The 72,089-nt window shown below is 36.3% G+C and overlaps 2 pseudogenes; both read right to left on the bottom strand.

Moving 5' to 3' along the window:
• Positions 1-46,328: 46,328 nt before the first annotated feature.
• Positions 46,329-46,728, bottom strand: LOC129077243 (SUZ domain-containing protein 1-like; annotated as a pseudogene).
• A 1,200-nt stretch (positions 46,729-47,928) lies between these two features.
• On the bottom strand, positions 47,929-50,269 carry LOC129073057 (60S ribosomal protein L3-like; annotated as a pseudogene).
• Positions 50,270-72,089: the final 21,820 nt, after the last annotated feature.

The raw sequence follows: 72,089 nt of genomic DNA, 5'->3' as shown, positions 1-72,089 counted from the left end.
AGCTGTATTCTCCCAAATTTTTATTTTTGCAACTCTAGCAAAGGTAACATCTATATCTCTTCCTTAGGAATTTTGAGGTCTCAACACTGGCTAGCTGAAGTTATAATTATATTTTGCTTCTAGGCTTCTTGGGAAAATCTTTGAAGGGGGATTTGGGACAGACAGCACTTAGAGCAAAGAGATTAAAACTCTGGAGGAATTAAGAGTCAAAAAAAAAAAAAAAGATGAAGTAATAGGTACTGAGAAAATTGTCCTCACCAGCATGTCAGTAATGGTAAGTTTCAGTTTTACTAGGTATCAGTTTTTCAGATTTCTTGTTTTGCAAAATAAAATGGGGAGAACTGCAGTTTTCTGGGAGTAGCCCAGTGAATGAGAGGTCATAGACTAAAGAAAATGATGGAGAAGCATCCTGTAGTTTTAGTTGAAAAAGAAGGACTGTTTGGTGAGAAGTTTGGAAATGTAGCTGTAAATTCAGACAGTAAAAAATGGCTCTGGAGAAATGGTCATGGGATTTGTCTATTTGTTTGTTTTAGAACTAGGGTTCCTAATAGTTAATCCTAAAATATAGCCTACAGTGGTTTATGCTATAATCTCCAATTATTTTCTCCAAATGTCAACAATTGACGCTAAACAGTACTGCCTATTGTTAGATTACTTTGGTGAAATTGAAGGAAAAGAAGCTGCCTTTCCTGCTTATAGCAACATGTGTTGAAAAAAAGTTGAAGAAACCAGATGTTAGATGAAATTTTTTAAAAACCATCAGAAATGGAACAAAAGCACATGAGAAAAATGTAACCTCCCCATTGCCAACATAAACATTCAAACCTATAGAGAATTTTTATGAATTTGAGACAAACTGACAACAATTGCTGGGAAACCCAATCTCAATGGATTGAGAAAATTCTCGAGAGAATGGCAGTTCCTCTTTTATAGATTATAATCAAAGGTGGAGGAGTAAGGGGGTTACATGAACTCCACTGATGATGGATGAGGGAGGAGGGGGGAAGCAAAGAAAGGAAACCCCTGGGTTGGATAAAAAGTAAAACAAATAGACACACTTCTTTTACATTGGTAGGTATAGGATAGTTAACAGTTAAAAATTAGCATGGTAATAATAAAAATAAAAGTGTTTTGTGGCCTCTTGCTCTGGTGGGAGATTGTTCCTGAGTGGCCTGGAAGAAGGAAATTACCTGACATTCCAAAGGTGTTATTGTAGACTCAAAAAGATAATAGATAGGGTCAGTTAAATTAAAGATTGACCTTTGTCAGGGAAGAAACCAGCACAAGGCATGGCTACCGGACATAATTTGCTTTGGTTAGAAAGTTTTACTGTATTTTGCAGTTTATAATGCACACTCTTTTGCCCACATTTCTGAGGGAAAAGTAAGCATGCGTGTTATACATGGGTAGTGCCTGAAATACCTTGTATCTGTTGTTGTGTTTTGTTATTTGTTACATAAAATTTCTTGTATCATATATTCAAAAATAAATGCTAAAATTCTTTTCTAATACAAAAAAAATGAGTATCTAAATATAAATAAATTAAAAATTGAATTAAAAAATTAAAAGAAATTTTTTTTCCTGAAAGTTTGAGCCCAAAATGAGGGACACATTATACACAGCAAAATAGGTAATTTCAGATCACCCTATGTGGTTAATTTCAGTCTCTGAGATTGTAAGGCCACCACACAGGCCTCCTCTGAGGTTGTCAGGTTTAGTATGAGGCTCCATTTTTTCATCCATAAAATCTTTGAAAATTTCAATATTTCCTCAACACATAGACTAGACGCTTTTGCTTATTGCACTAAATGGGGTAATGTGATTTATTTGGAAGGAGGAGTACAAAGAATACCATGGAATACAGTTGAAGCCACTTCAGTTATTTTTCAGAGAAATGGAAATATCATTCATCATATATTTTCTCTTCCTCTCTTTTTTACCTTTGTTGTCTTACATTCCAGAATCATCTGTTTTTAAAACTGCTATCTCAGTTTCTACCTCACATTTTCTATGATCTATGTTTCTCTGGGTTCCACCACTTGTTCTCTCTCTCTCATTCACTGTAGGTGTTATGCGTGTATGTTTCCTCTGTCATGGTCTCTATTATCAGCATCTCTGCAAATTTGCTCTTATGTAATGTGTGGACCAGCGTTTAGTTTCCACTACTATTTAGACTCAGCCTGAGCATAGTTTTGAAATTGCCATGGGTCCATTTAGAACCCTAATAATACATAAATTGACTAGAATTCTTGCAGCTAACAGATGCATTTTTTAAGTGTGCCAATTTCAAGTTTTCAAAAAAAGAACAATTTGACTAAATCAACAATGTGTATGGTATTTGTGTTGCAGCCTCCCTAGGCTGGGCAGGTCCACTCAAGACTCAGGTAGATGGAAGGAAATGTGTGGAGCTATGGGCATGCTTGACATGCTTTTATTCAGGAATCACACAGGCCACAAGCCCATGTCTATGTCAACACACCCTACTCACTCCCGTCTTCCCAGTGAGAAGACCCTACCTCCTTAATTACTAGCACAAACAAAGCCAGCCTCAGGCCAAATACTGAGGTAACCTGGCAAGAGCTTCGTTTGCAAGCCTACTCAAGTCTAAGGGGCAGTTTATTACACCCACACTCAAAGCCATGAGACCCAGGCTCAAGGCTGTGAGAACACTGCTTTATCAGACTCCTTTCAAGGTTGTGAGAAGCTGTTCCCGCTAGTTACCCAAGCACTTCAGTGAGGAAGCCAGACTGGCTCCACTTACCCTACAGTACTCATCTCAAATGTAGATAAAGAGGAAGGGCACCTCTTCAAATATTGTTAGCCCAGTCAGCTCCTTAGGAGCAACTCTGTGTGCAGAAGTATCACGAAAAAAATTGTAATTGAGAAAACAGTAGCTATTATCTTTAGTAGAGCCCATGATAAGTTTGAATTAAAAATTTACCTACTGCTCCAGAAACTCTTAATGTTGGAATTTGCAACTGTTTTTATCTGAAGAGTTGAGTAGACACAAAATTTTGAAGAAATTTCTCATAAATTTGGAGATCCCCTTAAAAAATTAAGTAGTACTAATTTCTCATTTGTTTGTCAATAAAATTTATAATTATTTTTTAGGGTGATTTAGCCAGTAAAAAAAATAAATAAATAAAAACTACAAAACATTGTATACATTTATAATAATGAACCTGTATTATTTCTTACTCTACCATGATTCATCCCCTGATAAGTAATGAATCAAAAATCAGGGAATGGGAAAAAGCCTGAAAACAGACCTGACTGAATCACTAATTTATCTTTAAGCCAATAGTAATCTTCTAAGTGGGAAAATAGAAACTGTTCATAAGAAAATGTCTTTGCATTCTTGCTTCATTAATCGAAAGAAGATCATTCAGGGTATCTCCTATTTATTATATTCTTAGATTGTTGTACTAATAAAATGTAATTCTATCCATATTACCAATTATGTATATATATGAAATCATGCAAAGTCACATTGTTTTGCTCTAAATATAACTGAAATTATTGTATAAGTTTAGGGTGAATAAAGGAGCACTATTGGAATCAGATGAGTCTTTGAAAATATCAACAGCTATTTTCAAATTCATGCATATTAAGAAAGTGAAATGAAAAGAATAAAATTTAAAAAGACTTTAATTTTGTAGAACAAATCATTAACTAGCTAGCAGTAGCAGCTCTATTATCGGACACCACAAGATTAATTTATGACCACAACATCATCTTCTCTACAATCAGCCACCTACCCACTTCACCTTCTTCACCTCTGATCATATGCCAGGCTGAAACTAAGGGAAGACTATCTGGGCACTATGCCTACCCGAAGTCTCCAGGGCTCTTGCTGCTGCTCTGAGCTTAATCTTTGCTTTAACCTTTGTTTTAATGACGAAAGATAGTCTCTCTGTCAGCAGTTCTCAACCTACAATGCACTTTGTCACTTGTTCCCAATTTAAACATTTAAGAATCAGAAAGCATGACTTCTTCAACCTATGAGATTTTTTTGTTGTTGTTTGTTTTCTTTCTCAAATTCCAACATGGTTCAATCTGTTGACCTTATATATGAGATTGTTGAGTCAGACTCCATTTGTGCATAAAATACTCCCTTGGCACAAATCTGGTACCCTAGAAAGATGCATTAATTTTTAGGACATCAGTATGTCTCTTATTAAAGCACTCTATACAAGTTGTGTTTCAACTCAAAATGCTGATGACTCATTTCAGAGGCTTACACATAGAAATCTCTGACTTACTGTTTTTCTTGAACCATCAGTTTATTTAATAACATATATTTTTAAAAGCCTGAATGAGAAAAACAAAGTATTTTGGTGCATGGACCATAAAATTTAGATATTAGATACATTTCTACAAACTGAAACAATGCAGAAGCTAAGGGAAGTTCTAACTGGGGAAAAATAAGGAGGCAACTTGGCAAATCACTTTTGCTGATACTGGAGTTTGTTAGGTATTCATCAGTGAGATGTGGACACATGCTGGGTTTTGCAGCTCATGTAGAGAAATGAAATTTCTATTAGTAAGTATTTAAGAAAACTAAAGATGGTAAAAAAAATTCCAGAAAATATAAAAGAGATATAACAACGTTATATTTAATTCTGTTTTTTTTTCTTTAATTATGTTAAAAGCCAGAACATCAGCTGGAAGAAATAAATAGCACTGGAGTATGTTTACCTTGGGCAGAGTTCATACTTGATCAGCAATGATAAGATCCTCTGAGAAAATAATTGCTTCACACCCGATAACTCACAAGTGTCAGGCTGCTTAACATCCAGACATAAAAGCCATAACCTCTATTGATTAATGTCAGTTCACATTATCACCATCAGTTAAACAACAGCTATTTTCAAATTCATGCATATTAACAAAGTGAAATGAAAAATGTTTCTAGTCTGAATTTCCATAGCAATGATACAAACAGACCAGCCTTTATTTAGAAAGGATATGATGAGTAGGAAAAAAACGCATGGGAATGGTGTGGCATCATCATCAAAAGGTCAGCAGTGATTAAAAAAAAAAAAAAAATGATGAAAGATATCAATCCAATACACCCCTGTCAGGCTGTAAAGTCACCTTAAAATACCCTTCTGCCCTGGCTTGGTGGCTCAGTTGGTTGTAAAGTCATCCAGTGCACCAAAGGGTTGGGCATCTGTTCCCCCAACAGGAGGTTCTATCCCAGTCGGAGCACATAGGGAAGCACTTGATCAATGTTTCCTTTTCTCTCTCTCTCTCTCTCTCTCTATTATACACACACACATACACACACTCACATACCTGTATGTATAATGAATATATAATGAATATATATCTATATATAATAAACATATACATATATTTCCATCCCTCTCCTTTTCTGTCTCTCTATAATCAATAAGCATATCTCATATCCTCAGATGAGGATTTACAAAATAGACTTTTCTGATACACCTAGTTTTCTTTTTATTCAGGTTATTACCTTCTCATTCTCCCAGGACAGAACCATTGACTCTTATTTGTAGCTCAATATCCATTTAAGCTCCTCAAAAATCTGCTATTTATCTTAACCTTCTTTTTCAAAGTTTGGGTATTGGCTCTTAGACAATTTTTTTCTTCTGGTAGTTTACTCTTCTGGCCTCACAAGTTCACTTTTTATCAAGTGATTTCTCCTTGATTTGGCTAGTAACTCTGCAAAATCACCTCTTCTATCCTCTTGATAGGTAAAAACCACACAAATCCAGTCCATGAAAAACAGCTAGTAATTCGAACAAGTATGTATCTGATGGGAATTAGGAAAGGAATAGAGAATTCTGGGAGCCAATAGAGCTGTGGTCTGTGTGATTGCTAGCTGATAGTATATTTGCTATGATAAGTGGCCATATTGTATCCAAAGAGCTCTTAAACTATGTATTCCAATCTGCATTTGGGGCTTCTATGACTTTAGTAACTGAACTATGGGTAGGAACTTGCTTTGGACTTCCTAAAGCGTTAAAAGCATAAGGAATTACGTTGAATTAACTTTACCAAAAACTGAAAACCAGTTTGTTGGGAAATGTCCCACATGGTTTAAGAAGCTGTAACCCTGCCAACAGGCTGGAGGGCCCCGAGGCTGGAAATAATCAGGAGGCCTTGAAGAAACAGGCTCCTGAGGAGATTTGGCTTGTGTGCCCCACCCCCCACCGGCCAACCCTGGGGCAGGCGCACAGCCCCTGCCTCTCTGTTTTGCCATGGATAATCAATGGCCAATGACAGGTAAATTACCTTGCGCTGAGGTATACAACCTAAGACAGGTATAGGCTGTTATTGGCAGCAGATAAGAAATTAGGGGACACAGAGAAGGGGCAAAAAGGCCCCTGCACCTCTCAGCTCGGCTTGGTCACGGCCAGAGTCCTCATTGCAGCCAAGAAGCAGTCTCCTTATCCCTTGGTGGTTCCCTCCATACACACCCCCGCCCCCCGCCCCTACCACCCGGGCTCGGGTTTGAAACAGTGCAGGAAAATCAGATCTGGTGGGTCCTGGGGTAATCAGGCCTACAGGCAAATTCTTTGGAGTGTGCTCTGTTCCTCCTTCAAACCTCTGATCAGCTCGTGCTGCGAAGGACCTTTGTTTACACTCCTTACCTAGTACCGTTAAGACCTTTACTTTATTTACACTTTTTACCCTATATCTTTAAGGTACCTTGAAGTCTACTTTCCCCTTTATCTATAGTCTTTATTGTTGATTCTAATCTCCTCTGGACCCATGTATATCAATGAATTCCTGCCACTTGTTTTCTTAAAGGTATCTATTCTCTATGAACCTTAATATGCTAATGTAATGAGATAACATATGCATTCTTGTTACATACCCCACTGATAAGATTTTCAATAAAAGCCTTGGAACAGAGGACAATGGGGCCTTCCCCACTAGAGGGGCTTCCCCATTAGGGGGATGTGCCGCGGCCTTCCCTGCTGGAGGGATGTACCAGGGCCTTAACCAGTGAGAGGGAAGTGCCCCCGTTGGCTCTCCCGGCGAACAGAGTAGTGTTTGTGACGTTTTGTGTTTTATCCCCGTCATCTACAACAACCCCCAGACAGCCTCTGCGGGTGTCAGATCCCTGCTCCCACCTCAGCTGGCCCCAGCCGGTTTCCCTCAGGTTTCAGGGAGCTCTGTGCTCTCTGTGATGCTCCCACGTGGGGGCGAGCCTCTATAGCCGCCAGCGCAGCGTGACACCAGCTGTACCTTAATCTTACACAATTTAACAATGCATAAGCTCCATAAAACATACATATCACCTAAATAAAAAGAGAAGTTGGATCTAACACTTTATTGAAATAAGTTTTCAAGTGTATTGAAATTTAGTTTTGGCAAATGGAACAAAGTTTTCATGTCATATCTATATTTTCAAGCTGAGATTTATGTCCCCTCTAAATCAACAGCAACTAGTAAATCCCTTTTTGTAACCACTATATTTCCCTTATTGTTAAAAATTAAATTGGATTAATGAACTTAATTTTCACAATAAAAACCCATTTGAAGAATTAAGACAGTATTTCACTTATTATTTTTTTATTCACAAAGTACATCTTTTAGGCAGGGCTACCTACCATAGAGACATCAAACCTATTAGATTGAATTTTATTTTTTCTAAAAGCCATTTCAAAATAAATTTCTAGGCATATACTTGCTATAACCCTATATTATTCAGTCCTTTTAAAGGCTAATTAACCACTTTCTTGCTTAGTTTTGGTTCATACTTTTTCTTTTGATGGTGAACACCTTTACTTCCAAAAACATAAAATTCTTATCTTCAGTACAAATGAGTAACTTGATGCTAGAGTTAAAATATATGCATTTATACATGAAACACGTTTATGTCTATTTCCATATCAATCTCTCTACAAGTTTAAACTTATTGTTCAAATTACAGTCTAACTCCACAGAATATACTCTAGCCTTTGCTGGTCATTTGTAACACCTTTTTCTGAAAGCAAGAAACTTGGCTCTCATTACCCTCACATATTTACTTATTTGCTTAAACCTTGAAAATGTATGAAATAATTCTGGATTCTAATACATACCTCTATAAAACACAAATAATGGAGTCCAACATTTGTGTATGGTACTTTTTATTGCCTTTAGCCATAGAATATATAACCAAAATACTGTTTTTCCCAAAGTTTTAGTTCTTTTTTCCCCCAGCCCCTTCACTGTGATTATGTGATTTCTTATCTCTGTATTTCAAGAGGGCCCAGCTTCAGACTGAATGGTGTCCCTGCCAAATCATGTCCCCCTTCGTATGTTGAAGCCCTGACCCCCATTACCACAGACTCTTTGGAGACAGGGTCTTTAAGGAAGCACTTAAGTTAAAATGAAGCTGATAGGGTGAGCCCTAAGAAATCTCACTGTATGTACCTTTATAAGAACCAGAAATTTGAATACATAGAGATACAACAGGATATGTGGACACAGAGAAAAGGCCAGGTGAGGGCAGTGAAAAGGTGGCCATCTGCAAGCCACCTTGATCTTGAAATTCTATAGCCTCCAAAACTGTGAGAAAATAAATTTCTGTAGTTAAAATCACCCAGTCTATAGTACTTTTTTTATGGTACCCTTAATAAATTAATACAGTTCTCTGCAAACTAACACAAACCTTTTTTTAATTATTTATTTATTCTAAATATATAACGTTAACATGATTCTAAAAGGCATCTGTAGAAAAAGGCATACTCACAAAAGCGTAACTCTCTAGCATGTCTTACTTTATTTCCTTTTCCCATTGCCTCCCCACCCCATCCCATTTCTACCTACTCACTTTCCTTCTTTCCCTTTCTACACATTTAAACTGATATTTCGCATTACAATCCGACTCTGCAGAATTTACCGTATAGCCTTCCCTCCCTCTCGTCTTGTTTCCCTCCCTCCCTCCCTCTCTCCAATTATTTTTTCTACTTCTTTCCTCTTACAAGAATTGCAGGCTATTTCTGATATCACTTGTTTATTCATCTTGTTTTTTCTCTTTCATTCTATTGTGTTACTCCTAAAACCTGATGACTTAAAAAGTAATGTAATAATATAGCGAGCTTATGTAAGTATCCTCTAATATTGTATAGGTTTCCCCTGAGTGAGAGTAGCTCTGCAAAACCCTGTGTGGCACCATTTATTCCTCAAGGAAAGAAGACAGCCAGAGGCTAGAAAGCACTTGCTGAAGTAAACTTGTTGGATGTTAGAAACCACTTTGACATAGTAGCCCTTCAGAGCAAATCTTAAATTTTTTTTTATAAAATCACTCTCTCTTAAGACTGGAGTGACGATATCACCACTACTCACTTCATACATGTGGAGTATGGGGAGCAAGAGAAAATGCTGACATGCTGAGCTGTCTCCTAGTCTTCAAATCAATGTCCTGGATTCTTCCTTACAAAGGATTTGAGTTTTCCATCAGTGTAAATCAGAGTTTGGAGACCCTCTAGGTTTTCTTCAGGAGGAACAGTACCCCTTTTGTTTCGGCCTTAAGTTTTTGCCAGCATTTCCCATAAAAGTTGGATTATGTTTAGTATGCATTACTTAACATTTTCTGGATTAATAACATTTGTCATCGATTCCTACTAAAAAACTACATATAGCTAATGGGGATAAGCAAGTAATTTTAGAGACTTCATCAGAAAACATTTAATAATTTAACTTACATAGGACAATCATAAAGTCCCTTAATTGTTAACTCTTTATGTTTTCCCAGTGTCCTTTTTATCAGTAATAGAAATTACAACTCTTCCAATTCTTAATTAATTAATATAAAACAATGGATATTGGCACTTGTACCACTGGACCCGGAGATTGTGTCCCTGAGGTTGGGGCTGTAGAACTCACCCTGCCAAGGGCTTCCGGCTCATTTCCTCCAGACCTGCCCTTGGCCTAGAGATGCCATTGACAATGTTGGAGGTTTTATGTCAGGTATTTTCAAAAAATGCACAAAACAGCCACACGTTAATTTCTAATTTATTTATCATACTCATGTTGAAATACAGAAGCCAAGAAGGAAAATTAGAGGGGAAAATAAACCTGTGTGGAGATGACTTTTAACATTAGCATTGTATTCATGATTTTTAACATTAGCATTGTACTCATGATTAAAGATGTTGAATCCATCAAAAACTTGATGTTGCTCTAATGATTTTAGTTACTTCTCAAACTCAGTGATTAGATGGTAAACCCTAATAAGATCAAAACACACTCAAATGCTACAATGAGAGCAATCATATGCAATACATACAAGTGAAATGCCTACAGGCAACCCCATTCATTTCTAGAAAACTACTTCATTATTGCTATGCCCACATTGCTTCCTGAATTGATTACTGGGCATTAGTCAACTGAAGATCCTGTCACTCTGGTCTCAGTTCATTGAATATGGAATGGATGTCTAACTAAAAGTACCCCAAAATGCTATATGAGACATCACTTTTTAAGACAAGCAGTTATAGTTGAGGAACCAAGCAGGTTATCTCTCAGAGATATTTCATTCTTTAAGACATGGACAAAAATAAATTAAGAACTAAAGGTATGGAAACAGAAGCCAGATTATCATTCAGGAATGTTATTTAACTATTTCTGAAAGACAAATTACTTAGGTTCCACTAGATTCCTTAGGTGATCCACTAGAATTGCTGTTGGACTCAGAATTATTGCTGTGACCTGAACAAGCTTCTGTTTAAGACACATGATTGAGTGTTTATTTCTCTCTTACTTCTCTAAATAATCTTAGAGAAAGAACACTGTAACTCAGGTGACTGGAATATGACTCTTGTTTCTAGTAACTTTAAAGAGTTTAATATCACTATTTCATTTAAAGAAAACAATTTCTTAGTTGCTTCATTCTAAGGAAAAAAGAAGTTTGTATTGGCAAAGTCAAGAGTATTTTGTCACTGGAAATTCTTTGAGACGAATATAAGATAATACAAATTTTGTTAGGCAAAATAAGAAAATGTAGTATATATTCAAAATATTAAAGAAATGTGCTGAAGGAGTAAAAATATCAAAAAAAAAAAAAAAAAACAACCCCACAATATACCAAATGTCTTCCCTGTTTATTATCAATTTGAAGAAATGGCTGAATATTTTTTTTAATTTAAATATGAGTAAGTCATCAGGTTTTTGAAAACCTACAAAGAGGAAGCATTTTGAGTAGAATTCAGGGAGTGAGTTTAAGTTTGATCCTGACTTCATCCTAACCAACTTCACGTATAGCTCTTTTAGTCTGAACTTACATGTGATAATTTTAAAAGATAATGAATGTTTCATGTTCCTAATATACAACAAGAACTCAATCCCAGCTATTACACTACTTTTTTAATGATAATAATATTTACCTCACGTGATTTCTATGCACAGTAATAGAAATTATGTATTTAAACCTCTAGGGGAAATGCCAGGTACACAGTAAACATTAACTAATTGGTAAATATTAAAAATACATTTTATAGATTATATAAATGCTCTTGGTGCTAAGTACTCTGATTGTGTTCTGAGTCAATATACAGATTTTAAGAATTAAAATCCTTCCCCATGGAGCTGAATTGATCAGTTTAGTAACTGATCAATTTCTAGATAACATATATTGCTTGCCAGAATGCTAATAAACAGATAATAAACTTGTTTTGTATAAAATAATGTATTTCTCTATACAAATTTGTCATCTATATTAGTGAAGCTCAAGATAACTCAGTTTATATTTGAATATAAGAAATAATATCTCAATTTTCTCACCTTTTAGTTATCTTCAAATATACAAGAAAAGTAATTTCATTTTTATAGTAGATTATGTCCTTTAGTATTCTCTCTCATACGTACATATTTTCATTTCTTGAACACAAATTTCAGAGCACTTGGGGTTAAAAATATGAGTAAAAATGTTAAAAAAAGAAAGACAGTGAACTTTCTAAAACAATATTATAAGGCATGTCCAGGAAAAAATCTAGACATTGTTAAAATAGTAAGAATGGTTTACATGACATCAATGTAACCTGGCAGCCAAGGAGAGTACATTGGAATGAGCATGTGTGAACAATGATAATTTCACTGTACTACTCATTGGGGGCAGTAGGCACAGCTCAGTGAGTATGTGTACTGTGTGGCTATCTCATTAAAAATGACTGAGCAGTAGAACAATCAATCTGCATCAAATTTTGTGTGAAGCTTGAACATTCCTCTGCAGAAACTATTCAGATGATTCAGAAGGCCACAGCTCTGGGCAACTGGTGGTTGGCACCTTCATCACAACAATGCGCCCATTCATGCATCACCTCCTGTGCAGAGTTTTTTGGTGAAACATAAAGTCTCGCAGGTGACGCAGCCCACCTACGGCCCAGATTTGGCACCCTGCGACTTCTGGCTTTTCCCCACAATAAAATCACCTTTGAAAGAAAGGCATTTTCAGACTTTTGATGAGATCCAGAAAAATATGATGGGGTAGCTGATGGCAATTGAGAGACCTGTGTGAGGTCCCAAGACCTGGAAGAGGACTGAGGCATCATTGTTTTATGTACAATATTTCTTGTAACTTGTATCTTCTTCAATAAATGTCTCTATTTTTCATATTACATGGCTGGATACCTTCTGGGCAGCCTTTGTAAACCAATACTATTTAGACTAGATTGCTATCTAAAGGAAGAAACCAGGTAAGGAATACCTATCTTCAAATAAAAATTAATATTGAGAAATGTAGAGAGCATGTCATTGCACTTTTGTGGGGAAATGCTCTTTGCAATAGTGTGACACAAGAGCATTGTCTTCCAAAATTTGCGTTTAGCAGCGTTATCATGGTTGGCTTCAACCCAGCAGCAAAATAATCTGACAAGGTCATTAAAAAATGGGCTGAAAGTAGATGATATGACAGCAATTTGCTAAATTTCAAATAGTAACATGATTATTGGTCTGGAAAAAACTGCTAATAAGGTGGCCTGCTATCTGACTCTGTGCTTTATTTTCAGTGATCTGTGGTTGAATTCATCATAAACCTCAAGCAATGATGAGTATTGGTACATTTATGAAAAAAATGACTGAAAAGTCAAAACCAGACCCATTAAGCAAAGTGACTTTAGAGGTTAAAATGCTAAATCAAATGAAAGGATCTTAGTTGGGTTGAAAAAAATAGCATTAAATGGACTGAAGCTATCATAGGAAAGAATGAGGCTGAGTACAAGGAAATAACAGGCACTAATCCTTACTTTGATAAAAATCTAGGACATATTGTAGTAATGTGGATTTTCCTGTGATGCTAACACAGAATACAAATTATCCCTGGCTTTTAAAAAATAAGTGTAATGATAAGTAAGAATGTAAGAAAAAAATTCAATAATTCAATAAAATGTTAATCACATTTAATTATCCTACTTGAATAAATACAATAATTTAGTGAAAATATCCAAAATCTTTATAGTGTTTCAATTTAAGACTAAAATGTGAGCATCAGAGCTTTATACTTAATCTTTTATATATTTGTTGAACATTGCATGAAGTAGTGACTTGTCTTTCTTTTTTGACTTTTAAATGGTATTAATTTAATAGATTTTTAAAAATTAACTACAATTTAAATGTTTATTTCAAATGGGAATTTGCTTTTCTATAAATGTAAAGAAGAATAAAGACAAAATATTTTAGTAAATTTAAAAAAATGAAATTTCTCAAAATTTTTGGAATACCATACACTTTATTGTTAGATTCAAATTAGTATGTGGTAATCTACATGATAAAAAGTTCTCTAAGAGTGAGTTGCTATGAGCAGTGTAAATTCAATATCTAAGACCTTGTTTTTTAATCAGTATTTTACTACTCTACTTTTCTATCATCCTTTATTGCTTTGTAAACTGTTTTTTTTTTTTAATTTTATCATTTCTACAAATGTAGAATGGACACCTTAACAAATATATCATATTTAATTAAAATACTTAACTACACATACATAATGTTTTTTACAGCAATATTGAGATAGTTAATTTTAGGTGTCAGCCAGACTAGCCCTGGGCACTCAGATTAAACATTATTTCTGGGTGTGTCTGTGAAAGTGTTTCAAGATGAGATTAGCATTTGAATTTGTGTGCTCAGTAAAGCAGATTGCCTTCCCCAGTGTGAGTGACTATTATCCAGTCTGCTAAAGGCCTGAACAGAAAAAAAAGGCAAAGAAAAAAGAAATTAACCTCTTTTTTATTCTCCTTGAATGCTGGAACTGAGATATGGATATTTTCCTGCTCTCAGTGTTCCTAGTTCTCAGATTTTACGGGTTGACTTCCATAGGTTTCTGGTTTGCAGAGGACAGATTATGGGACTTTCAGCTTCCATAACTGTATGAGCCAATATATTTGGTATCTATCTGTCATCTATTTATCTATTTACCATCTATCTAATTATTGGTTCTGTTTCTCTGGAGAATGCTGATTAATAAAAATGTTTAAGTCTCTCTAATAATCTTCAGGCTTGGTATATGTATCTATAAGTATTCAGTTATAGGTAAGGTTTCTTTTACTTTTGCAAGCAAAATATAGTAAAATCCCCCAAATAAACACCTATTTTTAAGTGTCTCACTCAAACTCCCCCAGATATTTTAAAGTATTGGTCTAAACTCAATATAAGCTTAACTCTGGATTCCTGCTGCATTTAAATTTAAAATATTTTAGAATTGTTTTCTCTTTCAAGGGAAAGAAAGCCAGGTTTGTCAAATAATACAAGCTTGAATTGTTTTGAGCATTGAAAGGTGGGAGGTTGAAGAGACACCTTAAAAAACAAGATTTCTTATTGAAAATAATATAAAGATAAAAGGAGCATTTACCATTCTCCTAGAAACCACTGAATAATCATGATGATACAAGAAACTTGATAGAGGTAAAATCACCACAGGCATATTGACTAGACTTATGCAAATATTGGAGGAGACTTAGTACTGGTATTCCCATTATACTGAAATAAAAGTTGTTCTTTCCTAGTTTTAAGATTGAGTAAAGATATTCTCAGAAAAGGCAATTAACATAAGTATCAAGATAAAGACTAAACTGAAAGCTTTATATCCAACAAGAGTAAAAATACAGATTTATTTTCAACATTTAAGAATTGCCTTTCTTTAAAGTAGAAAATATTTTTAAAATCCAAAATGGCTAGAGATGTTTTATTCTCAAAATTACTAAAAGCCAAAGGAATCATTTAAAATTCTAACCTAGGACTAACTATATTGATGACTTAAATGATGAGACTGACAATATTTGCCTCACAGTCTAAACCAGTGTTTCTCAAATGAGAATGTGCATTAGAACACATGGGAGGCCTGTAACACATAGCTGACTGTGCTCAACTGTACAGTTTCTGATCCAGTAGATCTGGAATGGGGCCTGAGAATTTCCATTTCTAACAAGTTCTTAGGTGATGCTGATTCAGTTGCTCTGGAGAACACGCTTTGAGAAACACTAGCTTAGATCATGTTCAGCTCATTTCAGGAAATATTTAATAGGCAGAGCAAACATAATTAGATAGGGTATCCATATTAATGTTAGATAGAACAAAGAAATAAAAGATCTCCTCCCCATGGTGTAGCCATCCCTACACATACAAATGCACACATGTGCATATGTGCACATGTACATGTACGTACACAGGTATGGGCAAAAGCAGGGTTACAGTTGTTTGCATGGTGAAAGATATGCAGGTTGCTTGTTGGTTAAATTAACAGACATCATTACCTAAAAGACAAATCATAAGTAAGGATATAAAATAATAATAGAGTAATACTTAGAATACAAATAAATAATACAATAATTAATAAATAAATAACAATACAAGAATGAACTCTGTGTTTCATGTACTCACAGCTGTAAACCTACCTTTCCCACCCCTGAATACACACAATTTTAAGAATGAATGCTTAAATTTGCTCATCCAAGAACTGTGGACCAATGACTGCTGTTCATTGGGGAGGAAATAGCTAAAACAGCTACCTTAAGACCCAATTGCTTCCCAATTTCCTGGGCTAGGGGACAGGAACTCTCCACTAAAAATGAAGAAAACATGTGACCCAGTCTAATCACCCTGCAAACATGCTGATAATGGGCTTTTCCTGGAAAATAGAAAAATGATTATTAGAAATAAAGGGAAGTCCATATCAAAGGAATTATCTTAGCAAAGAATCTTTAATCCAGGGCTGCTTATGTTAAATAAATCTATGATCTATGGATTTATGGAAGTAAATCTTTGAAAAATATAGTGTAAATAAGCGATCTTCTAGAGTATGTTATGAAATGTGTCATTACCTAAATGTTCTTTCTTCTAAGTGAATGATTAATGACCTCATTAGAGACCATATGTATTACCTTGGTTCTCTAATGTGAGAAGAACTTGGGGAGAACACATGTATTTCACCAAGTCCTTTCTCCTTTTATTAGAGATGTGACTTACTAGGGAGCTTCACTAACAATTACAAAGATACACATGAAGACACACGTATATCAGTGAAGCTTGATAATGAGATCTCCACCGTTCTTTCTTTTAGCTCACTCACCAACAAAATAACTCATCCTGAGGAATAAATTAATAGATGAGAAAAAACAAATAACTCAATTTTAAAATGGAGAGTTTGAATAGACATTTCTTCAAACAACAGGGGCTAAAAGCCATGTGAAAAGATGCTTAACATCAGATGATTAGAGAAATACAAATTAAAGTACAATGAAATGCCATTTCATGCTCGCTTGATAACTATAATTAAAAAGCCAGACAATAACTAGTGAAGGTGACAATATAGAGAAACTCTAAACCTAATATATTACTGGTAGAAATGTAACAATTTTATAGCCACTTCAGAAAATAGTTTGGAAGTTACTCAAAAACATAACATAGTTACCATATGACCCACCAATTTCACTTCATGGTAGTTATGTTAAGTATATACCAAATTAACATATGCCCATACAAAAACTTGTATGTAAATGCTCATAGAAGCATTATTCATAATGGCCAAAGAGTTTAAACTACTCATGTCCATCAACTGGACAGATTAACAAAATATGTATAAATTATATGTTATATTTTGAATTGTATCTCCATAAAGATATGTTGAAATCCTAACCCAAGCTACCTGTGAATATGACTTTATTTTGAAATAGCATGTTTGCAGGTTTTATGAAGTAAAAATGGGGTCATTAAGAGGTGCTAATGTTATATAAGGTGTCTCTATAAGGAAGAAACCCTACTTAAAAACAGAGAAAAACAGGGAGATGGTCATCTGTTGAAGGAGGAAGAGGTTGGAGTTATCCAACTGTAAGCCAAGGGAAATCAAGGATCTAAGGAAGTCAGGAAGAAACAAGGAAAGATTTTACCCAGGGCCTCAGAGGAAACGTGGCATTGCTGACAGCCTGATTTGAGACTTCTAGCCTCCAGAACTATGAGGGAATACATTTCTGTTTTAAGTAATCCAGTGTGTGGCACTTGGTATGGCTGTCTTAGGTAACAAATATATCATACAATGAAATACATTCAACCAGAAAAAAGAACAATGTGCTGATACATACTAAAACATGGACAAACTCTGTACTAAGTAGAAAAAGCCAGGCACAAAAAGACAGATAATAAATAATTCCACCTATATGAAATATCTAGAAGAGACAAATCCATACAGACTGAGTAGATTAGTGGTTGCCAAGGGCTGGAGAAAAAGATGAATGGGGAGTAACTTGTTAATGAGTATGAAATTTATTCTGGGATCATGAAAGTAGTCAGCAAATAGATATTGGTGATGGGTATACAACTTTGTGAATAAAGTGAACATCAGTGTAATTTACACTTTAAAAGTGACTATTATGGTATGTGAACTAAATCACAGTCAGAAATAAAAAGGGACAAGGCAAAGTGCCTCAAATAGTCAGAATAATTCCTTCCTTTAGAAACCAGTTTCAAATGTTTATAATCTACAGAACTTACACAGACCTCTTATTGAACCAAGTCTTCCGTGAAATATCTTAGCTTATCTTGGAGCTCATTAAAACACTTCTTATTAAGAAATCTGTATAGAACATATCTTCCAGACTTCTTCTACACTGTTTATAACTCTCTTGTCATGGTAATCAAGCTCCATCCAGTGCTTAAACTTAACTGAAATTTGACTCTTTTCAAAGAGCAGTAGTGCCGTAACCATCCATGAAGAACATGTTAATATACACGTGCTCCAGTTCTTGGGTTAGAAGTAAGGTTTTTATTCTTTTAGTTCCTATGGTCCTATGACCTTGTCCAAAGTGTCCTGCTTATTAACTCATGTATATATAAAATCATAGCTTGTCCAATGAAGTTCTTTCCTTCAGTTTAATTCTCCCAGATATCACAACTAAGATTCTTTCCACTTTCCCAAATTCACTGAGTGGCTAACAATATTTTCTTCCAGCACAAGTCTTATAAATAAACTCATTCGACCTTTCTAATTCCTGCCTTGAACCCCTAGGGAACAATGTGATTCTGTCTAGGTTTACCTCAGGAATCAGCTTTTGTTCTGGTTAGAATCTTTATTGTATTTACTTTATATCTTTATTCATATTACAAACATAATGAAGGTTCCCAAAATTCACTTCCAGTTTTAAGAATCCCAGCAACAGTGCTAAAAAGAAAAAAGTATAATTTAACAAAAATTCACAGTAGCACCACAGTACTTTTAAATTAAATGGGAGGCCTAACACAGAGTCCAAGATTTAAGCATGAGTTAAAATGCTTAGAGAGATCCAAGATGACAGAGGAATAAGTGGGTGCTACACTAACCTCCTCCCAGAACCAGTCTGGAATTACTACTAAATGGTAGAGAAATCATTCTGAATAACCAACTAAACTGTAGCTGGAGAGAAACTTTATAACCAAAGACAGCTACAATAAACCATTGAACCACAACGAGACTGGTATGGAGTGCAGAGGAAACATGAGAGGACTAGCTGGACTCCCATGGGCTGCAGCTGAAGTTCCAGAGGGATATTTCAGCAGCAGAGGGGTTCCCCCTGAGAAGTGTGAGGTCTTAGCCCAAACGGATCTCCCCAGTCTACAGCACTAGAGCATGAAAGGAACCCAGATAACATCCAGCTGTGAAAAGCAGCAGGGTTTCTGTCTGCCAGCGGGAGACACAGAGAGCCTCTTAAACGGCCAACACACAAAATTTTATTTGTAGCCACTTACCCTGGACTCCAGCAGAGAGAGAACAGAGTGGACAAGAGATGCTTGAGGAGAATCTGGGGTTACTGGCTTTGGGGAAGGAACTGAAGGAACAGCTACCAAGATCCTTGTAATAATCACTCCCCATATGGCAGGCCATTACTCTAAGAGCAATCTTCTCCAAGTGGCATCAGCCTTAGGGGAAGCAATAGCCCTGTCCACAAGAATTACTCTGCCTCACCCTATGGTGCTTAAGCTGTGCTGTAGATTATAGTTTGAGGGTATATCACTTTTCAGTTTAGCAAATAAGGTAGAAAATACAAAGATGTAGGCAATATGAAAACACAAAGAAACAGATAACAAATGAAAGAACAAGAAAAATCTCCCAAAGAACCAGATGAAATGAAGGCATGCAATAGATCAGATAGAGAGTTTAGAGTAATGATTATAAGATACACAACAGAATGAAAAAAGACACAGAAAGCAAAAAAAGACCAATCAGAAATAAAGAAGGCAATACCTGAAATAAATAATACAATGGAAGGAATAAAGAGTAGGTTAGATAAAGCAGAAAACTGAATCAGTAATTTGGAAGACAAGATAGGAAAAAACACCCAGGCAGAACAGCAAAAAGAAAAAGTAATTTAAAAAAAAATGAAGACAGCTTAAGAAACATTTTGGACAACAGGACACATAACAACATCAGCATTATGAGAATACCAGAAGGGGAAGAGAGTAAGCAAGGGATTGAAAACCCATTAAAAGAAACAATAACTGAATGCTTCATTAATCTGGTAAAGGAAAAAGACACACAAGTCCAGGGAGCTCAGAGAATCCCAAACAATTTAGACCCAAAAGAACTATGTGAGACACATCATAATTAAAATGACAAGATTTAAAGACAAGAAGAAAATCCTAAAAGCTGCAAGAGAAAAGCAGGTAGTTACCTACAAGGGAGCCCCAGCGAGACTGGTATCTGATTTCTCAACAGAAATACAGGCCAGAATAGAGTGACATGAAATATTCAAGGTAATGGAAAGCAAGGACCTACAACAAAGGCTACATTACCCAGCAAAACTATTGTTTAAAATCGAAGGAGAAATAAGAAGCTTCCCAGAAAAGAAAAAGCTAAAGGAGTCTGCTAACACCAAACCAGTACTGCAACAAATGTTAAAGGGCTTGCTTTAAGGAGAAAAAGAGAAAGAAAAAAAACACAGGAAAATAGTCTAACAAAATGGCACTAAATACATATCTATCAATAATCATCTTAAATGTAAATAGCTTAAATTACGCCAACCAAAAGACATAGGGTAGCTGAATGGATAAGAAAACAAGACTCATATGTATGCTGCCTCCAAGAGTTCCATCTCAGATTGAAAGATACACACAGACTAAAATTAAAAGGATGGGAAGAGGTATTTTATGCAAATGGAAGGAAAAACAGCTGGGGTAGCAGTACTTATATCTGACAAAATAGACTTTAAAATCAAGGCTACAGTAAGAGACAAGAAAGGACACTACATAATGATAAAGGAAGAAACCAACAAGAGGTTATAACCCCAAGAAACATTTACATACCCTACATAGTAGCACCTGAATATATGAAGTAAATCTTGATGGACATAAAGGGAGAGACTGACAGAAATATAGTCATAGTCGGAGATTTTAACACCCCATTGTCTTCAATGGATAGATCTTGAAGACAGAGAATCAACAAGGAAAACAGAGGCCTTCAATGACACGTAAGATCAAACAAATTTAATTGATACCTTCAGAGCATTTCACCCCAAAGCAGCACAAAATACACACTTTTCAAGTGCACATAGAGTGTTTCCTAAGAGAGGCCATGTGTTAAGACAAAACACAAGTCTCAATAAATTCAAGAAGATTGAAATCATATCAAGCATCTTCTCTGACCACAATGCTATGAAACTAGAAATCAGTCACCAGAAGAACACTGTAAAACACACAAAGACATGGAAGCTAAATGACATGTTATTAAACAATGAATGGGTCAACAATGAGATCAAAGATGAGATCAAAAGACACCTTGAAATAAATGAAAATGAGGATAAAACAATCCAAACTCTGTGGGGCACTGGGAAAGCAATCCTAAGAGGGAAACACTTAGCATTAAAGGCCTATCTCAAAAAACAAGAAAAATCTCAAATAAACAATCTGATTTCACACTTAAAGGAATTTGAAAAAGAACAACGAAGTACAAAGTGAGTACAAGGAAAGTAATAATAAAGATGAGAGCAAAAATAAATAAGGTCTACAGACTAATACAGAAGATCAGTGAACGCAAGACCCGCTTCTTTGAAAAGATAAACAAGATTGACACACCTTTAACCTGACTCATCAAGAAAAAGAGAGAAAGATGAACCAAATAAATATATTCATAAATGGGCGAGGAGAAATAATGACTGACACCAAATAAATACAAAAGATTGTAAGAAAACATTATGGGCAACCATATGTCAACAAACTGGACAACCTGGATGAAATGGATAAATTCCTAGAAATGTACAATCTTGCAAAACTAAATCAGCAAGAAACAGAGAATCTGAATAGACAGATTACACCTGGTAAAATTGAAGCAGTGATCAAAAACCTCCCAAGAAACCAAAGCCCTGGACCAGATGGCTTCCTGGGTGAATTTTACTAAGTATTCCTAGAAGAACTAACACCTCCCCTTCTCAAACTATTTTAAAAAGTTCAAGAGAAGGAAAGACCCCAACCTCATTTTAAGAGGCCAGCATTATCATAATTTCATACCAGAGGGAAAGGAAAAGCTAACAAAGAAGAAAATTATAACCCAATATTCCTGATGAACAGTAAAATCCTCAACAAAATTTTAGCAATCGAATACAGCAAGACATCAAAAAGATCATACATACACCATGATCAAGTGGAATTTATTCTGGGAATGCAAGGTTGGTATAGCATTTGTAAATCAATAAATGTGATTCACTACATATGAAAAATGAAGGATAAAACCCACATGATCATATCAGTAGATGCAGAATAGCATTTGTTAAAATTTGCGAGAATCATACTCAACTGGCAAAAATTATAAGCACTTCCCTTAAGATAGGGAACAAGACAGGGATGTCCACTTTTACCTCTTATTCAGGATTGTACTGGAAGTCCTAATTACAGCAATCACACAAGAGGAAAAAATAAAAACCATCCAAATTGGGAAGGAAGAAGTAAAACCATCTTTATATGGCAATGACATGATATTCTACATAGAGAGCCCTAAAGATTCCAAGAAACCACTGGAAATGATAAATGAATTCAGCAAAGTAGCAGGATATAAAAGAAATACCCAGACATCAGTTGCATTTTCATATGCCAATAATGATCTAACAGAAAGGGAAATTAAGAAAACAATTGCACAATAAAATGCCTAGAGATAAAGCTAACCAAGGATGTAAAAGATCTGCACTCAAAAATTATAGGACACTGAATTAAGAAACTGAAGAAGATACATACAATTGGAAGTACATACCATGTTCATGGATGGAAAGAATAACATTAAAATGTCCATACTTCCCAAGCAATTTATATATTTAATGCAATTCCTATCAAGACTCTAAAGACATATTTCACAGAATAGGAACAAGTATTTCAAAAATTTATGTGAAACCACCAAAGGCCCTGCATAGCAACAACAATCTTGAGAAAGAACAAAAATCATGCTACCTAATATCAAACTACACTATAAGGTGATAGTAATCAAAACAACATGGCACTGGCATAAAAATAAAAAGACACATAGATCAATGGGACAGAATAGAGAGCTCAGCAATAAACCCACACCTTTATAGTCAATTAATATTTGACAGAGAAAGCAGGCACTTACAGTGTGCTGAAGATCATTTATTCAGTAAATAGTGTTGAGAAAATTGGACAGATATGTTCAGAAAAATGAAACAGACTACCTTCACACACCAAACACAAGAAAAAATTCAAAATGGATCAAAGATTAAATGTTACATCCGAACCTATAAAAATCCTTGAAGAAAACATAGCCAGCAAAATCTCAGACATTGCCCTTAGAAATTTTTTATTCAATATATCTCCCCAGGCAAGGGAAACAAAAGAAAAACTAAACTAACAGGACTACATGAAACTAAAAACTTTTGAGGAGCAAAGTGACTCATCAACAAAATATAAAGACAACCCATACAATGGGAGAATATATTCACCAATACATTTGATAAGGTATTAATAACCAAAACTTACAAAGAACTTACAAAACTCAACACCAAAAATACCAACCATCCAATTAAAAAATGGGCAAAAGACATGAATAAACAGTTCTCTAAAAAGGACATACAGATGGCCAATAGGCATATGAAAAGATCCTCAGTCTCACTAATCAGCAGAAAAATGCAAATTAAAACCACAATGAGATATCATCTCACACTGTAGAAATGGCTATCATCAATAAATCAACAAACAGCAAGTGCTGACGAGGGTGTGGAGAAAGGGGAACTCTCTTACACTGTTGGTGGGAATTCAGATTGGTACGGCCTCTGTGGAAAGCAGTATGGAGGTACCTCAAACAAATTAAACAATGGATCTCCCTTTTTGACCCAATGACCACTTCTGGGAATATATCTGAAGAAACACAAAACACTAATTTGAAAGGACATATCCACCCCTATGTTCACTTGCAGCTTTATTTCCAGTCCCCAAGATACTGAAGCAGCCCAGGCATCCATCAGTATGTAAAACAACTATGGGATATTTACCCAAAGGAATACCACTCGGCCATAAAAGTGAACAAAGTTTTACCCTTTGTGACTGTATGGATGGACGGGGAAACGTTATGCTAAGTAAAATGAGCCAATTAGAGAAACACAAACATCATATGATTTCACTCATATGTGGAATGTAATGAAATGAACTAACAGAAAAATAGGGACAGACTCATAGATAGAGAGCAGGATGACAGCTAGTGGGGGGATGAGGTGAGGGGGTGGAAAGATTGAGCAAAAAGGAAAAAAGACTCATGTAATTAGACAACAGTGTGGCGATTGCTGGGGGCAAGAGGGTATAAGGGGGCTAAATGGAAAAAAATACAAAAAAATTTTCAGATGATAAAAAATGTCTAAATTGTATGGTTCCTTGAATAATTTGATCAGCCATATTTAAGTGCAAGAAAAAGAGATACCTCAAATTACCTCAAGTAATGATTATTTTTAGAATAAACATAAAATCTCACAGATACATTAACTGAACTGGAACAAATAGTTCCAGTATTGAAATGAAAATGAAAACTATGTATATACTTTGTATCTAATATACTTATATATTAGATAAAATACATATGTAATATTATATAAAAACTATAAAAAACCTAAATAAATATACTTTTATTTAAATATAAAAATACTTTTATATTTTTATCTAATACATATCTAATATATATAAAAACTATAAAAATCTAAATAAAACATGGATTTCAGTTAATAACAATCTATCAATATTGTTTTATTAGTATGTAATGTATGATGTTAAAAATAGGAAAAATTATGTGAGGGTTTTATGAGAATTCTCTATATTCTTTTTGCAATCTTTCTGTAAATCTAAAAATATCCTGTTATAAAAAGGTTATTAGACTATGTGATTGGACTGGCAACTAGGAGGATTCTCTTTTAAAGGCTAAACTACTGCCAATTGACATTTTTTTTAAAGACTAGTGAAAGCTATTCACTATGATAGACTTTTGGTTCTTTACCCACAAATGTGTGATATTAAATAAAAATGAAGGCATAGCATTTGCTTTACTTCTGTTTAGGTAACAAACAACAATTTATATTAAAAAATGTCTTATTGAACACTGTTTTATAAGGTATTATTTACAAGTGAAAACAAATTGAGAATAATTAAAACTCCCTTTTTGGACTTCTGGGAATGCTGAATCATGCTATCCCAACTAGCCACATCAAAGAATAGCAAGGTTTGTTTTATGAGTCAATAGAATAATGCTTTAAAGAGAATTATGAAAAAATAGTAGACAAAAAAAATTTATATTTTTTAATATAGTGACTGCAGCAAGTGGATAACTTGGCTTTATGGGGTTAAGCTAGCCAGTCAAGCTCTCCATATCTCACCAACCGGTCAATGGGAAGGAATACATAAAGAGTGTAAAAATTCCTGGAATTGTTCACTCTGACACTGTATATTCTGAGCCTGAAGCAAAGTCCCTTCACCAAAATAAAAAAATAAGAAGAAGAAGAATTAAAAATTTAGTATCAAAATTAGGTTGAAATAAAATTACTTCAAATTAAATATATTATATATGCCGTGGCTGGTGTGGCTCAGTATATTTAGTGCCAGACTATAAACCAAAGGTTGTTGGTTTGATTCCAGGTCAGGGCACATGCCTGGGTTGTGGGTCAGGTCCCTGGTTGGAGGTGTGCGAGAGGCAACTACACATTCATGTTTCACTCCCTTCCTTCCCCTCTCTCTAAAAATAAATAAATAAAACCTTAAAAAATATATTAAATCCAATTAGAAATTAAATTTAAAATATTTAATAGCAAGAATAGTGAGCAAGGTAAAGACATTCATTTGAGTAAACAATTATAATTAAGTATACTTTAGATCTCTGAAAGAGTTACATAAATATACAGGTAAAATTTTTAACCTAGTATATAACAATGCAATACAGCTGTCTGGAGAAAATAATAGTTAAGTTGTAATAAGGAGGGGCTTGAAAGAAGGTTAGGAATTAGCCTGACAAATATTGAGAGGGAATGGTGATGAGGGATGGAGACTCATTCAAGTATAGAAACAGCATGCATAAACAGCAATTCCAAGAGGAAAGAGAGAAGAGTTGAAGGTCAGTAATGACTGAAATGTATGAGACATGAGGCCAGAGAGATAAACATGGGACAGAACTTGCAGCACTTTGTAAGCGTTAAGTTTTGAAATTCATTTAAGGATAATGAGAGTCTTTGACTACCATTTAGTAAGGAACTACTATAATCAGATTTGTTGTTTATCAAGCTCACTCTCTGGTGTGAGGAATGGATTTGATTAGAGATCTTTCAACCAAGGAAAGGGACACTATTGATGTGAACTAGAGTTGAGACAGAGGATGGAGAAACACAGATGGAAATCAGATAGAGTAAGATAAAATCAGCCAGCCTTGGTGATGGATTTAATAGGGGTGGGAGGGAAGGCAGAGAGAAAAAAAGAAATTGAAGAAATAATAATGTTCAGGTCTGTGGCTTGAACAACTAAGAAACTGTCAATAGCATATAACAGGATGAAAAACAAAAAGAAAGAGACAGGTCTCAGGCGAAGAAAAGGATTTAATTATTGTTAGACATGCTGAGTTTGAAACATATTTTCAACTTCCAGGTGAAGATATCCAATTGGTGAGCTACAGGGATTTATAGCCAGGAGTGGATGGGCTGGAAATGTGGATTTGTTGATATCTGCAATGCAACATACACCTGGCAATTAAAGTCTTGGGAACAGACGTAATTTGTATTTGTAGTTTAGAAAATATTCTATAAAATGTTTGAGGAGCAGAGACCATTGATATGTTGACCTCAATGAACAAAACATAGGTTGTTGCATGTTAGATTAATATAAAATTGTTCAGAATTGATAAATGGCATTAGTTAGATGTGTACCTGAAGGAAATTATTTCAAACAAATCTTTTATGTGTAAAAACTTTCCAGTCTCTATAGTTTCTCATTTACAGAGTTGTTGCACATGTAAAACACTTTATAATTTCTTATAGAGTTCTCTACAATATTTTTAAAAGAAAGAGGTAACAGGCAACCCCTGTGAAATGAGAGAAAAAAATACTAAAAAAATAGAAGAATCAAAAGCAGGTGATTCTAAAGTATAATGCAAGTGGAGCACTGTCACAAGCCCAGTGAAAGGGTCGTCCCCTGGAGGGGTCGATGCCTATTCTGACTGGGCTTGAGTGCTGTTGTATGCACAGCTGGGAGCCAAGAAGAATTTCACTCCATATTGCTGATTAAGTTACACTAAGGCAGTGATTTTCAACCAATGTGCCACAAGAGTTTTTAAAACATGCAATACCTGACTACTTAGTTGGGTCACTGACCTCTTTTCCCTCATATTGACAAAAAATAATGACAACAGCCAACCCAACAATAGCCATTTGCTGTGAATGAATTAAAATTATAGCTGTATTTTTGTTGGATTGGCAAAAAATATATATTTTTGATGGGTTGCAGAATTTTAATAATTATTTTTGTGTGCCATGAGATTAAAAAAGGTTGAAAATCACTGCACTAAGGAAATGGAAGCTCAACACTGTTGAGCAGAACTTTTCAACCTGTTTCTGGAAGACCTTTATTACTGTCAACTGACAAGAAAAAAAGAGTTCAAAGTAGTTGGAACCCCTGAAGAGACAGAAGGGAAGGAAAATGGGAAGAGTTAGGAGATAAAATTACTATTTCTAGAAGAAGAGTGATAGAGTTATGTACTTACCAGTGACTTTATCAAATGTTCATTGTAGACATGAAAATTGGAATTAAAACAAATATACTAATATGCTTAGTGCAGCCTGCATGACAAGTGCGCCTTAATTTCCAAATAAGGTAGGTTCAAATCCTATCATAAGTCCTTTGTGAAACTAAGACTTTTTTGATTGCTATTCGCTATTCACATCTGGCTGTGATCTGCAACTTTTGAATTCTCATATTCCATTTCTGTGCAGTGGTCTAGTGCTGACCCGATGTAGGTACATGCAATTCCCTTTGTTTCCCCTTCTCTAAATCACAAATACTACTACTGACAGGAAATATCATGAGCTTGAGATTCAAATATAACTATAGGAGATGCTAAATGGCAACATTCTATAGGGGATAGATTTCAGATGACACCCAAATCCTCAGCTAAAGATCTAAGAAAGGCATTTAGCCCTATCTGTCTACTCAGGCACCAGACTCCAACCATATTGTTCTTCCTTCTCTCCTCTTCCCACAGAAAAAAATGTATCACTATTTTTTTCTCAGTTTTGATCTGTTACATCCTGAGATGCTTGTTCACTTTTTAGTAGACAACTAAGCTAAAAATTTTATTATCTCTTCACATCTCATGTCCATGAACCCTCAGTTTGTATTCATAAAAGACAAAAAAAGAAAATATATCCCTGACCAAAGAGAGTTACTTAAGAAAAGTGAACTTTAAGGTGAACCAGTTAATTTGGAGTTTTTACCCAGTAAAATGTCCTAGTGGGCATAGTTATTTTTTGTTGTTGTTGTTTGTTTTGTTTCATTTTATCCTAACCTGAGGACATGCTTATTGATTTTAGAGAGAGGAGAAGGGAGGGAGAGAGAGAAGGAGAGAAACATCAATGTGAGAGAAACATTGATCTGTTGCTTCTCCTAAGCACACTGACCAGGGACTGAAACTGAAACCAGGCATGTGCCCAGGCTGAGAATTGAACCTGTGACCTTTTGGTTTATGGAATGACATTCCAACCAACTGACCCACACTGGTCAGGGCTAGTGGGCACAGTTCTTCCTTCAGCTCTTTAACCACAAGTAAATTATAAGAAATCCTTCTCAGTTCTGTTCATTTCTGATCTATCAGGATTTATTACAATGCTTTACACAATTGATGCTTAAAAAATATTATGAAGGTGGATGGAAGAATGAGTGATTAGTTGATTAGTAAAAAAGGCATTAAAAATATCCTTTGGGGATATTAGAGTAATTCATTCAGTGTAAAATATTACAGTGTATTCAGTTTTCAGCCTCTTAGAAATCAGAGAAAATGAGAATGGTAATTTTGCTAATAATGCTACATATGTAGCTGTGGCATAGATTGTATCTTTGTAATGAAAACTTTTATAACAGCAACAGTAAATTCACTGAGTTCAGACAGCTAGCTCAGTTTTTATGCTTATTATTTAATACTCTACACAGAGTGCCTACATTGACACATAAACAATAATATAAATCTGGGACTTTATTTTGGAAGTTTAGGTAATCTTGGCTTTTGACTAGTCAAATGCAGGTCTCTGAATTTCCCTCACTAGCATAATAGTTAATTGCTGTGCTCACCCAAAGGACAATTATTTATTTATTTATCTATCTATCTATTTATTTATTTATTTAAGCTTTTTATTTTTTTTATTGTTACTCAAGTACAGCTGTCTCCATTAACTGTCCTTTGGTAACAAGCAAAAGAAACCTTGAAATCAAAGGACAATTTTAAACAAATTATTAACTGACTGCCTTTCTAAAATCAGATTCCTCCAAATATGCTTTTGAGCATTTAATAACAGAACTCCTAATTCTACAGCTACCCATGCAAGTTTTACAAGCTTGTTTTTCTCACCCATAGTTAAACTTGACTTCCCAGGCCTGTAGTTTCTGTCATATTTTTGTGTTTAAACTGGCCTATGTTTCTTCGGTTAACTCTGCTCCATTGTTTCCTCACCTATCAAACCTTCCTGCCCATACACTTTCTTACCCTCATCTGCTTTCTAACTTAACCACTTTATCAAGAATTACTTTGTTTACATGTCTCCTCTCCTTTTTTTTAGTTCTATTTTGCTTTTCCTTCTATTATTTTCTACATTCTTTTATGTTTATTGTCTAATTTTTAACTTTTTCCTGCTTTCTTGTTTTTGGTTTATTTTTTTCCCCTTCACAAATAAATAGCTACCTAACAGTAGAGTGGCAGAAATGGTTCTGAACATTCTATTTCATTAGAAATGAAATTATTTAATAGAGTATATAGATTATTTGAGAAATTAAAAGAAAAATAAGATTATCCAATAAGCTTAATAAAATCCATTTCAAAACCTGATTTTAATAAGCTTTGGTGGATAATTTTTGTCACTTCATGGACTGCAAAGTAACATATGAAAAAAGGAGTATATATTAAAAACGTTATGCATTTAAGTTCACAATAACACTTAGCAAAATATTGAATTCATAATTAAATTATGAAAAGAATTAAACAGTTCTAATGAAAAAAATATTTTTCAATACAGAGTTTGATAATATCAGGAAAACAGAGCTCGATGCTTAAATTATTGATAAAATGTTAACAATGCCATTAGTCTACTTAAGGAATTTCTGGTGTTACCAGAATTTTATAAATCAAAGGTATGAACTCTTTGTGTTTCATTAAAAGTAAACAGACACAACTACTTTAGAACCACAGAAGTAAAATATTTATCTTGTTATAATAACAAAGACTACATGAACTAGTTCTAGATAGTAATAATTTAGGAGAAAAACATAGTAATGTGTCTGTGTAATCTAGAAGAAATCTTTGATTTATGAGAGATTTTATGAAACCACCTTCTCATATCAAGGACAAAAATGACAATGTCCTTTTTAGATAGACATTCTCAAGGGAATTGTAATCCATTGTTGTTGTTTTATACATTATTACATAATTGCACGCTTTAGGTCAAAATATTATAGATACTAAAAAGTACTGCATTTCACACCGGCTAAGACTCCACTTGACTATTCTGCTTAAATATATTTCTTTAACAAAAAGCTCTTTATTTCCACATTTGTGGGCAAAGCTGTCACTACAACCTCTAACAACCACTCCCTAAGTCACAGATGTAAGAGCAGTAACAGTTAAATGAAAGTGTTTTTAGAACTATCTAGTCAATTAGCACATTCTGAGCAAAAAAAGCACACTCGAAAAAGTGTTTGACACAATATGTGACCAATGATTTTTGACGTTATTTATTAGTACTAATATGACATAAACAAAAGAAAGTCAATAGGCTTAGAAGGTTTTTTTAATAATGTATGAATATTACTTCCTAACAAAAGAACTTTGCAATAATGAAATAACAGAGAACCTGAATTTTAAGAAAATAAATAATAACATGGAAGCAGACCAAGGAACCACAGTAGATGAGTGGATAAAACAACTATGGGACATTTACACAATGGAATACTACTCGCCCATAAAAAATAAGACAATGTTGCCCTTTGCAACAGTATGGATGGACCTGGAGAGCATTATGCTAAGTGAAATAAACCAGTCAGAGAATGACAAATACCATATGATTTCACTCATTTGTGGAATCTAATGAACAAACTGTACTAACAAGCAAAATAGAAACAGACTCATAGAGAGCAGGATAACAGCTAGTTGTTGGAGAGATGGGGTAAGAAGGTATGGAGTGTGGGGATTGAGCAAAAAAGATAAAACAACTCATGGAAATGGAAAGCAGTATGGTGATTGCAGAGGGAGGGCGAAGGGAACATAAGGGGACTGAATGGTAAAGGTAAAAAATACAATAAAAAACAAAGTGCAAAAGTAAATAAATAAATAATGAAATAGCAACAGAGCAAAATTTACTGAGAGAGAAATTTAGCATGTTTTTAATCAAGTCATTTTATTACATCACAGGTATTCAGAAGCCAATTCTTAATATTTTTTTATGTTGTCAGTCTCATCTGGTTATTGATTGGCTAATGACTTATCAGTTTTCACCCTGTTTTCACTTACTGGAAGTTTTTTTCTTCTGGCACCATTTATGGCAGGTCCCCCCCTCCACCCCAGCCCTTTTTAGAGTTTTTCAATTTCCTACTACATGTGCAAGTATGAATTGCCTTTAATTTATTTACTGGTATTCATCAGTGAATTTTCAGTCATTATCTTCTGAATATGTTCTATCACATTCTCTTTATTATATCTGGGTCCATCCACCTACCTATCATCTATGAGAAGCTACTGTACTGTTTCTCATAATGGCTGCACCAATTTATGTTCCCAGCTACAGTGAAACAGACTTTCCTTTTCTACAAGTCTTTGCCAACATTTGATATCTCTTGTCTTTTTGATGACAACCATTCTAACAGAAACACATTAATATCTTATTATAGTTTTTGATATACATTTCTATGAGGATTAGTCATGTTGAGTATATTCTCATGTACTTATTTTGCTGTTTTTATGTCTTTCCTGGAAACATATTTATTTCAGTCTTATGCCCATTTTTTAATCTTTTTTTTTTTTATTTTGCTATTGAGGCGTATGAGTTCCTTATATATTTAGGACATTATCCCCTTATCAGATATAATGGTTTACAAATATTTTCTCCCATTCCATAGGTTGTCTTATCATTTTATTGATGGTTCCACTGTATAGACGCTTTTTACATTTGATGTAGCCCCACTTGTACTTTTGCATTTGTTCCTTGTGCTTTTGGTGTCATACCCAGAAATTATTGCCAGAACCCATACCAAAGTTTCCCCCCTGTTTTTTCCTAGGAGAGGTATGGTTTCAGGTCTTTTTTTCTTTCTCTTGGTGGTGACCTTCTCCATGCTGACTTCATTTCTAGGCATCTCTGCACAGTTACTAAGAAATATGCCTATAGCTCCATTGTTCTGTCATGACCTAAATTTCAAATGGACAGAATGTCTCTCCAGCTGATATCAGAAAAAAATCCTGGAGAGATCTCATTAGGGAAAAGAAAGTATTTGCATCCTAGGAGCAAGGCTGAAGGGAGGCTCTGAGACAGTCTAGGTTATGAGCCCCCCTCAGGATCTAGAAAGTGGGGCAGACATCACTCAAAATCACATGGATTAATATGGTATGAGTAGTGATTATTAAAAAGGAAAAAAAAAATCAAATTCAAATTGAAGGGGAAGCAATATAGAGTCAACCAAACAATAAAATTGTCATTATCCTTTCTCCTGTTTCTAACCAAAAAAGGTAACAACAACAAAAAAAAACTTTATATTCACGTGTATTTCTTTTGAAATGCGTCCATGTAAATACAAGGCTTTATCTCTGATGATACTTTATCACTAGTTTTTCTTTTATAAAAAAATAAGGAATTAAAGTACAAAATATAAGTTGCATTCTATTTTATTTACAGGTACATGCTTATTCCCAAGAGCTGCTCGGTCAGTGAGCAATCATCGTGAAAGTGTCTTATTAGTTAAAAAGGAAGACATGAGGTGGCTGCGCCCCTGCCTCACTCACAACACCCAGCTTGGCCCTTGGAGGATGACGGGTTAGTCAATGATGGGTAAGACCCTTCGATGGCAGGGGCAACCTAAAACAGGCACAGTCACATGGGGGTTATCAGGGAAGGACTTGGGGGACACGGAGAAGAGGCAAAAGACCTCCACCCCTTGGCTTTGTCATGGCCGGTGACCTCATTCTATCTGAAAGAAGTCTTCTTATCTCTTGGCTGCTCTGCTCCACCCGCCTGACTCAGGCTTAAATCAATAATAAAGGCAAGTAGACTCCTAAACTGGATCAAGCAGTTCCTGAGGACAATTAGGCCTGAAAAAGAAATGCATTAAATCCTATGAAACCTGCTTCACTAAGAATGCCCTCGGGAGTTACTGAGTAGTTACTGTGTACCTGTGTTTGGGGTCCAAGCATAGCTGAGTTTATTTTCTCTGGTTTCAAGGCTGAATGGGCATCCCTCTGTTTACTTGACCCTGACTCAAAAAAACTCTGGTAATCCCTTTACTATCTTTAAACCATATCTCTTTCCTTTAATCATTACTGTTTAACATTGATTGATAAGCTTTACATGCATGCTATGTATCCCTATAAGAGTTATACTCAATAAAAGCCACTTCAAGAGAAGAGCTTAGGGCATTCTCCGCTGGAGGGAATCACCAACCCCTCTTCTGACAGGCAAATCGTGTCTGGTACAGTTTATTTCTTCATCCATGGTGACTGGGGAGACTCTGCCGGACAGAGACTGCCTCACTTCTTCATTTTTATTTATGGCCTTTAAGTACTAAAGTGAAAGTAAAATTGAAATGGAAAATTAGAGATATGTTTGAGACAGCAGGGAGACTCAAGAGCTCAAAATTTCTCAGAGCACTTGAGATCTGCCTAGGAGCTAGTCAACAATAAATAGAGACTTGTATTTTTTATCATGATGACTTCTGTTTCTCAGAAAAGCAGAAGAGATGGCGAGGTGGGGTGTTGCAAATGGAGGAGGAAGGCTTACACTCAGGGAGTCGCAAAAAAAATTTAAAATTAATTTTTGAAGTGTGAATCAAGAAAGAGGTTTAAACTAAAAGAGAAATAAAAACCATTTACTTGGGGTCAGAGATTGCAACTGGGAGACACAGACACTGGTAATAACTTAAATTGTACTCCAGGGAGAGCAAAGAGAGGAAGGGCTTAAAGAGGCTCAGGATGCAGGTGCTGTACTTAGGCTGGTCCTCTTTATGTAAATGAAATAGTTTGCCAGGTTAATAGGGATTGTTTTAGCTCATATGCAAACAAAGAATGCTGCCTGATAAAGGAAATGACTTTTTAAAAAATAAGGCACACAGATGGTCTGGCTGTCATGGAGAGGAAGAAATTAGGCGCTGTTCAGGTGCTGTTGAAAAGGTCAAAAGTCATGGAGAAACATACTGGGGGGACCCTGTGTGAGACATGGCTTCCCAGCTCTATTTTAGTACCCTCAACATAAGTAACTCCACCTTGGCAATCTCCGTTCACAGAAATGAATTGAAGAGAAAGTTAGTTATGATATGTGACTAGTTTGGGACAAAACCAGAATTAAAATACGTCTCCTGAATTGATATACAAACAATATAATTCCCCTCAGATAGGTATTAAACTTAAATATCAAAAAAGTGCATGTTTTAGAAGATAGTGATACATATTTTGTTTAATATATGTAATGAGGCATTAAAGGGGTTAAAATTCAGTACCATTGATGTCTTACATAAAGGGATATCCTAAAATATAGATATTGATCATATTCACTTTACTCAAATAAAAGAAGCAAAATCTAGTTAGCAGTCATAAAAAACATAACATAACATAAAAAAAAAAATTATGTTTGACTAGTTTAAAGAGACAATATAAGAACTTGAAAGTCAAAGAACCAAGATAGCTCCGAGTCTTGCTTTCCATTCTAGAAGAATATTTGAGTCATATAGCCAGTACGGATATCTGGTCACCAAATACAAGCTAATGTACTTGTATCAACTTATACTCTCATAAATAGAGTATGAGAGTGCCTGTGCCACTTAATTCTTGCTGATCATATTAATATTTTTAAAGTTTTTGAAAGGTGACAAAATTAATATAAAAATAAAATTGATTTGTGTTGATTGTTTCATTTTGAATTTGTATATTCTTTTGCTGTATGTTCATCATTTTCTGAACATGTATACACTATACATCCCATTTGTCTACTGAGTTTTGGTTATCTTCCGCTTGATTTTCATGAACTTTTATTACACTAAAGCATTTATCTTTTGTCAACACAAATAGACTGGTTAATAGTATTGCTTTTTAACCATAATCCCAAAGAAGCTTGGGACAATTTACAGTGATAGATCAGCATTTTTTAAATCTTATTTTTTATTGTTATTCTATTACAGTTTCCCAATTTTTCCCCCTTTGCCCTCCTCTGCCCATCTCATAACCCCCGCTCCCACAGACAATTCCCACACTGTTGTCTGTGTCCATGGGTCATTCACACATGCTCATTTCTCTAGTCCCTTCCCCTTCTTTCCACCATTATCCCCTTCTCGCCTCCCCTTTGGTCATTTTCAGTCTGATCTGTGATCCCATGCCCGTGGTTCTATTTGTTTGTTAGTTTATTTTGTTCATTAGATTCCTCTTCAAGGTGAGATCATGTGATATTTATCATTCATCAATTTGCTTATTTCACTTAGCATATTCTCCAGTTCCATTCATGCTGTTGCAAAATGTAGGAGTTCCTTTTTTCTGCTGTGTAGTATTCCATTGCATAAATGTACCACACTTTTTTGATCCATTTATTGAGCAGACGAAGGTATGATCTCCAAAATACATAAAGCTTTGCTTACTTATAATGGTGAGATTCACATGTTTCACCTGGTCCTTGTAAGGCCCCAGAGGACTTTGCTTTTGGGGCTGGTTACATAGAAACCATTTGCCAAGGCAACCAGCAGGGTACAAGCAATCCTGTCCTGGTTCCAGCATGTCCCATGGCCATGTTAGTGGTTCCCGATTTGAGAGTAAAGAACATGCAGGACAGCCCTTACAGAGATTAGGCAATTGGGAATCACACCAGGTCTGTTCAGACTCCTTGCTCTGAAGAAGCCCTTGGTTGTGATTCGCGTCCTTCCGATAATGCTGTTGCTATGTTGTATTTTTTTCTCCAATAAAATGTGGATTTGTAAACAATGTTATCTTGGGTTCTGTGAATCTTGATTGGTAGTTGAACCCTGTATTACTGTCATAATTAGTGCAGACTTTAAGTTAGTGCAGATGCCTAACTTTTAAGTATTTCCTATGTAATATGTACTTACTATGTTGTAAGTATTTGTCTAATGTCATTGCAATTATTAGATAAATCACTAATGGAATTTTCATAATAATCGTAGGAAGATGGCATTATTATCCCATTTTATAGATAAGGTAACTTCACACTTTCAGAAAGTATAAGAATCGGGTATTCAAATCTAACTGCTCCAGAGTCTGGCCTCCTTTTTTTTAAATTTAAGATTTCAATTATTTTTAGAGAGAGGGAAAAGGAGGGGAAAAGAGAGGGAGAGAAATATCAATGTGTGAGAGAAACATTAATTGGTTACCTCTTGCATGCCCCCAACCAGGGTCCTGGGGACCTGACCTGCAATCCAGGCATGTGCCCTGACCAGGAACTGTACTGGTGACTTTCTGCTTACAGGCCAGTGCTCAGTCTACTGAGAGCCACATCAGCCAGCGTCAGGGTCTCACCTCTTATATACTTAGCTGTGCTGCCTCCCATCATCTCTACTGACTAGTAAATAATAATTCATTTTATTGAACAGTCTCTGTATACTAGGAATAATGCTGAAAACTTTTATATCATGTATTGAGAATGGTTAAAAAATTACTCTTTTTATTGACAGATTTTTAAGGGAGGATACAGAAACAAAATTATAGTTAATGCTCATATATAAGAATGTGTATTCCCTAATTATTTCCTATAGCTGTTGTTATTTCAGTGATTTGTTATGCTGAAGGAAACAGAAATTTATAAGCACAATTATAGTACATGCAAGAATGTGATAAATGCTCAAAGATAGTTATGGAGGACAAAGCCGGAAACGGTTAATTCGATTTGTGAAGAGCAGGGAGTAAAAGTGCTACATGAACACTTTTGAGCTGGCCCTTGAAACAGAAGCAATAGTTGTCTTTATATTGTCTGTGAGGGGGTGTTTTGATCCAAGTCGTGGAGGTATGAAATTATAGCTAATGATGAGCAATCTAGTGCAGTTGAACGTGTTCTATTGGGCATATGTGTGAGAAGAAGGAGCAAGGATATAATAATGTTAAAGCAAAGAAGCAAATATATTTTAATAATTTGTCAGATAGACTTGTTGGGTCTTTAAATATTCTATCCGATTTATTCTGACAATTCTGTGAGATATATGTTATGATTTAAACTTTATAGATGAAGAAACTGAACCAGACAGCAGTTACATTTTCTGTCCAACATGACACAATTTTGAAGTACAGATTTAAGTTTCAAAGATAAGCCTGTCTGTTTCCAAAGCACACACACTTTTAACTGCAAAATAATGCCCACTCTGATTATACAGAGCAGTTACATACTGGCATACATGTACATCTCTCTCTATATATAAATGGCATATATATGCATAAAAAAGGGTGGGGCAAAATCAGGTTTACAGTTGTGAGTATGCAAAACAGTTTATTCTTGTATTATTGTTTACTAATTATTGTATTATTTTCTGTATGAATAACTGTAAACCTACTTTTGCCCCCCCTTGCATATATATGAAGCAGGACTTGATTTAAGACAGGAGTTTCTCATTTAATGATTAAGACAAGAAAATAAATTATCTCACATTTTTCAATCAAGAAATCAAACCACAGATAATTTTAAACAAATCATTGAAAAAATTTATAGCATGATCTGCACATGGCAACACCATTCAAATATAAATTCATGGTAATCAAGCAGTTTTAATTAAAAACATAGCATTCTCTAAATGCATGGATAAAAGCACTCTCATAAATTGAACTGTGTTGTATACTTAAATTATGTTTCAATTTATCTGTTCAGCTGGTTCAGGGGGACAGGTTTTGTCTCCGCAGTGGCCTATTTCCCCAAGGCCTCCTTGCCCAGCTCCCGCCTTGGGGGCCTTCTTGCCAGTTGGCGAGGCTGCGGTCCCTGAAACCAGGTGGGACAGTTCTAACAAAGAAGTTCCCTATCCTTTTACTTTTCTTTCCATAGAGTACATTATGTCACCTTATTCTTTCATGCAAAAACCTTTTTGAAAAATTAATTCTATTTATTATCTATTGTTAAAGAAAACAGTTCAATAACACTTGTTAAAGCATGGTAAGGGAGGTTTTATGGGGGAGAGGGATACTATCATGATAAGTGTAGGGAACACTCCTGTCCTCTTTCCACAGTTTGAGATTTCTGGAGGCACAGGAGGACATAATTATAGGTGAACTTGATTTAGAACCTCCTACTGAAGACAGGTTAGTAAGCCAGGACAAGTGGAATGGGGAAACTAAGACAGATAGTTAAGTGTCTAAGCAATTTACAGCTATCTAGTAATTTGAAAAATCCTATCTTTCCTAGCCAAGAACACTTCAAAGGTTTACACTGATCCTCCCCAACCAGAGGGTGAAAAGCTTAAATGACCCTACTTAGGGAGATAAAAAAACAGAAATCCTATTAGAGGCATTTGTGCCAGCCACACCCAAGGACAGATGAAGTCAAGGGAATAAATTACATTTTGGTGTATCAGCATAAAGCTGATGAATAGTCAATTGACAGCCTCCCCTAAGGCCTCACCTAAATTCCAACCTTTAGAAAACAGATAAGCACCCTCAAGACAAAGACCCAAGGTGAACTCTGTCTACACTATTCCCACACATTTCTTCCCTCTCAGGCATGCATCCTTACTTTTCTCTCCTCAACTCTAAGGGTCCCCATGAGACTTGCAACCAGGGAAAAAACAGACAGCGGCAGCGTGTCTCAGCCTAACACCCTTAATGTGTACTCAAGGCCCCCTTTTCTCCGTCTTCTCAGTGAGCTAAAGCAGCCCTGCTTTGGCTCACCTTTTCTTTTTTTAATTGTTCAAATATATTTGTCTGCATTTTCCTGCCGCCACTTTCCCCTGCCCTATCCACCCCCATCTCCCAGCCCCAATCCTTCCCCACTTCGACTTTGTCTATGGGTCCTTTAAATATGTTCCTTGATTTGACTCTTCCCTCTCTTTTCCCAGTTACCCCCTCCCTCCTTCCATCTCGTTACTGTCAGTTTTTTTTTTTTACTTTCACTGTTGGCTGATTATATTTTTCTTGCTTGTTTTGTTGATTAGGTTCCATTTATAGGTGAGATCATATGGTATTTGTCTTTCACCCCTGGCTTATTTCGTTTAGCATAATGCTCTCCAGTTCCATCCATGCTGTTGTAAAGGGTCAGAGCTCTTTCTTTCTTTGTTTTGTGTAGTATTCCATCGTATAAATGTACCATAGTTTTTTGATCCACTCATTTATTGGTGGACACTTAGGTTGCTTCCAACACTTGGCTATTGTCAATTGTGCTGCTATAAACATTGGGATGAGTAAGTTCTTTTGAATTGATGTTTTGGGATTCTTGGGGTATAATGCCAGCAGTGGAATCACTGGGTCAAAAGACAGTTCTATTTTCAGTTTTTTGAGGAAATTCCACACTGTTTTCCACAGTGGTTTCACCAGTCTGCATTCCCACCAACACTGTATTAAGGTTTCATTTTCTCCACAACCTTGCCAGCACTTGTTTGTTGTTTTGTTTATGATGGCCATTCTGACTGGTGTGAAGTGGTGTCTCATTGTGGTTTTAATTTGCATTTCTCTGATGGCTAGTGATGCTGAGCATCCTTTCATATGTCTCTGGGCCCAGTGTATGTCCTCTGTGGAGAAGTGTCTGTTCAGGCCCTTCGTCCATGTTTTAATTAGATTGTTTGTCTTCCTGAAGTGGAGTCATGTGAGTTCTTTATATATTTTGGAGATCAAACCCTTATCTGAGTATTGTTGGCAAATATATTTCTCCATATGGTTGGATCCCTTTTCATTTTGCTAATGTTTTCTTTAGCTGTACAGAAGCTTCTTATTTTGATGAAGTCTCATTTGTTTATTCTTTCTTTTATGTCCCTTGCTGTAGGGGACATATTGGTGAAAATATTGCTGCATGGAATATGTGAGAGTTTCCTGCCTAAGTTTTCCTCTAGGACTTTTATGGTATCGCAACTTATATTTAAGTCTTTTATCCATCTTGAATTTATTTTTGTGTATGGTGTAAGTTGGTGTTTACTTTTTTCATAGACCATTTGTAGAAAGCCAAAGCAGAGCATCACCTAGGCTCTTTCCTTTTGTTTTCTCTACCCTAAGCCCTTCCTTTGTTTAATTGCCCCTAGCTTTAATAAACATACTCTCAAAACCACCTGGACTCATATGAAATCTTATGGAATAAAGGGCCCACGTAATACCAGGTGGCTTGAAACACACTTGCTCTGGCCCAATCCTTTTCCAGTGACATTACATGGGAGAGAGGTCCAGGCAATCTCAAAGATGTAAGAGTCACCACTTTGGGAAGGAATGAGATTGCATAACACTCTTGCAGCAAAGCAGGAGTAATTTCTAAGATAAGGATTTCCACATCAGGAAAGATTTTAGGCAATAAAATTAAATAAATGAAAGGACATAATTTATCCATCAATTTTTCTTCAGAAAAGGAAAAAAAGAACATTTAGATGAGCATTTTAATATTTAGCCAATCTAAATTTATATTGCAACCTCAACTTCCAACTGGTTTCCATCTCACGCTTCTCTTAGTGGTAGAACTCATATTTTTAGTTACTCAAAAACAAAGTCATTTAATTTTTGTCACTATGGAGTAAATTTAGAGTCACATTAACATCAGACTATTCAACTAAAAATACTAGTTTTTATTTCTTATACCTAAAATGAATTTTCAACTATTGCCATTAAAGAAAAATTATGTTCAATATTTGCTCATTTTTAAGACTTCTTCCCATTTGTTTATGAAGATAACCTTGCTGTGAATAGCCTCCCCTTAGTGCCTCCTCCAAGAATATCAAAATATACCTTTTTTTTTTTTTTCCTCTGACTGGGAATCCAACCAGTGAGCCTTTGGTTCACAAGCTGGCGCTCAGTCCACTGAGCCACACCAGCCAGGGCTGTATTCCTATTTTCTTTCTTTCTTTCCTTCTTTCTTTCTTTCTTTCTTTCTTTCTTTTAATTAATTAATTTACTTTTTAAATACATTTGTCTCTGCCTTCCCCCGACCTCTTTCCCTTGCCCCCTCCCACCTTCCCTCCCTCAGCTCCCCCCCCCCCCCCGGTTCCATCCATGAGTCCTTGCTATATGTTCCCTGACTTTCCCCTTCCCTTCCCTTTCCCTGCCCCCCCCCTTCCCTCTTGTCTCTGTTGATTTCCTTTCCTTTCAGTGTTGATGGTCATATTTTTCTTGCTTCTTTGCATTGTTGGTTAGGTTCCGCTTATAGGTGAGATCATATGGTATTTGTCTTTCGCCCCCTGGCTTATTTCGCTTAGCATGATGCTCTCCAGTTCCATCCATGCTGTCGCAAAGTTTAGTACTTCTTTTTTTCTTTCTGCTGCGTAGTATTCCATTGTGTATATGTACCATAATTTTTTGATCCAATCATCTACTGATGGGCATTTAGGTTGCTTCCAACACTTGGCTATTGTAAATTGTGCTGCTATGAACATTGGGGTGCATAGGTTCTTTTGTATTGGCGTTTTGGTGTTCTCAGGGTATAGTCCCAGCAGGGGAATCGCTGGATCAAAAGGCAGTTCCATTTTCAGCTTTCTGAGGAAATTCCACACTGCTTTCCATAGTGGCTGCACCAGTCTGCATTCCCGCCAACAGTGGACTAGAGTACCCTTTTCTCCACAGCCTCACCAGCACCTGTTGTTTATGGATGTCTTTATTTCAGATATGCACATTGAATAAAAGCTGACTTTTAATTATACTTCAGAAAGATTAAATTCATCATATAAGTATTAAGCCCTAGGAAATAAACATTTAGCTAAATTCTCAGACTTTACAGTGAATATACTCTAGTTTATAAAGAGAATTTTTATATTAAAAATGTAAGGATTCTGTTTGAAATATAAACATCAAAATATGTAATAGCCCAGTGACCCAGTCTCTGTTGGAGGATAAGAGCCAATGGACACCAATTTGCTGATACAAATGGCCTAATCACAGAGAAATATATTCAGGAATAACTCCCATTAACTCACAAATGATATCCAATTGATTAACCTTCTCACTAATGTCCTCCTCCTTACAGTAATTTACAGCATAATGATGTTTCAATCAATGACAGCCCCATATACGATGGCAGTTCCACTAAGATTATAAAGGAGCTAAGAAATGTCTATCACCTAGTGACATCATAACCATTGCAACATGGAAGCAGAACATACTACTCACATGTTAATGGAGATGCTGGTGTAAATATACTAACCACCAGTCATATTAAAATACAGCACATATAATTACATGTAGTACATGGTACTTGATAATCATAACAAGCAACTATGTTATGGGATTATGCACTTAGCATACTATACTTTTATTGTTATTTTAGAGTATACTTTTTTATTTATAAGATGTCAAACAGTGTGCTGTGTTAAGCAAGCAGCAACCTCATAGATTCCCTGCTTATCATATCTCTTGATTGCATCATTTTTCTCTTGTGCTTAATTTAACCTTGTGTTGTTTTGTAAGAAGTTGTATATGCTTGTAGCCTATGAGAATAGGCTATACCACATAGCCGAGGTGTGTAGTAGGCTGTACCCTCTAGGTTTGTATAAGGATACTCTATGATGTCAGTACACTGACAAAATTGCATAACAATGTATTTCTCAAAATGTATCTCTGTCATTGAGTTGCACAAGACTATACTTTTTTATTAGCTCATCCTAGTGCTAAGGAATCCACCAGAATTTTTTTTTATATTTCAGAGTTGAGTTGAAGTCTCTATTCCTTATTGACATAACCTTGAATAAAGTTGTCATTGCCTATTTAATTTGTATAGAACAAATTTTTGCATTGACAAAGTAAATAAGCTAGTGTAACTGTACAGAAACTTCATTTCTTTAATGACACTTTCTCCTTTCTTTCCTTTTGATTCAAGCTGGCCTCATCCAGTGCTCTGACTCACCTGTCTCCTTCTTTTTGTACATCCACTCCCTTAATCATTTAAGCCCTGAAGACAATGAGGTTATGCCCGGTACCAAATAATGAAACAAAGCCTCAAGTCTATTGACCACGGAGATAGGGTTTTAGTCAAACTTAAGACAACATCTAGGCCTTAGTTGTGTTTCAGCTCCAGACCCAGGAAAGCAGTGAAATCATATGAAGCAATGCCATGGCTGACATCGGAACCAGATGCACTGATCAACTACCTCCTACTCAGGCACTGATCAATCAGTAGAGGCTACAACCCTGAACACAACCCTAACTCCCTTAATCACCATGATTAATGATTTTTCCCCTAAACAACCCATACCATAGAATCTATTGGGGAGCCAAGTCTTTGAGCACTTGCTCAACTGTAATTCTGGGAGTGGTTCACTTCCTCAAGTAATAAACCCTTACTTTCTTTGCTGCAAGGTCCTGTTTATGCCTTATCGGACTTTGATGCACTCAAGCAGACAGACTCCTTTATCCTTGTAATGCTAGGCAGAAATGAGACTCACATCACTGAGGTGGAAGGCAGACTCTGTCTCACAGAGTACGCTCTGGGTCACCATGGATGGGGAAATAAAATAAGTCATTCCAGACATTTCTCTGCCAGGAGAAGGGGGTAATGATTCCCTCAAGTGGAGAATGCCCCAAGCCCCTGTGTCCAACGGCTTTTATTGAAAGGGTTATCAGTGGGGGCTAGGTAATAGGAATGTACAGGTGATCTCATTATATCAGTATGTTAATGTTTACAGAGAATAGGTGATGTTTTGAAGAAAACAAATGGCAAGAACACGCCAATTTACATGGGTCTGAGACGAGATGAGTAAACATAAGAGGCCAAATGGTTTAGGGTCAGAGTATGAGAATAATGTAAATTCCCTTCTCAGTATGAGCTGGTTATCATAGATTTTGAGGGAAAAACAAAGCATACTTCAAAGAATTTACTTCTAGGCCATATTTCCCTCGGGAACCACCTAATCCAGTTTAGGGCTGTCTTCAGCATTATTTCAAACCTGAGCCGGGCAGGGGGATCAGAGCCACCAAGAGAAAAGGAAACTTCTTTCAGATAGAATGAGAACCCTGGTCATATCAAAGCCGAAGGGCGAGGGTCTTTTTCCTTTTCTCTGTATCCCCCCAGTTCCTCCCTGATGCCCATGCGGCTGTGCCTGTCTTAGGCTGCCCCTGCTATCCAGGAGTCTTACCCATCATTGACTAACCATCCATCTTCCAAGGCTAAGCAGGGTGATGTGAGGGAGGCAGGAGGACAGGTTTTGTTTCCTCAGTCGCCTGTTTTCCCAAGGCCTCCTTGATTAGCTCCACCCTTGGGGCCCTCTCGTCTATCAGCGAGGCTGCAGTTCCTGAAACCAGACGGGACGTTTCCCAACACATCATTGTTTCACATCTCCCAAAAATCACTGTAATTCATTTTCTGAAGTGAAATGCTTATATGGAAGCAGTAATATGTCACACAGATTATTTTTAATTATTAAGAGAAAACAAGTGTCAACTGAGCACAATAACATCATGACAGGAAGGCAGACATGAACAGAGCAGGAACAATAATCTAGGTACAGGAGGTCAGCAGGACTGAAAGCCCCAGGTGCCTAGCAATGGGTAGAACTGGGAAAACAAGGACCTCACCTCCAGGGTAACTTTTCCTCCTCTAGCATATTGCTGGTCATGCAGTTTAGACTCCCTAAGAATAATACCTAGGCCTCAACTGTATTTCAGCTCCAGTCCCAGACAAAGAACAAAATCAGAGAACTGATGCCATGGCTGACATCGGGACGAGCTGCCGCGACTAATGACCTCCTGCTCTGACACCAACCAGTCATTAAAGACCATAACCCTGAAAAAACACACCTGGAAAACTCATGAATATTCCAACGAAACTCTCTCATGAGACCTCCCCTAAGATTTCTGCCTACAAGAAAGAAATAAAACCCTTCAAGATATAAGACTCAGTGCACGATCTCCCTCTGGGGAGTATGCATATGCCATTCTCTTCCCCCTCTTCTTCCCCCACAGACTTCATCATCTCCTAAACAAAGGACCCTGTGATGTTTGCAACCGGGGGAGAAGTGGGCATGAGCAGGCCACCCTGGGCTAATCCCCTGAACCTGTCTCCAAGGTTCCTCTTTTCCTCTGACTTCCCAGTGAGCCAAAGCAGTCCAGATCAGGCTCTCCTGTTGCTGCTTCTATGCTAACCCCTTCCTTGTTTCACTGTCCTGAATGTGCTTTTGCTGTGGCCAATAACAACATTGAATTAGGCTGGTAACCCCTTGGTTGGATTCATTCAATAGCATATTGAATAGACTGAATAGACTCATTTCATACAGAAGAAAAAATAATAGTTAAAAATAATCTAAACTATTTAGGTCTATTTTATTCATACAATCGCACATTGTTAAATCAATGAATGAAAACACTGGCATCTATTCCTACAGCTTTCTAATTGTATTAAGTTCTCTCAGCTTTTAAATGTCATTCCATGCTTATTTCTCTCTCTCTTTTTTTTTTTTTTCCCCCAAATGGAACTTGCTTTAAAGTGATGGAGACATGTACTTGGGGGTGGGTGGATGGGAGTTCTCATTTGTTTTGAAATCCCAAATTAATGAGCATGATAAACTGTTATTGCTGGCACTGGCTTTACCCCAAGTGGCCAACTAGCACTGTCTGACTCTCTATTCTCTTTTTAAGTCCCCTCACCCCAATCCTTTCTCTTTCCATTGACTTGGGACCGCCCTTGTAGACATGCCAATCACAGTGGGAAGAGGGAGAAGGAGGGAGGTCACAGTGCATGGGGTTCAAGGTCACAGTAGGCGGAGCAAAGGAGATCACAGCGCAAGTAAATCAGGTCCTTCCCTCTGCTCAAGTCCCGCTGTCTGCCACGGGAGTCCAGCCCGTGGTGGACGACCCAGGAGGCGATAACGGTGGCAGTGGTGTCATCCTTTCTTGCTCGCATTTATTGGTGCTGTTTGAAGCCCTGTGACCCATCAGGACCCAAAGGCTGCCTGCTGTCTTCCGGCTGGGAGATCCTGGTTGGCCGGTCAAGGATGGTTTTCTCTTGTTCTTCCTCGGGGCTGGCGCTGCCTAGGGTTCGCTTCCGGGCTTCAGCGTACTCTACCCCCCCCTGTGCTAGGGACTAGACCAGAAGGGCTGGCCTGCTGGTGGACTTCGGACTGCTGACCACTCCATTGCTGGTGGGCCTCTTGAGGATGCCGATCTGTTGGCGCGGGGGCGGGGGCGGGGGGAGGGCGGAGCATGGGAAGGCTACCGTCCTGAATCGCAATGGCCACTTTGGGAGGAGATTTGGATTTCCCTGCTGTCTGCCTCCTCTTCCCAGCTCTCAGCAACCTCTTCATCTTCCATCTTAGTCGCCGCTTCCCCCCCCGCCCCGCCCCATGCGTATTTTTCAGTCTGAAATGTGTTCAGTTTCTCAACTGACTGTCCCTAACTTGATTTTTAAGGTTTCATTGTCATAGGACTTTGAGATCATATACAGTTTTGTTCCCAGTAATTCAAGTCGGAGATAATTAGGAAAAACAAAACAAAACCCTAGAACTTTGGAACATCAAAGGGCATAAAGCTTAGATGACAAATCAGGAACAAAGAAAGAAGTAAAAGGCAGATGAGAAAAATCGACCCACCAGATTTACAGTATTCTCAAAAGAGAGTTGGGCTAAAACCTGTGAGACACTAAAGAATTGAAGTTAAAACGGTTTACCACCTTTAAATAAGTAAGTTCTTGCATAAAATTGTCATGTGTGGAGTTAAGGTTAAATTATCTATTGAAGGAGACCAAAATTTTGCCACCCCAACATGTGCCTTTTGAAATATTAATTTTAAGCTGGTTATTAAGAAACAAGACTAAGAAAAAACCTTTGACCCTCCCTCTTCCCACTCAAAGGAATTCAGACAGAAGATCCTGCTTCAGGAAGATAACTTTAGCAAAATCACCTTAGCACATTCAATTTAGGATTTTCATCTTAGTTTAATTTGAATTAAGTATAGCAGAAAGAAAGGATCCATGTAAAAAAGCCTGTTCTACTGAATTCTCTCTTCTGTGCCTGTTTTTGGGTTGCCTAACAGGAATATTTTTGCCATGTGTTTCTCTCTTTCTCAGCTACTTGTGAATTGTCTATTTCCCCTTCTAAATCCCAGATCTCTGTCCCTCTTCTTAGCTCCAGAATGATATATAAACTTCAACTGCCTAATGCCTCTCTGACTGTCATTATGGAAACTTGGAATGCACATTGATATAATAAACACTGGACATTTTCTCCTACTAATTTGTCTCTGTTAATTAGATTATTAATAAATGAATGAAAAATGTGGCTTAAGAACTGTGGTAAGCAAAGATTTGTTTAAATATGAGTTTGACTAATAGGACAGAGTGTTTAAATCTAAAAAAATAATCTCAATGCAAAAAAAGAGAAAAATACATCTTTTAAAATTAGAGTTTTAAAATAGCAAGATATTTTAACTAGAAATATATATATTATTTTCCCACTAGAAAATAATTTTTATTGAGACCCTACCAGCTGCACAATCTGTCCCTGACATTAGGAGGCTCCTTTTTCCTTTGCAATTTGGTCTTTCTTAAGTGGTCCTATAATAGGGTACAGAGAGAGGGAACCTCAAAGTTCCTACACCCATGGTTGGGGGATGGAGGTAGAAGATGATACAGCATTTAAGATATTTTGAATAATAAAAGACAAGATAATAGCTGTGCTACCTGCTACCTCCCTGGGCAAAAGGTGTATGTGACTTTCAGAATGTATTCTGACTCTTGACATAGCCTGGGGAGGTGGAGGTCTGGCATCATTGAGTCACTCTTGCCCTGACTACAGATGGCAGCCAAATGAAGGTAAAGATATGGGGCAACTGGCAAAAGTAGCCCATTGTAGGAGGGGCCAGATATGATGTCACATGGGAAATTCCAGGTCAGTATTTAAGATAATGATCATCTGAAAGAGAAGGGGATTTGGTCTGCCATGAGGTCTGTAGTGAGATAGGAGCCATGCGGGCTATAGCAGGAGGCAGCCATGAAGGTCAGCCATCAGGAGAGAAAAGGAGGAGGTAGCCATGAGGAAGGAGCCATGAGCCAGGAGAGATTCTGTCCAGCTGCCTGTAGTGACGGAGGAGCTACACCTGCTCCTCTGAGGATTCGGCTATGTGTCCTGGTGCAGTAAGGAAACAGGCAGACAGTCTTTAGTGAAGTAGCAGCCATGTAGAAGGAAGGGGTATAACAAGAGAGCTGATGGAGCTGCGTGGGAACCTGCCTAACCAAGCCTAGACTAGTGGGAGATGCCTGGAATGCTGAACTGTGACCAGAGATGGTAGACTTCTTCTCCAAGGGACATACAGAAAGGCTACTCTCTTGGGACTTGTGCCTCCCTGGACTTCACCATGATCCCGTGTAACACAGCGTATAGATTCATGGACTATTACATGGAGGCTGAGGACAATGTACCCCAGATCCTAAAGGAAAGAGCTTCTGTGAGGGGATGGAGACTTTGAAACCCACAAGTGTGCCTTCCAGAGGAGTTGGAGAACTGTTTGTGCAGCAGGCTTAAGAACAGATAAGAATATGGGGTACTCTTTGGCTTGGTTTTGGCTTATAGCCTGGTGGGGAGCAAGGGAAGTGCTGGGTCTCGTGGGAGAACAGGGCTCTGAGCAGGAGTGCTCCGAGCTCCCCCCAAGGTTGGAATCTTGTAAATAAAAACCTGCTTCCCTTAACACTAATTGTTGGGTCATGCATCAAGGCACCATGTGTATGAACCCTAGTTTGCTCTGTTACAGTCCCATGAATGCTTTCTTCTCCACCGCCTGGAAGCAGCCATGGCCAAACTTGGAGGTGATGTTGATAAACTTAGTCAATCTTCTCCAGGGCCCACTGTTTGATCTGCACCAGCAAAGATTTATGGAGGGTTAGCACTGGCTTTTTGGTTCTTACCACACAGCCTTTTAGCATGACAAAGCCATTGGTCACTTCACTGTAGTGGACAAAGCTGCCCAAGAGGGTTCAAAAGATTGATGCTATTGTCAGACAAGTCATAATTGGTGGAGGCATTGTTCTTGATCAAATAGCTGTCTTTGATAATATATCCCTGACCAATCTTGTAGATCTTTTTGTTGATCTTAGTGCCTTTCTACCCAGTCTGGGCCACAGAGAAGGCCAATTGGGCAGGGCACCGTGCCACAACACAGGCAACCTTGTACAGCCCTCAGTGGGTCTTGCAGCACAGCTTCTTGGTGTGCCAGTGGCTGGTGACTCATTTGTAGCCTTTGCCCTTGGTTGGCCCAATGACATCAATCTTCTCATCCCGTCCAAACACTTGCTCTAGCCTCTCTCAAGCCCAGTCCTGTTTTTCAGCCACTGTGGCTCCTTTCATTCTGATATCCATGAGGTGAGCCTTCTGCTGGCATTGTAGTAGCAGGCACATCTGGGTGTGGACAATAACATGGTTGACCTGGCACTGGTGAAGTCCTTCTCCAGCCGTCTTCTTGCTGTCATCATCCTGGCACTTTTTGCAGTATTTGGTGAAGGCCTTCTCCTTAGATTTATGCCAGTTCTTATAGAAGTACCTTTTTCACTCATCACTGATAAGCTCAGCAAAGACTGTTTTGAAAGTACAGATGGCACAATGCCAACAACCACCATGAGTGGTATCTCTACAATAATCACACCATCTACAACTTCCTTACTGTTCACCGTGGATCCTAGATTATCAGTCTCCCGAATGATGTAGGATCTCCCTCAGGAAGGCTGTAAGGTGGACATGCTTGGGGATGTCATCCCAGAGGAAGCTCTGTACCTTCCCACACCTCTGGCTGCTGTGATTGTTGAGTCAAGAAGCCCAGGGACCCATGCCTGGGAGTGAAGAATTTCCTGTGAGACATACAGTCAACAAGTGCAGGTAGAGATAGAAATTAATATATTAATATTACCTAATGGGCCTTGCAATTACCAAATTTATTTGATATTTTGTAACATGTAAAATTGTACCAAATTATTTTCATTAGCTTTTTTAATCTCTTTTTCTCATTAAGGTTTTAAAATCCTCAATCTTGGTGGTTTTGTACATTGTGGGACCAAAAAAAGACACTATATTTTTCTGTGTGTGTATGTATTTTAATGGTCTCTCACTAAAGAACATAAGCTTCGTGGGGATAGAGCCAATTATCAATCATCTTGTTCCTGGAGGAAATAGGTTCTTTAGCAGTGTCACTGGAAAATAATTTCAGGGACACTCACATAGAGTTTTAAGTGATAGTGGAAGATTTATTAGGTCTAAAAGCAACAGTATACTCTCCAAGAGGCAGAGAGTGGGGAAGAAGTAGCAGCTGCCCCACGGACCCCGCCAAGCCTCCATATATTTCCTTGGGTTTAGGAAAGAGTGGTTTTGTTTCAAACTATCCAATCTTTCTCCTAGATTTTCCAGGGGCTTTCGACCTTACCTTACCCAATCTTTTCCCCAAACTTTCCCAGGCTAGGTTTTCCATTTTGGTTCCAATTAAGTGTGCTTTGTAGTTCTGCTTCGTCAGTTGGTTTCTACTGAGCATGCTTCAATGAAAGGAATTCCCCCCTCGCTGTTTCATCCCTCTACCTATTAATCTGGCAGAGTGATGCTGGTTACTCCCCATGGTGACTGTTCCTCTTTGGCTAACAGAATCTAACTACTGCCTCCTCTAACTATCTGCCTATTTCTGATGGCTAACCCAGTGCCTTATCAGTTGTAGAAATACTACTGTAGTAGAAATTTTATAATTTCACCGAAATCAAAATTATAGACCAAAAATGTGCACATACATGTTCAGCACAGTATTAGCAATGAAAGTTAAAAACAACAAAAGTAAAATGCCTGTGGGAGAAACAGTTTTCATATTCTAGAGAGTATTAATAATATGTAATATAGACATTAAAATTAGCTTTATGAAAATTATACCAAAAGAAGACTAATCATCTTATTAGGCAAAGGAAAGTAATAAAATAGTAAAAATATATTATAATTTTGATCCTGAAGGGGCAAGTCCCTAGTGGGAACTTGAGACCTAAGACAAGAGGGTTCTTGGCTTCTCAAAGAAAAAAATTCAAGACGCATTTTTGTTACCTGCTCTGGAGGAGGTTAAAGTGGAAAAGCAGGTTTTATTGAGCAGAGAGGATATTGAGCAGAGAGGACAAGCAAGAAAAGCCACTCCACAGAAAAATTAACAGACTCTTCTCACAGGAGGAGGAAGAGAGCCCCCAACCAAATCTAGAGGTTGATCTTTTATTTTGTATAGTTTCTATGGAAAATTGTTGGTTTGGGGAAATAGAGGGGGGAAAAAAGATGCAATTAACTTTAACCTTTACAAGGTATATGTTATAGCCTTATGCTTTCCTTTTATGTACGGGTAAACAATAAGGTATGGAGAAGTACCTACTGATCAATCTTTGCAGGAATTTTCTTCGTACTAGAGCTTCCTCATTGCCTGCTTCTATCTCTGGTCAGCGGAATTGTGTGTCAGGTAGCAAATCGCAGGGCCCGACTCAGCTTGGTTTGACTTCAGTTACTTTATATAGTTCTCATGGCCTTCTCCAATATTAATTTCAAAAGATTTAAAATATATTCACCTAAAACTAAATGGATAAAATCACCAGACTTTACAATGATGGTGTTTGGAGAAGCATCTATTAAAAGGAAAACCACAGGCCCAAATTGGAGTCACTCGTGCTAAAGCCCATAGCACCAGTTAGGTTAGGTTAGGTTAATACCTGACCTAACTGCAGTTTCAGCCTCTCTCAGGAATGTACCCTTAAAAACCAATGAGTCTGTAATTTTCTAATCAATACTAGTGAGATAATCTGCCTTGATAAGACCCTTGTAGCCCTTCCCCCAAAGAAAGTTACCCTTGCCTGAGGCAATCCTTTCTCCTCTTTTTTTAACTGAATATTTTTTTTTCAAGTTGGTATAAAGTATGTTAGTTTCAGGTGTACAAAATAATGATAAAACATTTATTTAATTTATGAAGTGATCACCCCGATAAGTCTAGTGCCCATCTGACACCATATATAGTTATTACAATTCTTTTCTTTTGCAAATAATTTTCTTGTCCTGTTCAGTCTCTGCCTATAAAAATCTCTGATTTTGCATAACTTTTTGGAGCACCTTTCCATTTACTAGATAGGACACTGTCTGATTCATGAATCACTTAATAAAATCAATTAGATTTTCAAATTTACTTGATTAAATTTTTGTTTTTTTAACCGATCAAGAAGTACTTTTTTCTATTTTTTAAATTTTTCTTTATATTAAAATATTTTAAATTGTTTTTAATAATTTCTTGAGTTTGATGACATACGTCTACCATTAGTGACTTAAAAATCATTATATCAAAAGGATAGAAAAATATATATGATAGCATTCTAGTAGTAGGAGCCAAACTAAACTCTTAACCAGCATATTATGGAATTGAAAATCAAAACTGCACAGTACAAAGACAGCAAGGACATCATAAGCTTAAGCTTAAGCTATTTGCTTACACATTTCAAAGTCTTTTCTAAAAAAAAAAAAAATGTCCAAACACTCTGAGAAATGTACTCTGTTCCCTAAATGTGCACATGGACAAAAGGCCTTCGGTTGTCATTTTGGTTTTAGAGTTAACAGAATGTGTGGGCTATTTAAAGACTGAAACAGTTCAGTGAACAACAACACATTATTTGTAGAATAGAATTTGTAAAGGGTACCTAGGGGCTGTGGACAGCTTTTCATTGTAATTTTTACTTGTCTTTTTTTCAACGTCCCCCATCAACCACAGATTCGCACTGGGCCTGGACATCAAGTACTTGACTCTCTGTGCCAGTTTCTGTCCTGTATTCTGGTTGAATCTATTAACAACATCATAATACATTTTTTCATAACAATTTCTGATAAAATATTCTTCATTTATCCTCTTTATCTCAATCTATAGCCATATTTCCAATTATGAAGAAAAAATTATTACTATTCTATGATTTTTCTTTTTTACCAGGAAACATGTAATGTTCTTTTTCTTTTGGGAACTGAGCTTTGTCCCCATGATAATAAGAATGTTAAATATAAAAATATGTATTTAAAAATATCTGGTTGACAAAATGTCTAATGTACCTTTTCAGTTTTGTGTCTTCAACAATTTGTTTTGAGATTATAAAGACAGACTCTGATTTCTATACTTTCCTAAAGAGAATCACACAAGACTGGCTTAGTCTTTGCCAGATTGCAAAGAAGGAACAAATGTCTACCTGCTTTATGTTATCAGATTGTGTGTGTACAGATGTGTGTATTTCCTTAGCATTTGTTAAAAATATGATTTGCGATAATGAAGTCATAGTCATCTGCATCTCTAAGAATTAACATCTGAAGGTAGTTTATGTGTTCACATCAACCACAAAACAATTAGATAAAAAACCAGCAACTTAAGTGGATCAAATAAGGAAATGCCAGGATAACACATTTGAAAATTAGCATTATGTTTTATGAAATTTCTCAAATTGAATTAAATTATCAAGCATATTAAACATATTAAACATGTACCTTGTGATTCTCATATATAACTCATTAATCAAAAAGGGATATTTTCAAATGTAAAGTAAAACAGTTTTAGTAGGCAGTTTTTTATTTTTGTTCCTTAGTGTTTTATTTTTTTCAAGTAGAAGACCCAAGCATTTAATTTTTTCAAAGGAACTAAACACTTTATGAAACTTCTCACTATGTATATACTCAAACATAAAAGATATCCACAAGAAAAGACAATTAAGAAATATATACTTTTACATAAATTTTAGTTCATATGATTTATATGCAGTGTCAAATAATTTTAAAGAGTAAATTCATGACTCAAACATATATAAATGAACATATATCAATAATTATTGAGAAAATCAGTAATAAGTTTTAAGAAATTATTCAAAGGAGAAATCAAAGAATGAACACATTTATAGGCAATCAGAAATGCAAAATTGACTTATTATACATGGCTGTTAATGGATTGTTTCTTGAAACAGAACAGAATTCATTTGCATTTGTGGAAATAAAGACCAAACTCACTTGTCTGGGAGGCTGGTTTAAAAAAACAAGAGTATAAAACTTATGCATACTTTCTACATTGTGACTTTCCTTCTTAGGAATAAACCACACATTTAGACAGCAGAATGCACAAAGTTAATACTGTGGACCCTGAGAAGAAACATTCATTTGATGTGAACGCGGAGAAGGAATTTATCTACAGAGATGGATTCCTAAGGCCAAAAAAATGGCCCAAATTTTATAAAAAATAAGAGCCAAGGGTTATTTGCTGACAGGGCTTCTGGTACTCTGCACACTAGGAAGAACCCCAGACTGAATTGTTAGCTTCCTACATTATGCCTTGCATACGCTGTTTATGCTGTCTGAATCAATGATTATAAGGAGTCACTATTTTCATCTTTCTGCCAACGGACTAAGGCCTGCCCTATGCAACCAGAACTGCTCCGTAACGACCAAACAGGATGCATCATGCCAACCATTCAAGATTGTGCAAGTCAGGTCAATCAAAAGTTTATAAATTTGGATACCTCATTTACATAAAAAAGACCTAATTGGGAACCTGAGCAGGCACTTTTGCTATAAATGGTGGCCTCCCCTTCGGCTCAGCAGAACACAATATAGGTTGCTGCCTGTGCCTGTGTCTCCTGGGCTGCAGTTCCTTCTGCTCAAATAAATGCTTTTTATCTTTTTTATTACAGTAAATTTATTTTGGCTTATAACACAAATGATATCAAGGAGGAATGAAAAAGAATAGCTTGATTCGACCAAGGATCAAGACATCAAGTAAATGAGAATCAATAACAAAATCCAGGAACCAAAGAATAGCTTAGGAGCTCAATGTAAAGAGAGCATAGTATAAAGTTGACTAACTACATCTTCCCAGAATATCCAATCTATAAGCAGTACCTTGTCACTGTGGGTACTGCACCTGGTCAAAGGCTGAGGCTTGTGGCAACAAGCAGTGAAGACTGGGTGGATCACAGTGGGTCATCCACTATCTGTGGAAATAAACAAAGGCCAACCAAATGAGAACAAGCGAAGGCTATTTTTATTCAGAGCTTGCTATAGCAAGAGAGTCAGCTATATCGCTTGCATTTGGTATAGACTAAAAAGTAGACAGAGGAGTGAGAAAGATTTATAGTGGAATAAAGAGAAAGCTCCAGGTGTGTCCTGATTGGAGGTAATTGGCACAGGGAAGGTATAGGCAAGCTAACCAAAAGTGGGGCATCCTATATGATTGATTACGGATACATATTTGGCTTTCTCTGGTTGGTCTTAAGTTGGAAGCAGGGACAAAAATTAGAGCAGTTGTCAGTTAATAGTGAATGCCTGCCATTTTTAGGTAAGTGTTATAGAAGTGATTGTTTGACTTCCTGAACTGTTACTAGAGAAAACATTCTGACTTCCAACAGGACATATACATAAGACTTATAGTAGGCTGGTTTCCTGGTAGATTGTTGTAGAACAGCGATATTCAACTGCTATGCCACAGCACACTAGTATACTGCAAGAAGCACACTGGTGTGCATCTAGAAGTTTGAAAATGTAATACCTGACTATTTAGTCAGGGGCACTGATCTCTTTTCCTTTAGATTGTCAAATTTAAAAAGTGCAATAGCCAATACAACAATAGTCATCTGTTGTGAATGAATCAAAATTTTTCCTATTTTTTGTCACATTTGCAAAAAAAATATTTTTTGGTGTGCTGCAGAACTTTAGTAATTAGTTTTCGTGTTCCATGAGGCGAAAAAGGTTAAAAAATCACTGTTATAGAAGGGATGGTTTCCAAAGATATTAACAAACATTATGTATACCATTTATTTAAGTAATTAGGAATCTACTGAAAAATATGTAAAATATTTTTATCCATTTAACAGTCTGTTCTAAATTGTCATAAACGTAGTTACATATGGATTTAATATACCTAACTTATGTGTTTGTAATGAGAGCATATATAATGCATACCTACTTTATATATGTATTATATGTATGTACACACACACATATATATATATAAAAGCATGCCCCTTCAGCCATTAAAATTGGCACTTTTTATTTATCACTATATTTTCAAAAAGAACGTTAGCATGTAAATTGTACATTCTTACTGAATGATTTCTTCTTTCTTTGACTAAAATATTTTTCTACCCATGTCTTCAAACTGATTAGTTTGAGTAAGAGAAAATGAGGAAAGATTTGACCTTCATCAGATGAGTAGTAGTTGTTTGTACTTTTCATACGTGAAACAATTAAAGGTATTATTATAATGTCAAATAATTTTTCCAACTACTTTTTATTACTTGCATTTATAATGGAATTCCAAGAATATAATGTGTGTTGAGTATCAGATTAAAAAGTTATTAAGTAATGATAATGATAGCTCTCAATTTTAAAAGGCATGTTCTCTGCCTGGAACTATTCTAAGTTCATTTCATTAGTTTATTTCTTTCTTACAAGAACAATAGGAACTACTATGATCATTCCTGAATTATGGATGGTAAAGATGATTAAGAGTTTTATAGATTTAGATTAACTTGCCAGTTGTCACCTCCTAGTCATGAAGCCAGGACATGAATTCAAATTCCTAGTTTTATAACTGTGTGCTAACCATTCTAGCACACTACTACTATAAAGAAGGTAGTAAATAAAGCACTATTTTCATGTACTTGTATTTTATTTTATATTTTAACAATTTGTTTTTGTTAAAAAATAACAGAACCCATAATCAAAACAAGTTAATCAAAGTAATCCATAATCCTGTAAAATTCAGTATAGGAAAAGATAAGTCATTGATACCTACAGTAATGGTTCCCATATAATTTATTGTTAAATTCTCAAAATACTAACCTTTTGGAGGCAGTATGGCAGAATAAGAGCACAGAATTTATAATAATAATTAACCTTTGTAGGATGCTTACTATGGGCTGGTCTTTTTACTTAAAATTTCCTTTGCTATGTCTTGTGTAATGTTCATACTAACCCTAAGATCAGATACTAGTGTTAGCCCTTACCTACAGATAAGGACTAAGACAAAGGAAAGTTAAGTAAGCTAAATAACATCATAGAGCTGTTATTAATAGAGACATGACTCAATGCAGGATTGATTATAAAGCTTATACTTTGTGGGGCAACCGGGGTCAATTTCGGTTCAGCACATATTCAGTGACTGACCTAGACAATTTAGTTTTCCACAGACTCAATTGCTCCCTCTTCTATGAGACTATCTCTATTTCAAAAGATATTTTTAAAAACTATAAATATTAATGTTCTTATCAATTAATAGAAACCCTTAAGTAAGTGTTAGACATTAATATTTATTAATATTCTTTGTCACAGTGATTATCATATAAGTGTACTTATTTTACTTGTTTTGAATAGTCTATAATGTTTCTTTGCAGATTAATGTTAAAATAATAGTAATAGTAATAGTAATCAATGACCAACACAACCTTAACATTACACTCAGCTTGACTAAACTTCAGGTATAATTCTTCTCCTTAGGCAGAGAAAATAGGTCCTTGAACTCTCTATTCCTTGAGTCTTTACTTTAGAACACTTAATTATAATTCTTTCAGTGCCCCTGTGAAATATGTGCAAATCTGACAGCTTCTTATAATTTTTCTTAATGGTCTTTCTTAAGGAAAAGGGAACTATCTCCTTAAAATATAAACATGGAAGGCAGTAGCACTTCTACATCTAGTGTCTGAATGAGGATGGAAGCCTAATTTCAATGGATGCAAATTCGCATATATAGATGGCCTAACTACAGAGAAAAACATCTGCATGCTCTGAAATAACTTGATGCTTGACACATCTATTGATCAACCTTTGCTCTATGCCCCCCGAATGTTCTCCAGTACTTTTTTGCTACCATTCTACACCCAGACTCCTTTCTCCCAGTGAAGTTGAGTTCAGTCTCATTCCCCTGCTGGAGTAGTATCAGAATAAAATCAGCTTATGTTTTTTCTCGTCTTGTTGGGTGTCTTTTTTTTCTTAACACCTAGAAGATATTTTAGTTTGATGTTTACCTGTTAAAAAAAGTGTCGATATAAAGAATAGTGCCTAATAACTAATAAATAATGTGAAACACACATTGGAAAACAGACACACCTACCATGAAGATCTCTGTATAGAGGCTGGAGCTTTGATGTAGACATATAAGAATGGGAATTGTCTTTGCAGCACACTACGTTATTGTACTTTAGGATCCTCTTCAGCAGTAACAAGCTCCAAGGTATTTTCAAGAAAGATAAAATATTTAATAAAAGTAAGAAAAAGAGGCACAGGAGACCTCAGCAGCTCTTTTGCCCTTTGAAATACATTGCCTGCCTGAAAACTATTAGCTTAATATTCCTTTCTAGTAAAAACTATAATTTATCCTCTAAAAGCAAAGGGATTTTACTGGACCTGTAAAATTTGCCTTCATCTTCACTCAAGATCTTAGACCTGATTTAATAGAGAAATCATCTCTTTTCGTGTATAGGGTGATAATGTGAGGGACAAGGAATTAAAATAATGTCATTTTCCCTGTCAACTAACAATCAACAAATCTTCAGTGCTAAAAGGGCAGTAGTAACTTGGTCAATTACCTCTCAATTTTGTGCACTGATGTGAAGAAATCTGAGATGAGCATACTCCTGACCTTATGAGCTTACTCTCCCATGATTATCTTTATAGAGGATGGCCTGAGTCATCCACTTCATTTTTCTTAAGTTAAATTCATGGACTAGCCAAACCCTGCGACCAAAACACTCTCTCCTGAATGAAGAGTCACATTGTCAATGCCATACTTGTGAGTAGCAGTTAAGCTGGGGTTTTTTTTTTTTAACATTCTGCATTTTCACAGGTCTTTTTTATATTGTATAAGAACAAGAAAAAAAAGTGACTAAATAGTAAGCCTCTTTTTGAATAATAATATTTTCTGTCATAGTACAAAAAGAATGAAAACAAAAATAATCTCAAGAATTAATTGTGTGAATATTTATTCTGACTTTTCAGAACAATTGATGAATTTTATAATGCTAAAAAATTTTTAATGTGTTGGAAATTGTTTAAAATACTTATTAACTTTTAAATGATTATCCTAGAAGTCATAGTAAATTGGTTATTTCCATTTTGAAAATTTGATGAGATTGATAAACATAGCAATGATAATGATATATTAAGTAGATACTATATGCAAGTAGTTAGGCATGCATTATCTAACAATCTTCAACAACCCTATGAGGTAGTTACTATTATTATTTATCTTTTATTGTTTTTTACCTGTAAGAAACATAGTCATAGTATATTTATATCATTTAACACAGCTGCCCAGCTAGTGAGTTGCAAAGCTATCTTTTAGAACTTACCCACCTCCACCTAATGACAAGAGTGTCTTATGCCTCCCAGAGATAAAAATATTTCTATAGTATTTCTATTTAATTTGAAAGAAGAGAAAGTGTCATGTCTTCCATATCTTTCTTTGTGTGACTTTTAAATGTTTTATAATGGAAATTTATAAACTTAGATCATCTTTATTATAACCTATCATATTGACTCACATGATATTTTTTGATAAAGTATACAAGCTCTGCTGTTTTCTGGAAGTGGCTAAGTTTTCACTTAGTGTTTGACGGTAATAACCTAGCAATGAACAGAATGGGAAGATAAGGCATCTTGTCCCTCCCCAAAAAGTGGAAGGGCAACTTCTAACCCAGCAATTTGCAGAGGATGAATGAATCCTCTCAGTTTAAACAGATTTTTAAAAAACAATATTTCTGAGGAAAAAGACAGGGCCACATTTTCCATGCAGGAGATACTCAGACATAGATATATCCAGGGGAGATTTAAGGGAGCAATCATCAAAGCATGTAATTATCAAGCAACCTATTTTGGTTGATGAGGTGAGTGAGATACCTTCTACAACAGAGGTCAGCATAATATGATCAACCTCCTGGTAAAAGTTCTGAGTTGTGACTCAGTTTAGTCAGTGTAGAAGCTCCAAACTGAAGTCAGTATGGTAGGGTGTTATTTAGATAATCACATACTTTATCATCCAAATAAAGGTATCCATAATGTCCTGTACAAATAATTAAGGTGGAATAATGGATAAACTTTCACTCATGAGGACAAACCAGGACATACCAACTCCTAAAACCATTGAATTTGAAATCATAGAAAAATGAGTATAAATTTTAATTCTACCATTACTCCATGAAAAATTTAACAACTAACTTAATCATTCTGTGCTTGATTCCTTATGTACACAATGACAATAACTAGCCTTCGGGTTCTGTTTATGCAGGCTAAGTGTCATGACATCCACACAGTGTTTAGTTCAAGGCTCTGGCCAGTAATTGAAGCCTGAATGTGTACAGACACTTCAGTTTTAATGAAGTGAAATTTTAAGTCTGATGGCCTACATTTTACTACCTGTTCTGCTTATTATTGCTCAATATTGGAAAATGATGCCATCTCAGTTTCCTTATCTGTAGAATTTGCAAAAAGTAGTATAATATGCTTTTGAGCATTATTATGGGGATTAAGTTAAGCGTACATACACAACATTTAGTAGAGTATGTTATCCATAGTTAATAGTACATTATTATTATTATTTAAATTATATACAATATTATTAGTACATTGGCACACTGGCCTTTTTTCAGTGTTTTGGTTACAAGAAGGATTAAAAAGAGGACAAAAAAGGTCATAAAAATAAAGAGCATTACTTTATTGGATTTTTAAATTACACTGTAAATTTAGCAAAAACAATTGGACGATTATTTTTCTTCTGGTGCTCTAGAAAAGTTGTACCAAATAAAATTACTTTTGTCCTTTTTCATCTTTTCATGAATTTCAAATTATGTTTTCAAACTGTGAAAGAATGTGGGAAGTCAGGGTAACATTCTAACACCCAAATTACAGTGTTTAAATATTATCTAATTCTTTTTAATTTGATTTTCTTTTCTCATGACAAGTTGACTTAATATACATATATTTGCTCATTTTTGATACATTTTTAGCCATGGAAAGTTATCTATGAAATCTGAGCCTTCCTTAATAGTATCTTGGAAATAAAAAAATCTTAAACTCTTTTAAAAAACATTAAAAAGAGAAACATGGCTGGTGTTCACTTTTAACTGGTATGTAAATGGCATGCTTAACAATTCATCATTAATTAGTACCAAAGTAAAATGCAACACATAAGAATTGTCATATAAGCACATAAATATGTGCCTAACTTCAACTACACTTTATGTAAATAAAAATAAAACAATAACCTAGAATCAAGGTTCCAGTGTCAGGAATTTTAGTTGATTTGTTTACTACAAAATTCTGAACGCTTAACCTAGATCTGGCACAAGGAAGCATCCACAAATATTTGTAAAACAAACACTTTTTTACCCAATATGTATGTGGAAACTTACCTTAAATATCATAGCAACATTATTTACAATAGCCAAATGATAGGAACAGCCTAAGTACCCATCAGTAAATGAGTGTATCTAAGAACTGTGGTACATTTACACAATGGAATACTATGCAGCAGGAAGAAAGAAAGAGCTCTGACCCTTTACAACAGCATGGATGGAACAGGAGAGCATTATGCTAAGTGAAATAAGCTAGGGGTGAAAGACAAATACCATATGATCTCACCTATAAGTGGAACCTAATCAACAAAACAAACAAGCAAGCAAAACAGAACCAGAGACATGGAAATAAAGAACAAACTGACAGTGTCCAATGGGGTGGGGCGATGGAATGTTGAGGGAAAGATGGGGAAGGGTCAAGTCAAGGAACACGAATAGAGAACCCATGGAAAAGACAACGGAAGGGAGAGGAGGATTGGATGGAGAAGGTGAGTGGTGGGTGGGGCAGGGGAGAGTAATGGGGGGAAAAATGGGGACAACTGTAATTGAACAACAATAAGAATTTTTTTTAAATAATACAAAATTTTAGAAAAAATATATAGCTGATAAGAATATAAAGTGATAGTCGTATTTACAGAAAACCTTGTCAGTACTAAAATTTATATTTAGTCTATTGAAAAAATAAACTTCTATTCACTGTTATAAAGAATGGATTGCTCACCTCTACAAGGATATTTGGTTGATACATTGTTTATTAAATGCAAAATAAAAATTACAATTTTAAAATGGCAAATGCTTTTGCAGTTTCTGTGCTTTCTTGAGCAATCTAATTTTAAGAAATTTAATACAGCTAGAATAAAATACCTAGTAAAAGCTTATTTTGCTTTGGAATGAATCATGAATTAGTAGAATTATGACACTTGCCTATCAGGTTGTGAAATTTTTTTCAGAAGGCATTATCTATTGCATAATGCTGCTCCTATTCAAACTAAGCCTTAACAATAATACAAATCACGCCTTTTTGGGGGGTGGGGGGGTCACTTTATTTTATTTTATTTTATTTTTTTTGTTGTTCAAATACATTTGTCTCCATTTTCCTGCTACCACTTTTCCCTGTCCCTCTCCTCCTTTCCTCCCTCAATCCTTTCCCACTTTGGCTTTGTCCATGGGTGCTTTATACACGTTCCTTGACTTGATCCTTCCCTTCCTTTTCCCTGCCCCGCTCCTTCCCTCTTGATTCTTGGTTTCTTTTTTCTTTCAGTGTTGCTGGTTATATTTCCCTTACTTGTTTGTTTTGCTGATTAGGTTCCACTTATAAGTGAAATCATATGGTATTTGCCTTTCGCCCCCCTGGTTTATTCACTTAGCATAATGCTAAAATCATGTTTTAATCATCTTCAAATTAAAACATGCACTGCCACCTCCAAGTGACAGTTGCAAGAAAGCTTAGAAACCCTTCACAGTAGTACTTAATTCGTAGTCCAGAGAGATTAACATGCTCCTGAACAACCAATGGGCCAAAGCAGAATAAAAAATCTGTCTATGTTATAAGGCTGCTTTTTAATTGTGCAGGGTGCATGGGAGGGTGTGATTTTTCCCAGGAATTTCCTAATTTTCAGATTAGGAAAATCCCTATTTCTACATTAAGACATGTATACAATTAATTTATGAATATCTCCACCAGCTACACTTTGCTATTAAAGTTATGGTAGAACATATTTACAACTATGAATATACATTTCAACTGTCTTAAGAGAAACAGCTGGTTTAGTTATACAAATAAAAACTAATGATTCCCCTTTGAAAGATTTGCTTATTATAAATTGTCCCATGGGGAGGTCAGCTGGGACAGCCAGCCTCAGATGACAGTCCTGGGTCCTTTCTGAGGGCACTCCAGGCTCCCCAGAACTGGCTTTTCTGATGGTGGGGACTTGAAGTCTGGAAATCTTCAGGCACTATTACTCCCAGACTCCTACCCTTCCATCACTTTGTCCTCCTCCTAAGGTGGCCTGGGCATGTGGCCATGCAATATTCTATTTTCAGTGAACATGAAATCCTGGCCAAATTGGACCTAGGGTCTCACCCAGCCTCAGCTTTCCACCCCATGTTTATCTGTGTGTGAGCACGCTGAAGGCAGCAAGGAGAAACATTCATCTGGAGTTTCGAGTTGCTTTTCAATGCTGCATGTTTTATAAATAGAAGATATTTTGAGCTAACAAAAAAAAAAGAGAGAGAGAGAGAGATTAACATGCCCCTGAACAACCAACGGGTCAAAGTAGAATAAAAAATCTATCTTGAGACAAATGATTGCAAACATAACACACCTAAACTTACATGATTCAGCAAGAGCAGTTCTAAGTTGGAGGTTTATAATGATAAATACCTACATTAAGAAAATAGAAAGATCTCAAATAAACAACCTAAACTTACATCTCAAGGAACTAGAAAAAGAAGAAATATCTAAGCTCAAAGCTAGCAGAAGGAAGAGGATAATAAAGATCAGAGCAGAAATACAAGAACTAGAGACTAATAAAACAACCGAAAATAACAATGAAACATAAAGAGGTGGTATTTTGAAAAGATAAACAAAAAACACAAACCGTTAATCAGAGACTTGACTCGGGGTAGTAAATACACAATACAGTGTACAGATGATGTGTTGTGGAATTGTGTACCCGAAACGTGTAATTTTCTTAACCAGTTTCACCCTAATAACATCAATAAAATTAATAAAATAAAATAAATTCTGGTTCCCAAATTTTAAAAACAATATTTCCCAAAGAAAAAAGTGAAAGCTCAATAAAATTAAAAATGAAAGAGGAGACATTACAATTGATACCACTAAGATACAAAAGGATCATAAAAACACTATGAACAGTTATAGACCAACAAATATGACAACCTGGAAGAAACTGATAAATTCCAAGACATATACAACCTACCAAGGCTGAATTATAAAGAAATAAAAAATATGTTCATATTAATTAATAGTAAAAAGATTGAATCAGTATCAAAAACTTCCTAACAATGAAAACTCCAGGACCAGATGGTTTTACTGGTGGCTTCTAAGAAACATTTAAAGAAGAATTAATACCATTCTTTCTCAAACTCTTTTAAAAAACTGAAGGGGAGGAAGCACTTCCAGGCTCATTTTACCAAGTAAGCATTGCTTTGATAGTACAGACAAGACATTGTGAAAAAAAAAAGAAAGAAATAAAGAAAAAAATTAAATTAAAATAAAGACTGATATTCTTGATGGACATAAATGCAAAAATATTCAACAAAATATTAAGAAATCCAAATTCAATTAATACATTAAAAGGATTATACACCATAATCAAGTGAGATTTATTCTTTGGTTCACAGGCTGGCACTCAATCCACTGAGCCACACTAGCCAGGGCCAAGTGAGATTTATTCTTGAAATGGTGGCACAGTTCAACATCCACAAATCAATCAATATGATAAACCACATTAAGAAATAGAAGATAAAATTATATCATCATTTCAATAGGTGAAGAAAAAACATTTGACAAAATCCAATAACTTTTATGAAAAAAAATCAACAAACTAGGTATAGGGAGAATGTACCTCAACATAATAAAGGTCATATATAACAAACCCACAGCTAACATCATACTCAATTGTGAAACAGTGAAATCTTTTTATCTAAGAATAAGAACAAGAAAAGGATATTAACTCATTCTTGCTGCTGCTATTCAACATAGTACTGGAAGAGCCAGCCAAAGAAAGTAGTTAAGAAAAAAAAAAAGGCATCCAAAACAGAATGATGGCATATGATAATATATAGAAAACCCTAAAGATTACACACACATAGAAACACACACAAAACTGTTAGATATAATACATTCAGTGAAGTTTCAGGATACAAAAGTAATATATAAAAATTAGTTGTGTTTCTATACACTAATAGTAATTTATCAGAAATAGAAATTAAGAAAACAATCTCATGTATAATTGCATGAAAAAGAATAAAATAACTAGTAATGAATTTAACCAAGGAGTTGAAAGACCTATACACTGAAAACTATAAGAAACTGATGAAAGAAATTTGAAGATGATGGAAATAGATGAAAAGATATTTGTGGTCATGGATTAGGAAAATTAATATTGTTAAAATATCCATATTATCCAAGGTCTCTACAGAGTCAATGAAATCTGTATCAAAATTCCAATGGCATTTTTACAGAAATACAACAAACAGTCCTAAAATTTTATGGAGTACAAAAGAACCCAAGTAGCCAAAGCAGTCTTAAGATAAAGAACAAAACTAAGGCTTCACACTTTCTGATATCAAGCTATATTACAAAGTATAGTAATCAAAACAATATGGTCTTGGAATAAAAACAGATACATAGATCAATGGCATAGAACAGAGAGCCCAGAAATTAACTCACAGATGTATCCTGAATTAATTCATGACAAAGGAGTAAAGAATATACACTAGGGAAAGAACAACCTCCTTAATAAACAGTTTTGGGAAAACTGGATAATTACATGCCAAAGAATGAAACTGAACCATTTTCTTACCCCATATGCAAAATCAACACAAAATAGATTAAAGACATGAATGCATAACTTGAAAACTTAAAATTCCTAGAAGAAAACTTAAAATCTATTTTGGAGATGATTTTTTGGGACTTTTCACCAAAAGGAGTTAATCTACAAAATCTATCTCAAATGCAGAAACTCAATAACAAAGAAACAATCAGATTTAAAAATGTGCAGAAGATCTGAATAGACATTTTTCCAAAGAAGACATATAGATGGCCAACAGGTATATGAGGTCTGTCCAGAAAAAGCCCAGCCATTGTTGATATAACAAGAATGGTTTGCACAGCATTGAAGTACCTTGGCAGCCAAAGAGTGGACTGGAATGTGCATGCATGAACAATGACTTCACTGTACTAGTCAGTGGGTGCTGTAGATGCCATTGAGTGAGCATATGTACTTTGTGGCTGCTGCATTCAAAATGACTGAATGAGTAGAGCAACAAATCTGCATCAAATTTTGCCTTAACCTTGAACATTTCTCTGTGGAAATTATTTGGATGACGCAGAAGGCCATTGCTCTGGGCAATTGGTGATGAGCAGCTTCATCAAGACAATACACCCACTCATGTATCATGTCTCCTGCAGAGTTTTTTAGTGACACATCAAATCACCCAGGTGACTCAGCCCCACTACAGTTCAGATTTTGGTGCTCTGCACCTTCTGGCTTTTCCCAAAACTAAAATCACCTTTGAAAGGGAAAAGATGAAAGACTCTCAGTGAGATGCAGAAAAATATGATGGGGCAACTGATGGCAATTGGGAGAACTGTGTGAGGTTCCAAGGTGCATACATTGAAGGGGACTGAGGCATCATTGTCCTATGTACAATGTTTCTTGTATCGTGCATCTTCTTTAATAAATGTCTCTATTTTTAATATAACATGGTTGGATACCTTCTGGACAGAGCTCATACATATGTGGTGATGTGATGGATACGTTAAATTGATGGGGGAATCCTTTAACATTGTGTATGTATATGAAATAATCATATTGCACATTTTAAATATCTTACAATTTTGTCAATTATAGCTCAAAAAAGAAAATTCAATTAAACATAAATACATAAATAAAAATGAGTAGGTAACTCTTGAAAAAATCATTTATTTATCCATATGCCTAAAATAATATATCTGTCCTTAAGAAAATATTTATTCATATATAATGATATGAGTAAATCTAAAAAATACAATACTTTTCCAACCAAAATGGCTTTGAGAGCTCTAGAAATAGCAGACAAAATAAGTTTTCAGTTAAATGTTAACAAGAGACAGTGAAAGACATTCTACAATGATAAAAGGGCCAATTCACTGAGTGAATATAACAATTATAAATATATCTGAGTTTCTCATGTGTGTAACAAATATTAACAAAATTGAAAGGAAAATAAACAGATCCACAATAATGGTAAGAGACTAATTTCTCTATCCATTATTGAAAGGAGGGTATTGTAGTCTTTTCATAGGTGTGATAATCAAAATAGTTTTAATGTGGTATTTACCTAAAGACAGACATGTAGGCCAATGAAACAGAATATAGAGCCCAGAGGTAAACCCATAATACTTTTTTCTACTCTCTACTGTTACGAAATTTCATTTCTAATGGGGATAGAGAAGAACATGTAAGGACTTTGCTCTAACAATAACATGAAGTAACTTGACAAAGTAAAATGCATGCTATACTTTTCTATGCACTAACAAAGAAAACAAAAAGCAAGAGCAAAAAGCCTAGATAAATTAATTTCCAGATAGGAAGAATGAAGTATTTGTAGAAGATCAGAGGACCCTAGAAGTCAGAGGACAGCATGGGAGGCTGGCACCATGGGGCGAGTAAACTATGCAGGAATGAAGGGGATCAAGCAGGTGTTCGATCCCATTGGGGAATCGTGAAATTGGTTGGACTCTGGAAAAGACCCAAACACAGGAGCAGATTCCTTGGTCCAATAATCCCATATTCCAAACACGTCAAAAAATAGCATTAGAAGAGGGCCTGAGGGAAAGCGCAGGTAACACTCTTTCAGCTTAATTACAGCAGGAATATAAAGGCCACCCCTGGATGATTGGGACTTGGTGTAATTATAAGGGAACTTGTAATTATATATAAAAACCTGAGCCAGCTGAACTTGACTGTAGTGGAGTGAAAACAATTAGTACTACTTAGCACCACCATCCTCGGCAACACACATAACTATACACTAACTACCCAAGGTGAAAGAGGCTAAAGTGTTTGGGAAATAGCCAAAAAATTTATACTTCAGTTTCAAATAAACTTTTTCATGCAATGCATATGATACCGTAAAAATTGTGAGGGGATAAAAAATGTCAGGGAATATATGAAAACTTACAAAATATATGTTAGAAGTCATATCTGAAATAAAAATTGTATCAGACAGGCATAAAGGCACAGTTGGTATTTAGAATAAATAATCGATAAACTTGAAGACTGAAAATTGGAAAATAAGAATTTTTCTAATTAAAGCAGAGAGAGAGACTGAGAAAATGAAATGTAAATCAAAATGAGATATCACTTGACAACTGTTAAAAATGTCCATTATCAAAAAGACAAAAAAAAAATGTTGGCAAGGATGTGGACAAAAGGAACCCTTGTGCACTGGTTACTAGGAATGTAAATTTGTGCAACCTTTATGGAAAAGAGCAGAGAGGTTACTCAAAAAATTAAAAATAAAACTACCATAATCTTACCAAACTAAAGGGATTTGCCACTTGAGGTGCTCTATTTAAAAAACAAGATGTGGTTGTCTCAGAGTAGTTATATTTACTTGCAGCAAGCAAAGGAGAAAGGGGTTTCATGTCCAAACCTCTAACTTGCTGAAGGAAGGCTTAGCCATTGCTTATTTATACTATTTGGTCAATTACATGTTTATTTCTTCTTTGCAGTTGGCTACTTTCATCAGGTTTAATTCCTGTCAGCTCATCCTCTTTACAGTTGCCTCTAAAAAAACTGCTCTACATTTTAACATTTAGCAAGAAAAAACATTTATAACTGCCCAGACCTTAACAAGCTTCTCCTATCTAACAATTCCCCCCTGAGATTTTTCACTCATATTTGAGGGAATAGAGTCCAGTGTCATATACTGTAACTGCTTCCTGTTGAATGTGGATGGAGCATGTCTTTGAATTAGAGGAGTGAAATTTTCTGGCTGTTTGACATAAAACTCCTGGGGTCCCAAAGATGCTAGGATTCCTGAAAACAGGCAAGCGTAAAGAGAGCACTATTCTAAAAGGAGACATGCACCATAAGAAGCGAGGCAGAAGCAGAAGAAAAATCAAGGAGACTGAGAGAGACCCTGCCACTCATAAACTCACGTGCTGTTGGGGATCTAATGAGCAAAATGGGCTATAGTGGCAGCTTCCCTAAGGATAAATATGCCAGCAAGGACACCTATTGAGCTTCTAGGTCATGTGGCATCTGGGCAGGAAGTGACTATGCAGAAAGAGGAACCAAGATGAAACACAGCAATCCCTCAGGGAGGAGGGATACCATAGATGACAATTCTACACAACATCCAGTTGGTGTCTCATGGTTTCACAAGCACAGTGATGCTTGCCTTGTGGCTGAGTAAAGAGTAACACCCAGTAAGGCATGATGGCGTGAGAAGGGTGGACTGCTCAGGAGGAATTCCTGTCAGGACCTCAGCATCAGCCCAGTGAAGACAAAGCACCACAGAAAATCCCCCCATCATGGCAGGAGGCACTCCCGGGAACTATAAACTGTGTGTGCGTACATGCATGCACACACATATGGGAGGAGGGTAAGGCCAAACACGTGAGGCCCAGCCATTCGGGCCCACATAACCCAAGGCCCTCAAATATCCTGTTAGACAACATCCCTAATGAGCCAGCTTCACATCTACAGTTCAGTGATTAAAGCCCGTCTAAAAATCAGGATACAGGGAGAAAGCATTACTTTCCTGCAACCTCTTTGTGCCCCAAACTAACTGCCCGTTAGGGGCTGGGATGAGCCTTGAGAGGACCAGGTCACCTGAGGTCTATATAACTCAGTTTCCATTTGTCATAGACTGTGGCTCCTTTGCACCTGGTCCCCAGTTTAGATAAACATTGGGAGCTCAAGGCTGAAAGTAAAGATAGGAAACAGCTACAGGCTCAGGTTGTTCAAATCAAAATGAAACAGGAGGACATGAGGGGCTGCTCACCAGAGGCACCTCCCGGCCTCACCTCTTCTCTCTGGCCCCAGAAGCCCATACCAGCAGAGGCACCTCTTACTGCAGTTACAGGTCCAAGTTCCTCTCAACCCTCTAGCTCCTGGACTCCTAGAGAAGATAGGCTGAGAAGGCCTCCGCAAGACTGGCCTCCCCATCCCAGACAGGTGAGACTGTCAGATGCAGAGGACGGACCCAGCGTGCCTGGATTAACAGCTGGGCTCACCTGCCACAACTCAGATCCAATCTTCTCAAAAGAAGGTTCTGAGTTCTGTGACCTCCGTGCACCTGTCTCCCTTATACCTCACACCTTAGCGGTACAGTATTCTCTTCCTAAAATTCCATGGCTGCCACTGGCTGTGACAAAACACTGGGCTGCTCCACCCTGCTGCATCTCCTGCAGGGCAAATGCCCCGGCCAGCCCATTCCACTGCCAGTCAGCAGACTCCCAAAGCTACAGGGGCCTGTGCCCAGGCTGAGTGTATCCTGATGAGGAGATACAGCTCAGAAGCACCTCATGATGCGTATGGACACAGAGATGGAGCTCTCTCACCTCGACCTGCCCAGCCCCCGTTAACCCACATCTTTGGAGGAGAAAAGGGGAGCTAAGGGGCTGCCGCTCAGAAAAGAAGCTGAGGGACTTGCTTCAGCTCTGACACAATGAAATGCAGGGCTGCACCTCCCCAGAGTCAACTGATCTCAAAATGATCCTTGCAGATAGATGCCCTTTCCTCTAACTGGGAACCAGTAAAATTACTTTTGAAGATCCTGCAGGGTAGCTAGACAAAAGTGTTCCCATTTTAATAAATTTCAGTCCTTGTTCAAGTCTACTTTTTAGTCTACACATGTGCCAGAGTCCCTATTGTATCCGACTTCATACATTTACATGTGCGTTCAGACACAGGACATTTTGACCACTCCACAATCTTAACAAATTTTCTATCAGACTAAAAACAATTTGTTTCCCTGTGTCATTTCCAACTTTCTCCCACACAATGTCGCTAGGAAGCCTGGATTTTTGGCCTCTGTTACTCAAAATACATATATGTGGTTGATTCTATCTGCTTCATCTTGCAATTCCAGTAAAGCTGACACAAACTACATTTTCAAATCATAGCAGACTTTTCTCTGTTTTTCTGACACCAATCCTATCACGTAAGCTTAGTTTTATTTAGTTTTCAATGCTTCTAGGATATTTGGCCTCTGTCACCGCACCTTTGGTAAAATTTCTGAAATCATACCCACTAATAGAATATCCTTTCTATCAATAAGACTCTTTGAAAAGATGTAGCATATAATTTTTTCCCTTATCCTTCTGAGGAAGGGAGGCAGTGGGAGTCTTATTCAAATGGCTCATAGATAAAACCAATAATTCTTACCATATAGCCCAAGCATGTATCTTTACATGGTTAGTTATTGACTGGCCCCTGAGCCCACGGCCAAACCTTTGCTGCTCAGTCTTGCTTGTCCCAGGTCATTTGCACTGGAAACCATGAGCTCACTTGCTTGGCCTTCTCAGTGAAGGTGCTATGCCTGTCTGATGGGAATTAATTGTTGTTCAGGAAACTGTCAGGG

This window comes from Pteronotus mesoamericanus, unplaced genomic scaffold (genome assembly GCF_021234165.1).
Source record: "Pteronotus mesoamericanus isolate MK-2021 breed Mesoamerican mustached bat unplaced genomic scaffold, CSHL_Meso_final contig_100, whole genome shotgun sequence".
Lineage (NCBI taxonomy): Eukaryota > Metazoa > Chordata > Mammalia > Chiroptera > Mormoopidae > Pteronotus > Pteronotus mesoamericanus.
Note: the sequence above shows the minus strand (reverse complement) of the source record. Positions and strands in the feature narration are given on the sequence as shown.